At 43.6% G+C, this 71,808-nt stretch overlaps 4 protein-coding genes across 6 annotated transcripts in view; 2 read left to right on the top strand and 2 right to left on the bottom strand.

Moving 5' to 3' along the window:
- LOC115106000 (uncharacterized bromodomain-containing protein 10-like) overlaps positions 1-3,271 on the top strand; it is a 17,879-nt gene extending 14,608 nt beyond the window's left edge. For both annotated transcript variants that reach the window (XM_029628558.2, XM_029628559.2), the window contains exon 8: positions 1-3,271. This exon is cut by the window's left edge and continues 1,262 nt beyond it. In XM_029628558.2, coding sequence (XP_029484418.2) covers positions 1-2,304 — 2,304 coding nt within the window. In that variant the 3' untranslated portion in view covers positions 2,305-3,271.
- Positions 3,272-3,481: 210 nt separating this feature from the next.
- On the bottom strand, positions 3,482-6,755 carry LOC115106002 (melanoma antigen recognized by T-cells 1-like). 2 transcript variants are annotated; one of them, XM_029628562.2, is made up of 5 exons: positions 6,621-6,755; positions 5,959-6,046; positions 5,665-5,761; positions 5,105-5,206; positions 3,482-4,074 (listed from the first exon to the last, which is right to left on the bottom strand). In XM_029628562.2, the coding sequence occupies exons 2-5, from the start codon at positions 6,018-6,020 to the stop codon at positions 4,006-4,008; spliced, it is 330 nt and encodes a 109-aa protein (XP_029484422.1). In that variant the 5' UTR covers positions 6,021-6,046; positions 6,621-6,755; the 3' UTR covers positions 3,482-4,005. The 2 variants fall into 2 exon arrangements, with proteins under 2 accessions (XP_029484422.1, XP_029484421.1); XM_029628561.2 differs by having other exon boundaries at positions 5,959-6,071; positions 6,621-6,753.
- Positions 6,756-12,372: 5,617 nt separating this feature from the next.
- LOC115106001 (endoplasmic reticulum metallopeptidase 1) lies at positions 12,373-58,609 on the top strand. Its single transcript, XM_065006837.1, has 16 exons — positions 12,373-13,006; positions 14,645-14,949; positions 21,457-21,584; positions 24,428-24,533; positions 26,909-27,055; positions 27,298-27,390; positions 33,344-33,556; positions 34,184-34,307; positions 34,610-34,706; positions 44,784-44,958; positions 50,406-50,596; positions 52,607-52,744; positions 53,182-53,384; positions 53,693-53,703; positions 56,167-56,330; positions 58,111-58,609. Exons 1-16 carry the CDS (start codon positions 12,732-12,734, stop codon positions 58,285-58,287), a joined length of 2,547 nt encoding a protein of 848 aa, XP_064862909.1. The 5' UTR covers positions 12,373-12,731; the 3' UTR covers positions 58,288-58,609.
- Positions 58,610-64,860: 6,251 nt separating this feature from the next.
- LOC115104831 (guanine nucleotide exchange factor subunit RIC1-like) overlaps positions 64,861-71,808 on the bottom strand; it is a 99,640-nt gene continuing 92,692 nt past the window's right edge. The window contains exons 25-27 of the mRNA XM_065007574.1: positions 71,679-71,808; positions 67,574-67,762; positions 64,861-66,978 (exon numbers count right to left, since the gene is read on the bottom strand). The exon at positions 71,679-71,808 is cut by the window's right edge and continues 48 nt beyond it. Coding sequence (XP_064863646.1) covers positions 66,687-66,978; positions 67,574-67,762; positions 71,679-71,808 — 611 coding nt within the window. The 3' untranslated portion in view covers positions 64,861-66,686. The remainder of the gene's footprint in view (positions 66,979-67,573; positions 67,763-71,678) is intronic.

Below are 71,808 nucleotides of genomic sequence, written 5' to 3'. Positions count from 1 at the left end.
GCACAATTAGGACCGTCACCATTACGGCCTTCAACTGTCACAAGTTCAACAACTGCACGCCAGTCTTCAATCACTGCTGGCATTCAGGCCACAGGTCAGAGAGCGGGCTCTGCTGTTACCGTTGCTGTAAACCAGAGCTGCAACGTCTCTTCTACAGTTGCTGTGAACTCACAGCTACCTAAAAGCATCATCACGGTACCTGGTAACCCAGCAGGCGCCACCCAGACGTCTCTTGTCCAGGTTCTCACTAAACCTGTTTTGAAAAGGGTATGTCCAGATGAGAGGTCCCCATTCACTAAGTTCATCCTGGTCTCTCCCTCGTCCAACATCACATCTGTGGCTGCAACCAAAGTCCCTTCCACTACAGCTCCCTCCGCTCTTCCAGGGCAAAGGTTGATGTTCATCAGCCAATCACCAGCCCAGGCATCCCACGCAACATGTAGCATTTCAAGACAGGTTTCAGTGTCTGGGGCACAATCCCTGACCAAGTCGATACCCAATGAAGCAATGAAGATCGGACTCAACTTTCGTCAAGCTATCAGCAGTGCAAACTTCGGAGCCTTGAATAAGGTCCAGCGCATCAATCTGCTTCCAGGATCTCCGATAAGGCTACCACAACAGGCAAGTGCACTTGCACAATCTACTTTAAAAAGTACATCTGTGTCTGGCACACAGGCAGCACTTCTTACAACCACATCGTCTCACCTTATCACTAGCACTGCACATTTGCCCTCTTCCACACGCCTGACTGGATCTCAACTACAAGGCATCCCTTCGTCCTCTGTGATCCCCAATCTAAGCAAGGTAACTGGGCAACCACGGTCTTCGATAATCAGAGGTTTAATCACCAGCAAACCACAACTACCAATGCCGGTCACTACACCGCTAGGCCTTGTCAAAACATCCCCTCTCATACCATCGGCCCAGGTTTCTCAGTCTCACCACTCTCACTGTGTAAGCGGGGTCACCACACCTCCTCAAATAAGTACTCCACAGTCTCCAATTGCCACTAGATCCACTCATCAGTCCACTCCAGTGCGGCCGGCTGGTAATACCAATCCTGTCACCAGCACCACCACTACAACTGTGCAACAGAAGATTGTCATTAACACCCCTGCACCGCTTGCAGGCGGCACACAGATTCTGCTCAACAACACCCGTTTTGTTGTTCCCCCTCAAGGCCTTGGGCCTGGCCAGCATGTCCTCATAATATCCAGCCCTGCAGTGCCTGTGGCAGCTCCTAGTCCCAGGGGAGCGAGCCCAACGACCGGTGTCCCACGAGGGCCAACGTTACCTGGGTTAGCCACGCCTGCACAAGGCCCCAGAATGGCCACACAACTAAGGACGCACCAGCCTCAACAAGCAGCACTTAGATCACTAACCCTGGCAGCGCCGTCCGCTGAGAAAGTTGGACCCTCTTTCCCAGTTTCTTTCACTGTCCCTCGCCAGACGATGGAGATTCGAGCTCCACTATCGGTCACCAGCACCACTACCAACTGTTCTCCACCAGTTTTACACCGGCTCCCTGCTCTGGCCACCATACTCACTGGCCAAGCTAATGTGGTGGCAGCTCCATCTTTAACTCAACCGGAAGGGATGGGCAGCTTGTCACTCTCCTCCGTGCCAACAAGTCCCAGCCCAGCTCAAACAGCAGAAGTTCTACAGAGCCCAACAAAGCAGCTCCCTTTGAACACAGGACTTGGCATCAACTATGCACCACTCACAACACAGCAGATAACGTCATTCGTGCAACCTATGGGAGCGGTTTCCACACGGACGCAGGTCCTACCGACGGTAGCTGTTCCGCCGATAGGGAGCACCTTCTCCAGGATGCAGTCTCTACCTGTGGTGACTGTACCGCCCCTTGGGGGTGCCTTCGGTAGCAAAACATCTCCTGTGGCAACTGTGCCCCCATCCAACAGCACTGTAATCATGACACCTGCTCAACCTGTCAGGACGGTGATGTCGGAAGAGACTATCCGCATGCCCATTGTTTTATCCAATCCTTGGCAGCAGCAGATACTGGGCCTAGGCAAGCGCCCTTTGCAAGCTTCACAGGTGCCTGCATCAGCAGTGCAAACAACCAGCCCCACCACCAAGCTACTAGTGAGTCCTGATGGGGCTGTTTTAAACACGGTTAGAGGCCCTACTGCCAACACAGGCCTGCCAGAGATGGCTAACAAGCCTTTGGCTACGTTGATTGTAACTCCGAAATCCACTGGGAGAGTGCTGCCCCTGCCTCCTGTAAATAGTGACAATCTCTGGATGCCTACCCAGGCTGACAGAAGTGGCCCTATCAACTGAAGGACCGAAAGCCAGTAGCATTGTCTGTGAGGAAGAAGACACAGCAAACTTTGTGTTCTGGACCGCATCTAGAACATTCTAGAATATTTTTGGTAGAAGGTGGGAGTCGGTTGAGAAACTGCCTGGTTGAGCTGTATTTTTACTTTGCATATCTAAGTGTGTTTAAAGATGCACTATGCAGAAATGGCTCCGTCATTTGCTGGTTGCTAAAATTCTAATAGTTCCCCTAGTTTGAGTTTGTGGCAAAACAAGCGAGTATAGTGTAGAGAATCATTGTACCATCTAAATTGCTGTGAAATATCTTTTCCATAACTAAAAATATTGTATTTTCAGCTGTTTGACGCAAAAACAAAACTTAGGAACGGGAAGCATAGAAAGAGCGCACATGGAACAGATCTACCGCTTCTTAGACTTGCTTTCAATAAGAATGGCAGATCTATGACGCATTTCTATGTGAATTTGGTCAAGTTACCCCAAAAGTGACATATTACAGCTTTAAGAGACGCTAGATAAACCTCTATAGCTGACTCAAACAGCTCAAGAAATGTAGGTGGCAATGTATTTGTGATGGGTTTTCTATTTCTTAAAGCAAACAGCATTGTAGTGTTTCCTTCTCACAAAGTTTGAAGATCAATTTGGACATTTTTTTAAAAAAAAAACGTCTTTCTTGGCCAATAATAAATATGTTGTAAATTGCTTGGTTTGAAGGGTAGACAAATGGATTTGAATGTGATTGTAATATGTTTCATTGACATGAATTCTATTTGAATTCCTTAGATTGGAACAACACTTGTTTTTATTCTGTCTACCACACTCTTAGGTCTTTCCCTCTGACCTGTTGTATACATTCTTCTGATGTGTTGCCTACTCAAGAGGCATGTCGGTGTCTACATTTTACATTGGTGTCTACATTGGTTCAGTCTTATTTCCATCAACTATTTGGAAAATAAACTGGTATTTCACATGATTGAAATGCAACTTCTAAATGATTTATTGAAATGTTGAAGCCCATATATATATATATATATATATAATTTTTTTCCTACCATATAGATTTTTCTAAGTATTTAGTTGGTACATTTTCATTGCATAACTGTGGACATTTCTGCTTGGAAATAACTGGTGTAACTGTCCTACAGAGAGGGTTTTGTGGTGTTAATTTGAATTAGACCCTTGGTAAACTTTATATTTTTATTGAAATGTGTGTGCAGGATTTTATAGGGGATAACCATTCCATCCTTTTGAAATCCCTTCATAAGTACATGTTGAAATAACAACGATCAAGCCCAAGTTATTGTCTTTAAATTACTATGGATTCTCAATTGCAGACATACTTTTTTTTATTTTTTACGTTGGTTATCTTAAATGAACAAGCAATTTCCTAAGTACGACTTTGTTGTAATCGATTAATATACTGTTATTCAAGTATTGATAGAAGGGTCTTGTTTGCTGAGCAACCTTCAGAAATATAACCTTGAGGAACACATAACACACAAAACAAGTTTTGGAGAAACACATAAAAAAAAAAATACAAGATAGTAAAAAAACGTGTAAAATATGGTAAATTGTGTAATTGTAAATATAGACTGCTAATAATATTTTCATCAAAGGCTTTTTCTTCATTGATATAGAGTTTAAATAAGACAACACATTAAGTTCATAGTTTTCATCTTTTTGGTTATCCACAGAGGACTGTTGTTATTAGGGGGAGTAGGGAGGAGGTAGGGGTCCTGATGATATCGTCTCATATGCAGGAGGGGCATTGGGAACCTGAAACACATCAAGTCAAACACACACCATTTAGAAAACAAGCAGGATAAACCACTCTTTGATGATTGAAATACTATTTCCATTTTCACACTATTGCGCCGGGCCTAACCAAACTGAGCTCGCTTACGTTATGACAGTTACTTTTACAGGTACAGTGCACAGTAGTCAACATTACTGTAAAAATGACCGTTTTAGCCAGTTGGCTAGTTTTCAACTGCAGTCTCTGAATATTTTCTTTTCACATCGTCCTTTTCGGAATGATTTCAGCAACTATGATGGATGCATCGGACAGCTCAGTCCAGCTTGGTTCATCTCAGTCGTGGAAAAAGCCCTCAAGTCAAAATGTTTTCCTCTGAACAAAGAAAGGTTAACCTTTTCCACTAGAATATCACACACACCAAACCTCCTCTTCCTAACACCCCTATGAATTCCGGATCATAATCCCCTGCTGACTGGTCCGGTGACATAATCTCACACTGAACCGCCACCAGTCATATTGCATCAGGCAGCTCACATGACCTTTAGCTTTGTTGCCCTTTCCTTCTCAGAAGAGTAATGGAGAGTTGAACAATAGGTCCTTCCTTCATGGTTGTGTTGTTGTCTGTATAGTCAGAGGAATGCAGTATCCTATGACAAGAGAACGATTATGGCCTGGGGTTGGTCACACCATTGCTTTCCAGTGTATAACTGCCCATGTCTGCATCATGGGATCGGTTCCACCACTACTTTGGCATAAACAAATTCTCTCCTCACTGCTCTTAAGTTTGTATAGAGATTTAAACCTCACAAAAACACCTTCATTCAATAAAACGTATCAAATACTCTGAAAAAAGAGAGCTCTGGGCCCATATTCATAAAGCGCCTTAGATGAGTGCTGATCAAGGATCAGGGCCCCTCTGTCCATGTAATCTTATTCAGTATGATCTACTAGGCAAAAACTGATCCTAGAGCCGCAGTCCTACTCTGAGATGCTTTATTAATGCGGGCCCTGACCACCGTTACTTCCCCCCCAGTACATCCAGTGTTTTACCAAAGGTCGGAGGTCACTGAGGCCCATCTTGTTTTCTGCTGTGGCTCCTCCCTCGTTGAACTGTCCTCCACTGAATCTTGGCAGGGACCCTGATCTTGGGCTCTGTGGGGAGAAAAACACGAGAGGAAAAGAAAACAACAGGGGAACAGGAGGTATAAGCCCTGTCGAAAACCTATGAGCAAATTACATGAAAACATCGTCTTTTTGGTTGAAAAGACATTCAAAATACGTTTTTTTTTTTAAACTTATGTTCACTGGGAAAGCAACCCATGCATACACTTTTCTTCTTCTTGTCAGATCTAAAGGAACCAGTGTCGTGGGAGCTCCCCTAAACCCATTGCCAAGTTGATGTACATCAATGCAGCTATCCCCCTTTGTATCCTCCTTTATCTTAACTGAGGAGAATCATAGACATAGAATCTTCGGAAATAACTATCCAGGTGAAAGCCTAAGCCTATTCTCTTCAGATCACCACAGATTAAGGAAAGTAGAGAGGAAGCCATTAATTAAGACTATTGAAATATGCACCCTTGTCCATGCAAGTGCTGGACTAATCTTACCCGAATCATTTTGTACCCACATCTCCTCCTAAAATACCAGCATCCGAGGATGAGAAGGGCTGCAAGTATGAAGACCAACAGAGCTATGCCTGCTGCCCTGTGGCACACAAAGAGAAGAAAACACTAAATGAATAATACTTTCTTCACCAAATGATCAATTAAGATTGAGATGCAGCATTACAAAAAACAAAAGCTTGAAAAAAAATGAATAAAGTTCAGAATTTCTATCAGGCCTGGCCTTAAATAGAGTTAATAGTCATATTGTCATCGTAATAAAAAAAAATATCCACTAACTCTTCGGTCCTGACATGGGGTCCTCTGCTTGCAAAATAAACATTGAAGTCACCGCGAGGCATCTCTTTGAACCATCCAGTGACTACACCTGAGGAATACCGTTGGGCTATAAACTACAGGATATGGTTATTACATGTTAATAGCAATATCAATGACATAATCTGAACCATTGGTCTAGTATGAGACTGGTAGATTCAGCATTTTGTCCCTGAAATGTGCACATGTATTTCGCACTCCATTTCAAAGCCATTTGTAACACATCAGATGAGATCATTTATGTGATTTTTGTAGGCCTATGCATATACTGTAAAATCTTGAAACAAACTAAAATAGTGTCATGGAGAAACATTGTACTTTCCACTCAGACCACTTCCAACAAGAGGGCAGGAAAATCAAAGGACAGGTTGTTGTAGTGTTATTTTTTTTGTAGCAATGCAATTAATACAACTATATTGATTTGAATTGTGATAAATATTTTAGTCCATCAAGCATAATATATGCGATAGGCTCAGTAAATCCAGAGACAATTGATCATTTAGAAAATGTCATAATAAAAAAAAAAATGATATAGTTGAATAGAATAACTGAAGGACCTGTGCATCAAGGCTGTCAGTGTTTGGTCTGCATTTTTTTTTAAAATACAAAAATAAACATAGTCTTACCTAAAGTGGATAGTTACGTAGATTGTGAAAGGGTCCGATCCTTCTAAATTGCTTCCCAACACTGTTTCCCAAAGTTCTCAGTCTCACTTTTTAAAAACTTAAATCTCTGACTTGAGAAAGGGTTAGAACTATGAGGGGAGGAAAATAATTCTTATGACCGTCACGAGTTCAACCGCTCATGCTTAAAGCCATTGAACTGGAGTAATTAGCGTGAAACCTCTGCAGAACACAATTCTAACTACTAACCCTCCCAGCCCTAGAGCCAGAACACATCTAACTATTATGGACTCGTGAAGCTTTGTCTGCTAATTCTTTCTGTCTGACTGTGACTCAGGAGACCTCATTATTCATATTAATAACGGAACCTTGATAAACACCTATTCAAGTAGGCTAATATAAAGGATGCTAATATTTCATATAATTCGTTTAGAGTACATTCACTTCAGTTCATAATAATAACTTTATGTAATAGGCTAACGTTCATTACACACAACTGATAGCCTATCTTGAACATTAGCCTGTACACTCACCATGTCCTGGTCAGCCCAATGATAATATTGTATTTCTGGAAATGAATGTTATATTTTATTGGTCAATATCATAATCGTTTCATAGTACGAAATATTATTTGGATTATTATCAAAATATGCTTTATAAATAAAAGAGAGCACAAAAAGAGATCCATATTTAACACAAAGTAGGTTTTCTTCTCCATGTGTTGTTGTCTCCTCATTGCTTTGTCATTCTTTTTATTTATTTTAATTTCACCTTTATTTAACCAGGTAAGCTAGTTGAGAACACCTTTATTGAACCAGGTAGGCTAGTTGAGAACAAGTTCTCATTTGCAACTGCGACCTGGCCAAGATAAAGCGTAGTAATTCGACACATACAACAACACAGAGTTACACATGGAATAAATAAAACATACAGTCAATAATACAGTAGAACAAAAGAAAACAAAAAGTCTATATACAGTGAGTGCAAATGAGGTAAATTAAGGAAATAAATAGGCCATGGTGGCGAAGTAATTACAATATAGCAATTAAACACTTGAATGGTAGATGTACAGAAGATGAATGTGCAGGTAGAGATACTGGGGTGCAAAGGAGCAAAATAAATAAATACCAGTATGGGGTTGAGGTAGGTAGATAGGCTGTTTACAGATAGGCTATCTAAGTACAGATGCAGTGATCTGTAAACTGCTCTGACAGCTTGTGCTTAAAGCTAGTGAGGGAGATGTGAGTCTCCAGCTTCAGAGATTTTTGCAATTCATTCCAGTCATGGGCAGCAGAGAACTGGAAGGAAAGACAACCAAAGGAGGAATTGGCTTTGGGGGTGACCAGTGAGATATACCTGCTGGTGCGTGTGCTACGAGTGGGTGCTGCTATGGTGACCAGTGAGCTGAGATAAGGCGGGGCTTTACCTAGCAGAGACTTAACCTGTAGCCAGTGGGTTTGGCGACGAGTATGAAGCGAGGGCCAACCAACGAGAGCGTACAGGTTGCAATGGTGGGTAGTGTATGGGGCTTTGGTGACAAAACGGATGGCACTGTGATAGACTGCATCCAGTTTGTTGAGTAGAGTGTTGGAGGCTATTTTATAGATGACATCACCGAAGTCGAGGATCGGTAGGATGGTCAGTTTTACGAGGGTATGTTTGGCAGCATGAGTGAAGGATGCTTTGTTGCGATATAGGAAGCCGATTCTAGATTTCATTTTGGATTGGAGATGCTTAATGTGAGTCTGGAAGGAGAGTTTACAGTCTAACCAGACACCCAGGTATTTGTAGTTGTCCACGTATTCTAAGTCAGAGCCGTCCAGAGTAGTGATGCTGGACGGGCGAGCAGGTGTGGGCAGCGATCGATTGAAAATCATGCATTTAGTTTTACTTGCGTTTAAGAGCAGTTGGAGGCCACGGAAGGAGAGTTGTATGGCATTGAAGTTCGTCTGGAGGCTAGTTAACACAGTGTCCAAGGAGGGGCCAGAAGTATACAGAATGGTGTCGTCTGTGTAGAGGTGGATCAGAGAATCACCAGCAGCAAGAGCAACATCATTGATGTATACAGAAAAGAGAGTCGGCCCGAGAATTGAACCCTGTGGCACACCCATAGAGATTGTCAGAGGTCCAGACAACAGGCCCTCCGATTTGACACACTGAACTCTATCAGAGAAGTAGTTGGTAAACCAGGCAGGGTAATCATTTGAGAAACCAAGGCTGTCGAGTCTGCCAATAAGAATGTTGTGATTGACAGAGTCAAAAGCCTTGGCCAGGTCGATGAATACGGCTGCACAGTAATGTCTCTTATCGATGGCGGTTATGATGTCGTTTAGAACCTTGAGCGTGGCTGAGGTGCACCCATGACCAGCTCTGAAACCAGATTGCATAGCGGAGAAGGTATGGTGGGATTCGAAATGGTCAGTAATCTGTTTGTTAACTTGGCTTTCGAAGACCTTAGAAAGACAGGGTAGGATAGATATAGGTCTGTAGCAGTTTGGGTCTAGAGTGTCACCCCCTTTGAAGAGGGGGATGACCGCGGCAGCTTTCCAATCTTTGGGAATCTCAGACCATACGAAAGAGGGGCTGAACAGGCTAGTAATAGGGGTTGCAACAATTTCGGCAGATAATTTTAGAACGAGAGAGTCCAGATTGTCTAGCCCGGCTGATTTGTAGGGGTCCAGATTTTGCAGCTCTTTCAGAACATCGGCTATCTGGATTTGGGTAAAGGAGAAATGGTGGGGGCTTTGGCGGGTTGCTGTGGAGGGTGCCGGGCAGTTGACCGGGGTGGGGTAGCCATGTGGAAAGCATGGCCAGCCGTAGAGAAATTCTCAATTATAGTGGATTTATCGGTGGTGACAATGTTTCCTAGCCTCAGAGCAGTGGGCAGCTGGGAGGGGGTGCTCTTATTCTCCATGGACTTTACAGTGTCCCAGAACCTTTTTGAGTTAGTACTACAGGATGCAAATTTCTGTTTGAAAAAGCTTGCCTTAGCTTTTCTAACTGCCTGTGTATATTTGTTCCTAACTTCCCTGAAAAGTTGCATATCACGGGGGCTATTCGATGCTAATGCAAGGGCAGACAGGTCTGGCGTGAACCAAGGACTATATCTATTCCTAGTTCAAAATTTTTTGAGAGGGGCATGCTTATTTAAGATAGTGAGGAAGGCACTTTTAAAGAATAGCCAGGCATCATCTACTGACGGGATGAGGTCAATGTCATTCCAGGATACCCCGGCCAGGTCGATTAGAAAGGCCTGCTCGCAGAAGTGTTTCTGGAAGCGTTTGACAGTGATTAGGGGTGGTCGTTTGGTCGCAGACCCATTACGGATGCAGGCAATGAGGCGGTGATCGCTGAGATCTTGATTGAAAACATCAGAGGTGTATTTGGAGGGCGAATTAGTTAGGATGACATCTATGAGGGTGCCCGTGTTTTCTGATTTGGGGTTGTACCTGGTAGGTTCAATGATAATTTGTGTGAGATTGAGGGCATCAAGCTTAGTTTGTAGGATGTCCGGGGTGTTAAGCATGTCCCAGTTTAGATCACCTAGTAGCACGAGCTCAGAAGATAGATGGGGGGCAATCAGTTCACATATAGTATCGAGGGCACTGCTAGGGGCAGAGGGAGGTCTATAGCAAGCGGCAACAGTGAGAGACTTGTTTCTGGAAAGGTGAATTTTTAGAAGTAGAAGCTCAAATTGTTTGGGTACAGATCTGGATAGTAAGACAGAACTCTGCAGGCTATCTTTGCAGTAGATTGCAACACCACCCCCTATGGCAGTTCTATCTTGGCGGAAAACGTTATAGTTAGCAATGGAAATTTCAGAGTTTTTGATGGTTTTCCTAAGCCAGGATTTAGACACGGCTAAGACATCTGGGTTGGCAGAGTGTGCTAAAGCAGTGAGTATCAATGACAATTCCTGTGAATAAGATAACATGTTTTATTGTATTGTGGTGGAAATGCAGTATGATTCTCTGAATAGTGTAATAATATAATTGCCATTTGTTGCCTGTTTTGATCAGTACCGTAGAGGATCACGCAGTATCAAGAAATGGTCTGTAGGGTGCACAATATCACTACCTTCTGCTTCACAGGCAGTTCACATACTGGAACACTACAGGTAACTGACAAAATAAAGGAAACACTAAATGAGGGATACAAAGTATAGTGAATACAGGTACTTCCACACAGGTGTGGTTCCTGAGTTAATTTAGCAATTAAAATAAGTTTAAGGTCGTGTATAGAAATGCCCAGTTGCCTATTATTTTGGCTACCATGGCTAGAAGAGATCTCAATGACTTTGAAAAAAGGGTCGCAAAGGAGCATAGCAGGTTTAAAGGGTGTGTGTGTGTGTGTGTGTGTCTCAGTCATCAGATCTCCACCCAATTGAAGGCGTATGGGAGATTCTGGAGCAGCGCCTGAGAAAGTGTTTTCCACCACCATCAACAAAACACTCAATTATGGAATTTTTCATGGAAGAATAGTGTCAGATCCCTCCAATAGTTTTCCAGACACTTGTTGAATCTATGCCAAGGAGCATTGAAGCTGTTCTGGTGGCTTGTGGTGGCCCAACAGCCTATTAAGACGAGTTATATTGGTGTTTCCTTTATTTTGGTAGTTTCCTGTATATTAGTGAAATTAAATAGTAATCCATTGCAATGAGCACAACAAGTTTAATAAAAAAAGAAGAAGAAATTAGGTAGGAAAGTTTAAACATTTCAACCTATCCCAAAGGCCGGCAGAAGGCGATATTGAGTCGTTTCATTTTACCGTCCGAAGGGAGTATGCAGCCGGCTTTACACACATATCCCTCATGGAACAATTCGCACATAAAACAATCATTCTCCACTTAGGCAGCAAAGCCGTCGATTTCCTCCTTAATTCAATATTCCTCCTTAACTCGATTTATTAATTTATTGGCAAGATTTTTTTTTTTTTACTCACTATTAAATCAAGTTAAGGAGGAAATCGACACCTTTGCAGACTGAATGGACAATGTTTTATATGCGAACCGGTCCACGGTGGATACGAGTGTATAGAGTACCACAGTAACCTAGGAGTCAAAGAAGGAAATGGTTCCAATCGTTTTTCTATCATTCATTTTTCCCATAGTGAATTTTAGAATCTTAAAATAAGTGCTGTTTTTTTTATGTTGGCTTACCCAGGCGTGATGTTTTGATAATTGTGTAAATCTCTCTAGGACAAGGTGACTTATATATTCACCTATATTTAACCCCCCAACATGAAATGCTAATTAGCTGCTAATGTGGCTATCATAAAGAATTACAAATGCCATTCATGGTGATCTGGACTAGACTGCCGAATCGGTAAGAATCTCTGGATTAACTATCTAATGTTAGCTAAATTTCGTAATGAATAAATTGGCAAAAAATAAATACATTTACAATTCTGTGAACTGTCTTGTGCAAGTTCTAAATTGACACAATACCTGTTAGCAAAGGTGTCAGCTAGAGATGACTTGCAGGGATTTGTAGTCTTGCAGATTTACATTTTCAAATCTGAGAGTAAATACATATATTGATAAAATTCACCTTGTCCAAGAGAGATTTAGGTGGTTATCAAAACATCACGCCAGGGTAAGCCTACACAAAACACAGCCCTTTTTAAAGTGTTTCTTAAAAAAGAAATGGTGGAAAAACGATTGGAACCATTTCCCTGTTTGACCGCTAGGGTTTGTGGGTAGCCTTGTGTATATATATACTCTCTGAATTTAAGAACGACCCAGAGCACACTGGAGGCAATTTACAAACGCACGCAGTGGTTTTTCTCAAAGTAGCCGGGGTGTAACGTGTCCTACTTATATCAGTGCACTCATAACAACCTAATCATTAGGAACTTATATTCGAGCAAATAAGTTATAAAATGTTTTGTTAACCATATTCGACACTCATTGAACTCTATACAAAACACGTTAGGCGAGCGAAAAAGCGCCTACTGCTGGAGATAGATTTTGACCCCAGTTATCTCTCTCGCTTCGCCTTTTCCCCTCTGCTTGTAGTGAGAGAAGTTTGTCCCTCTTCGTGATCTGTCCGGTGTTCCAGAAGCGACGGTTGCTGGTGTATTGGACGTTCATATATATGTGTACCAGTGGCAAAGATGGAGAAGGACACCACTATTAGGAGAATAAAATCCTTATACGGGACGCAAAACAATGTATCGGAAAATAAGAATGACTCTCAGGATCAATGTGGAATCAACGGCTGTAGTGAAGTGAAAAAGAAGCCTGAAGTGAGCTTGTACCTGCTACACGAAGGCGTCGGAGTGGCACTGGTGACTGTATTTATTCTGGTGCTGTGGGGAGTCGTTCATTTATCATTACAGCAACTAGTCATTGGAAAGTCTACTGGCGAGTTCAATGCTATCAGGGCAAGGTAAATCTTGATACTGTTGTCAATTGAATTGTAGATAGCTATATTCTCAACTAATTGCATGTATAGGCTAATATCAGAGATTCTAACGTTACTTCTTCCATTGCGATCGCTTCCAGTTTGCAGTACGGCGTTAACGACACCAATGTGTGAGATAAACAACTAGAGGAAAGGTTATCTCCGAGTTGGTTCCACCTAGCTACGCTACAAGCCACTGGTACTCGTTGTAGGTAACCCATGTCAGGTGTCGCTAGGTGTAGCTAACGGTCGGTTCATAGGAGGGAGTGGCGGGGGAAATATAAAGTCACCCTTCTCCATTGTTTCTTGACAATTTGTGGCGCTGACATAGTCTGTCTGTCAATAGTTGTCAATAGTGAAGAAATATCAGACACAAATAGACCAGTTATCCTCTACATTTGAATAATTGTAGCATAACACCATTTTCTAAATGAACTACTTATTTTATTTCCTATATTCCCGTAATAAACATATACAAGGCTGCTTTTCAGTTAATCAGAGAGCAGTTAGATGCTTATTTGATCAAATCCTGCTTTATGACACTACTAGTTAGAGAGATGTAGACACATAAACCCGATGAATGTGTTAGATGGGACACATACAGTAGGTGATATAATCTGAGGGAAACCCTAAAGCTAACATACAGGAATGGAAACCACCTGGAGTCATTAAGGACACTACAGTCTACCTAGACCTAGCCACACCCATACAGTCCATGTAGACTTCCTCCTCTCTTTAGTGGAGGAAGGGAATTGAAGGGGTGGGGACAATGTACATTAGCCTTATGAAAGTGTCAAATAATGTGACACCTACATAATCTGAGGGCAAACCTGTCAGACATAGGCTACAGGTAAGGGAATCATCTGGAGTCATTTGGATGTTACAGTCTAGTTGACCTATCCACAGCCATATAGTCTATGGGGACTTCTTCCTGTTTTTAGTGGCGTAAGGGAAGTGGTAGTCTGGTCCCAGATCTGTTTGCCAACTCCTGTGGTGACAAAACTGTTTGGCTCCTTGACAATGACCATATGCATTGGCATGACAGCTCAAACAGATTTGGTAGCAGAATGGGGAAGGGGTGGGGGTGAGTGTCTACATAGGCTACCTCAATGTAAACTACCACATAGACCCTGTGGAGTGTCAAATGACCTACAGCCTTATTGGTGTGGATCTTATTGTAGCTGCCAGAATTTTTGCAAACCACAGAAACAGGAAAGGCTTTGTCTCTAAGAAAACGAATAAACAGGCTCTACAGTAGGCTATTTACAGTACTGATATGACTAGGCAAACAGTACAGGATGACAGAAGTCATATCCCACTTTAAAACATTGCCATGATGCCTCGCAATGTTTGAACTTTTCTAATATTATTATACACAATAAAACGTAGTATACGTCAGGTCAAAGGGATGATAATATTAGGCCTAGCCTACATTTGGAAGTTATTAGCTATGCTTGCTGAAAGCAAAGCACAACTCTAGAAACTGTTCATACTTATTAAAACAACTTATTCAAAATGATTTAAATGAAACTTGATAGAAACTGCAGATGTAGTAGGCCTTTACTTAACATGTCTCACCTGATTTGCTGACTCACTCCCTGCATGCCTTTCCCTTTCTGCCAGGAAGCACCTGGAGCGTATCACCAGCGTCGGTCCCCGTCCCACGGGCAGCCCGGAGAATGAGATCTTAACAGTTAACTTCCTGCTAGAGCAGATTGAGCACATCAAGGCCGAAAGCGCCTCAGGACCCCACTCTGTCACTGTGGACGTCCAGCGACCCACAGGCTCCTTCAGCATCGACTTCCTGGGAGGGTTCACCTCCTACTACGACCGGGTCAGCAACATCGCTGTCCGCCTGGAGCCCAAGGCTGGGGCTCAGCACCTCATGCTGGCCAACTGCCACTTTGACTCTGTGGCCAACAGTCCTGGTACAATACAACACAACCAATTAGTCTTTATTATATCTTAGGGTTTATTATTCACCACTCCCGACACACACACACACACACACACACACACACACACACAAAAAAAAAACCATGATAACACAACCATGGTTTTCACACACAACAGGCCGAATACAATCACTATCTCTAGCGATGACCAGGCCTGGGTTTGCTTCCCTTACATTTCATTTAGTGGATACAATCATGTCTGTGTGAGTAGTGTTGTTAGTTACAGTTACATTACTGAAGAGAATAGCTCAAATACATGTTATGTAAGGCACAAATGGTCGAGTGTATGACTGATTCTGACAGAGATGTTTGTTATTTTGGTCAAGACAGTAAGCAACAGTAGTAGTGGTGGTGTACTGTAGTTCAACCACAGTTGGGTGGGGAGGTCCTATTAGTTCATACAGTAACATGAACGCAAAATCATCATATTTAAAAAAAAAAAAACATGTTCTCTATATATGTATAACCCCTAAGGCGTCCCAGCCTAAACAGCTCAGTAGAGTTTGCGTATATATTATGACTTCGGTGAGATTTTATTTCTGGCTGTTTGGCCAGTCAACGTTTCTTCTTGAGGCAAGACGAATTTCAGAGCTGAAGTCTATGCCCCTTAGTCGGTGATTGGTCAACAGTAGGGATTCTTCAATAAAGTATTTTCTGTCATTCAACGAGGTGATAACTCATTTTCATGCACATTTTTTTCATTGCGAAATACTGCACCAAACATCTTAGTTAGATATTAAAATTGCGTGACTAATATCTCTTCTGGCAAAAACGTCAAAGTTAATGACAGATTGCTTGAGTTATCTTAGATTCATTCTGACTTTTGAAGAAGTGTATAGAGGCTATGGTGTCTCAAATTGGACAAATAGTACCATTGCCGCTTTTTTCCCTTGTTTTTCAAGTGACGGTCTTTTACGGGATTATGGCTATGAGCCAGCTGAATGGAAGCATGCTGACACCTTTACTCTCCATTAAATGTAATTACACCATTATATCCCTGAAAACAGAGAGGACAAAACAGGCTACGACTTACAGTCCAACATGGTGCAAACGAAGAATAGTTTCAGACTGAATCTCAGATTAAGCCTACATACAGTTCTCCAACTAATTCATTCCCCATAACCCCTGAAGAGAAATTAATGTTCTCTAAAGTATGGACATGAAGTTCTGTACCTTTTAAACTAGGAAATTGATACCAGAAGAGGTTGTTAAATACATTGGATGGGGAGCAAGAAAATAAACACAACCCAGGCATTGGCATGTTTCCTTCCTCCCTGGCTTCCACATACTCTCAGACAGAGGAAGCTGGATTCAGGAATTCAAAACATGCACATTGTGGAGAAAAAAAAACAGAAGAAAGAATTAGCACATGCATTGTCCCACGTGATGCTTGATAACAGAGAACAACCAAGGCCCAATGGGGAAGTGTGTGTGAACAGGGAGGAAGCAACGGTCACCTGTTGGCTCTGTGTAACACACAGACACAGACACACACACACACACAAGCCCGCGCACTCACATAGACATACGCTGTCGATATAACACACTACACATACTACATGCACACACACACACATTTCTGAGGATAACAAGACTACTGTTTTTTGACAACATTAGTTGTGGCACGGCCTGACCGGCCTGTCCACTACGCAGGGCTGGATTATACGATTCTCTTTCTGTCTCTCCCTCTTACTCTCCCTCTTATTCTGTCTTTTACTCTCCCTCTTATTCTCTCTCTTCTGTCTTTTACTCTCTTATTCTGTCTTTTACTCTCTTATTCTGTCTTTTACTCTCCCTCTTATTCTCTCCTGTCTTTTACTCTCTTATTCTGTCTTTTACTCTCTTATTCTGTCTTACTCTCCCTCTTATTCTGTATTTTACTCTCCCTCTTATTCTGTCTTTTACTCTCCCTCTTACTCTCTCTCTTATTGTCTTTTTACTGTCCCTCTCTCCCTTTCGCTCCCCCCCTTCTTACATACACAATGTGTCAATGTGAGTCATTTGAAGATATACTGTAGCAGCCTATATATCGCATATTTTTGAGTATATATATTCACATACTGAGTATAGCCTAAGCTCCAAGTCGATAGCGTTCCTAGACCTACAATAAATATCATCCTCCTCAGTCCCTGATTAGCTGCTGTAGTTGTTGGGTGTTTCAGTAAAAAACATTGGCCTGGTTAGTACTCCTCGTGTTGTTTCTACCTTCATAAGAAAGAGAACCTGCTCGACAGGAAATCTCTAGGCAGGTCTCGACTTCTTGTTTTGGGTTTTCCTCCTTCAATGTTTTTCTTTCCTATATAAACTCAGCAAAAAAAGAAACGTCCTCTCACTGTCAACTGCGTTTATTTTCAGAAAACTTAACGTGTAAATATTTGTATGAATATAACAAGATTTAACAACTGAGACAAACTGAACAAGTTCCACAGACATGTGACTAACATAAATGGAATAATGTGTCCCTGAACTAAGGGGGGGGGGTCAAAATCCAAAGTAAAGGTCAGTATCTGGTGTGGCCACCAGCTGCATTAAGTACTGCAGTGCATCTCCTCCTCATGGACATGGCAGAACACTGACTTTCCTGTCTTGCAGGAAATCACACACAGAACGAGCAGTATGGCTGGTGGCATTGTCATGCTGGAGGGTCATGTCAGGATGAGCCTGCAGGAAGGGTACCACATGAGGGAGGAGGATGTCTTCCCTGTAGCGCACAGCGTTGAGATTGCCTGCAATGACAACAAGCTCAGTCCGATAATGCTGTGACACATCACCCCAGACCATGAAGGACCCTCCACCTCCAAATCAATCCCGCTCCAGAGTACAGGCCTCGGTGTAACACTCTTTCCCTCGACGATAAAATCCGACCATCACCCCATGTGAGACAAAACCGCGACTCGTCAGTGAAGAGCACTTTTTGCCAGTCCTGTCTGGTCCAGCGATTGTGGGTTTGTGCCCATAGGCAATGTTGTTGCCGGTGATGTCTGGTGAGGACCTGCCTTACAACAGGCCTACAAGCCCTCAGTTCAGCCTCTCTCAGCCTATTGCGGACTGAGCACTGATGGAGGGATTGTACGTTCCTGGTGTAATTGTTCTCCTTTCCCCCTTCTGATGACCAGGTGGCGAATCGCATCTCTGCATGTCTGGCAGACATATCAGTGTGGATGACGGATCACCACCCCAAGCTGAACCTCGGCAAGACGGAGCTGCTCTTCCTCCCGGGGAAGGACTGCCCATTCCATGATCTCGCCATCACGGTTGACAACTCCATTGTGTCCTCCTCCCAGAGCGCTAAGAACCTTGGCGTGATCCTGGACAACACCCTGTCGTTCTCAACTAACATCAAGGCGGTGGCCCGTTCTTGTAGGTTCATGCTCTACAACATCCGCAGAGTACGACCCTGCCTCACACAGGAAGCAGCGCAGGTCCTAATCCAGGCACTTGTCATCTCCCGTCTGGATTACTGCAACTCGCTGTTGGCTGGGCTCCCTGCCTGTGCCATTAAACCCCTACAACTCATCCAGAACGCCGCTGCCCGTCTGGTGTTCAACCTTCCCAAGTTCTCTCACGTCACCCCGCTCCTCCGCTCTCTCCACTGGCTTCCAGTTGAAGCTCGCATCCGCTACAAGACCATGGTGCTTGCCTACGGAGCTGTGAGGGGAACGGCACCTCAGTACCTCCAGGCTCTGATCAGACCCTACACCCAAACAAGGGCACTGCGTTCATCCACCTCTGGCCTGCTCGCCTCCCTACCACTGAGGAAGTACAGTTCCCGCGCAGCCCAGTCAAAACTGTTCGCTGCTCTGGCCCCCCAATGGTGGAACAAACTCCCTCACGACGCCAGGACAGCGGAGTCAATCACCACCTTCCGGAGACACCTGAAACCCCACCTCTTTCAGGAATACCTAGGATAGGATAAAGTAATCCTTCTCACCCCCTTAAAATATTTAGATGCACTATTGTAAAGTGGCTGTTCCACTGGATGTCTTAAGGTGAACGCACCAATTTGTAAGTCACTCTGGATAAGAGCGTCTGCTAAATGACTTAAATGTAATGTAATGTAAATGATTCGGGCAGTTGTTGCCATCCTGTACCTGTCCCGCAGATGTGATGTTTGGATGTACCGATTCTGTGCAGGTGCTGTTACACGTGGTCTGCCACTGCGAGGACGATCAGCTGTCCATCCCGTCTCCCTGTAGCGCTGTCTTAGGCGTCTCACAGTACGGACATTGCAATTTATTGCCCTGGCCGCATCTGCAGTTCTCATGCCTCCTTGCAGCATGCCTGAGGCACGTTCACACAGATGTGCAGGGACCCTGGGCATCTTTCTTTTGGTGTTTTTCAGAGTCAGTAGAAAGGCCTCTTTAGCGCCCTAAGTTTTCATAACTGTGACCTTAATTGCCTACCATCTGTAAGCTGTTAGTGTCTTAACGACCGTTCCACAGGTGCATGTTCATGAATTCTTTATGGTTCATTGAACAAGCATGGGAAACAGTGTTTAAACCCTTTACAATGCAGATCTGTGAAGTTATTTGGATTTGTATGAATTATCTTTGAAAGACAGAGTCCTGAAAAAGGGACGTTTATTTATTTTTTGCTGAGTTTAGAATACCGGACAGTCAACAACAATAGCATACCAGACAGTCAACAACAATAGCATACCAGACAGTCAACAACAATAGCATACCAGACAGTCAACAACAATAGCATACCAGACAGTCAACAACAATAGCATACCAGACAGTCAACAACAATAGCATACCAGACAGTCAACAACAATAGCATACCAGACAGTCAACAACAATAGCATACCAGACAGTCAACAACAATAGCATACCAGACAGTCAACAACAATAGCATACCAGACAGTCAACAACAATAGAATACCGGATATTGCACTGCAGGATGAGACAGTGGCTAACACAACAGCCACAGTTAACCGTGGAGAGATTTCCTACTGATAGTGGTGGAATGGGGCTGGCTTAGTGGGGCAGAAAGTGGAATTCCATCCTTTTGATGCGTCTAGTGAAATATCACCCTCCTTTTGTGTTTTTTAAGTTCTAAGACGGGGATAGATTTAGAGTAGAACAGTAGAAGGAGACAGAGAGAGAGTTAGTGACTAGACCGGCACTGCTGCACCCTGCCGGGTAATATGTGCTCCTGAGTCAACAGCTCCAACCGCTGAACCAGCCTGGCATGAGAGGGGCATTTTACCCTCAGTGCAGTAGTATAGGGACACGGGGCTGAAGGAGGCAGTAGATTGTCTGATGGACAGTTCTAAAAGCCTAAGTAGACTTAAAGTGGTTAGGGAACTGTTGATCACATTGTGTAGCTTGTCTGATGGTTAGGGAACTGTTGATCACATTGTGTAGCTTGTCTGATGGTTAGGGAACTGTTGATCACATTGTGTTGCTTGTCTGATGGTTAGGGTACTGTTGATCACATTGTGTTGCTTGTCTGATGGTTAGGGAACTGTTGATCACATTGTGTAGCTTGTCTGATGGTTAGGGAACTGTTGATCACATTGTGTTGCTTGTCTGATGGTTAGGGAACTGTAGATCACATTGTGTTGCTTGTCTGATGGTTAGGGCACTGTTGATCACATTGTGTTGCTTGTCTGATGGTTAGGGAACTGTTGATCACATTGTGTTGCTTGTCTGATGGTCAGGGAACTGTTGATCACATTGTGTTGCTTGTCTGATGGTTAGGGAACTGTTGATCACATTGTGTTGCTTGTCTGATGGTTAGGGAACTGTTGATCACATTGTGTTGCTTGTCTGATGGTCAGGGAACTGTTGATCACATTGTGTTGCTTGTCTGATGGTTAGGGAACTGTAGATCACATTGTGTTGCTTGTCTGATGGTTAGGGAACTGTAGATCACATTGTGTAGCTTGTCTGATGGTTAGGGTACTGTCGATCACATTGTGTTGCTTGTCTGATGTTTAGGGTACTGTTGATCACATTGTGTAGCTTGTCTGATGGTTAGGGTACTGTTGATCACATTGTGTTGCTTGTCTGATGGTTAGGGTACTGTTGATCACATTGTGTTGCTTGTCTGATGGTTAGGGTACTGTTGCTATCATTGTGTAGCTTGTCTGATGGTTAGGGTACTGTTGATCACATTGTGTTGCTTGTCTGATGGTTAGGGAACTGTTGATCACATTGTGTAGCTTGTCTGATGGTTAGGGTACTGTTGATCACATTGTGTTGCTTGTCTGATGGTTAGGGTACTGTTGCTATCATTGTGTTGCTTGTCTGATGGTTAGGTAGTAAGTGATTACTGTTGCTCCCACTGTGTGATTATGCAATCAGCCTTCCAGGCAGGAATTTCAGCAGGGCATTAATTGTCACACACACACATACTAATCTCGCTCGCCAATATTCAGAGACACACCCATTTAGTTTTGAGATCACACACACAGAGTGTTACTGTGCCAGCCTTCCTCAGTATCTGACCCCATGTAACCTGTGTGTGGGACAGGTGCAAGTGATGATGCAGTGAGCTGTGCGGTGATGCTGGAGGTGCTCCACTCCCTGGCCAACCTCTCCACACCTCTACGACACGGGGTGGTGTTCCTCTTCAATGGCGCTGAGGAGAATGTGCTGCAGGTGAGAGAGACCCTGTGGGACAGTAGTGAACACTGGACAGAGAGGGACACTAGTGAACACTGGATAGAGAGGGACACTAGTGAACACTGGACAGAGAGAGACACTGTGGGACAATAGTGAACACTGGACAGAAAGGGACACTGTGGGACAGTAGTGAACACTGGACAGAGAGAGACACTGTGGGACAATAGTGAACACTGGACAGAGAGAGACACTGTGGGACAGTAGTGAACACTGGACAGAGAGAGACACTGTGGGACAGCAGTGAACACTGGACAGAGAGGGACACTAGTGAACACTGGACAGAGAGTGACACTGGGACAATAGTGAACACTGGACAGAGAAGGGACACTGTGGGACAGTAGTGAACACTGGACAGAGACACTGTGGGACAGTAGTGAACACTGGACAGAGAGAGACACTGTGGGACAGTAGTGAACACTGGACAGAGAGAGACACTGTGGGACAGTAGTGAACACTGGACAGAGAGAGACACTGTGGGACAGTAGTGAACACTGGACAGAGAGAGACACTGGGACAGTAGTGAACACTGGACAGAGAGAGACACTGTGGGACAGTAGTGAACATTGGACAGAGAGGGACACTAGTGAACATTGGACAGAGAGAGACACTGTGGGACAATAGTGAACACGACAGAGAGAGACACTGTGGGACAATAGTGAACACTGGACAGAGAGAGACACTGTGGGACAGTAGTGAACACTGGACAGAGAGAGACACTGTGGGACAGTAGTGAACACTGGACAGAGAGACACTGTGGGACAGTAGTGCACACTGGACAGAGAGGGACATTAGTGAACACGACAGGGACACTGGGGGACACTAGTGAACACTGGACAGAGAGGGACACTAGTGAACACTGGACAGAGAGGGACAGTAGTGAACACTGGACAGAGAGAGACACTGTGGGACAGTAGTGAACACTGGACAGAGAGAGACACTGTGGGACAGTAGTGAACACTGGACAGATAGACACTGTGGGACAGTAGTGCACACTGTACAGAGAGGGACACTAGTGAACATTGGACAGAGAGAGACACTGTGGGACAATAGTGAACACTGGACAGAGCGGGACACTGTGGGACAGTAGTGAACACTGGACAGAGACACTGTGGGACAGTAGTGAACACTGGACAGAGAGAGACACTGTGGGACAATAGTGAACACTGGACAGAGAGAGACACTGTGGGACAGTAGTGAACACTGGACAGAGAGAGACACTGTGGGACAGTAGTGAACACTGGACAGAGACACTGTGGGACAGTAGTGAACACTGGACAGAGAGAGACACTGTGGGACAGTAGTGAACACTGGACAGAGAGAGACACTGTGGGACAGTAGTGAACACTGGACAGAGAGAGACACTGGGACAGTAGTGAACACTGGACAGAGAGAGACACTGTGGGACAGTAGTGAACACTGGACAGAGCGGGACACTAGTGAACATTGGACAGAGAGAGACACTGTGGGACAATAGTGAACACTGGACAGAGCGGGACACTGTCGGACAATAGTGAACACTGGACAGAGACACTGTGGGACAGTAGTGAACACGACAGAGAGAGACACTGGGACAATAGTGAACACTGGACAGAGAGAGACACTGTGGGACAGTAGTGAACACTGGACAGAGAGAGACACTGTGGGACAGTTGTGAACACTGGACAGAGAGACACTGTGGGACAGTAGTGCACACTGGACAGAGAGGGACATTAGTGAACACGACAGGGACACTGGGGGACACTAGTGAACACTGGACAGAGAGGGACACTAGTGAACACTGGACAGAGAGAGACACTGTGGGACAGTAGTGAACACTGGACAGAGAGAGACACTGTGGGACAGTAGTGAACACTGGACAGATAGACACTGTGGGACAGTAGTGCACACTGTACAGAGAGGGACACTAGTGAACATTGGACAGAGAGAGACACTGTGGGACAATAGTGAACACTGGACAGAGCGGGACACTGTGGGACAATAGTGAACACTGGACAGAGACACTGTGGGACAGTAGTGAACACTGGACAGAGAGAGACACTGTGGGACAATAGTGAACACTGGACAGAGAGAGACACTGTGGGACAGTAGTGAACACTGGACAGAGAGAGACACTGTGGGACAGTAGTGAACACTGGACAGAGAGAGACACTGTGGGACAGTAGTGAACACTGGACAGAGAGACACTGTGGGACAGTAGTGCACACTGGACAGAGAGGGACACTAGTGAACACGACAGGGACACTGGGGGACACTAGTGAACACTGGACAGAGAGGGACACTAGTGAACACTGGACAGAGAGGGACACTAGTGAACACTGGACAGAGGGACACTGGGGGACAGTAGTGAACACTGGACAGAGAGAGACACTGGGGGACACTAGTGAACATTGGACAGAGAGGGACACTAGTGAACACTGGACAGAGAGGGACACTAGTGAACACTGGACAGAGAAGGACACTAGTGAACACTGGACAGAGAGGGACACTAGTGAATGCTGGACAGAGGGACACTAGTGAATGCTGGACAGAGAGGGACACTGGGGGACACTAGGGAACATTGGACAGAGAGAGACACTGGGGGACACTAGTGAACACTGGACAGCGAGGGACACTGGGGGACACTAGTGAACACTGGACAGGATGTTAGGAGGTCAACTAAGTTTACACAATCACATTTCGAGTGAACATACATTTTCAGCCAGAATCATAAATGCTATTCCTCTTGTGTAAGGGTTGCTTGTTCTTGTAAAAGGATATTAAATGACATAATATGGAATGTGAAATATTTTTTTATAAACATCTTCTCCCCTGCACCCCAGGCGAGTCATGGCTTCATCACTCAGCATCCCTGGGCCAAGCAGGTCCGAGCCTTCATCAACCTGGAGGCTGCAGGGGTGGGCGGCAAAGAGGTGGTGTTTCAGACCGGTAGGTGGACACACACACACACACACACACACACAGGTGGTAGGTGGAGGCAGTGGGGGTGGGGGGACAAAGAATTGGTGTTTTCTAAGTAGAAGGTGCCCCCTACACCACCGATCTAGGATCAGATTAGCCTACTCCCAAACCTAACCTTGACCAGGAGAAGAAATAAAGTAGTATCTGATCCTAGATCTGTGGGGTAGGGGTTAGGGGCAACTTCTACCTACTCTGTGTTTTAGACCAGTGATTGGACCTGGATCCAGGCCAATGGAACATATTTATTCAGGTGTCTGTGTCAGCAGCTGAACAAACCTTCCTGGCCCTCAGGGAACGGAATAGAGCTGTCGTACAGGAACACCTGCAGAATGCAAATGGCCCCCAGCAATGTCAGCTTGAGGAGAGAGAGAGGTGTGTTAGGAAAATCAATTCACTGGCGGCAGAAAGAAACTGGCTGCTGTTGTAAATGTGAATATCTTATGCTTGGAATTTACCCCAATTAGTAGACTGGTCGGACTAATTGGGGTAAACTATATATATATATATATATATATATATATATATATATATATATTCGCCCATCTCACTAATTGGGGTAAACTATATATATATATATATATATATATATATATATTCGCCCATCTCAGTGAACTAATCCATTGTGGAGGCCTAGACTAAAAGACAATTTATGCTTGATCTGAAAATGTGGTCGGAGGCTCCATATGGAGGGTGGGACGCAATTGCGGAGCCTCCAGAGGGCAAATCCAGCCCTGTACCGCATCGCTATGCTCCTCCCAAATGTTATAACAATGTGGAGGGCTCTGTATAGCTCTGCATTGACCTGATTGGTTGACGGAAGGTGGGGGCGGTACATCCTGTAGAAAACACAAACTCACTTCCTTGACAACAGCTCTGCACTGCTCATTGAAGCACAAGAAGTGTGAATGCCCTGACTTCTGCAGATTTGGATATCATTTTGATTAACCACATGACAATGATTTTGACATATGAAGATGTTATTATAAATTAAATGAAACTGTTCCATGAAAATGTGTATATGAAAATCACAACTGGCATGCAGATCGGTAGAAATCGTAAGATAAATTGGCATTCAACATGAGAAAGGTTGCTGACTCTTCGTGTAGCCTTTTACTGGCAACTTCAGGAGAGTAGTGGCAGAATCTGTGAAAGCCAGCAGGAGGAAGATGGTCGGGTTAAACTTATCTTCCCTAGATCTCTGACTCCCTCTTGAGTCATTTGTGTGTTATTTAATCCTACAGTGAGCTTAAAGCATCAGACAAGCTTGATGCATACAGTGCATTCGGAAAGTATTCAGACCCCTGTTAATAGTGGGGCGCGAAGTGTCATAGTTCATGTATAATTATTTAATGAATTACTGGAATTGATTTGTTCAAGTGAAACTGTGCTCACTGTTCAATGCGATCTCTGTTTAGCAGCTGTATCTCAGCTCAGTTTGGCAGCCACGCAAGTGGGAGGAAGATGTGTGTGCTTCGTCGTTTACCAGATCTTTTTTCTGCAGTTTTCTTGAAGAACACTCCGCGACCCACACGCTGCAGCTCTGTCGTTCAGCAGCAGATGATGTGCTCTCAGCCACTGACTTGTCATTCCCACTCGCCATCACTCACCCCTGTCATCAAATGGCCACAAGTTCTGACTGAGCTCAATCGTCATGAAACGCAAATAGAGCGATGAGTTTCTCTCTCTTGGTTTTGTACAAACTTTGAGAAATAACGAGTATCACCCGCAATGTGTTTTGTGCGGAATTAGCTGAATGGTATCAAATACATCAAACACATGGTTTCCATGTGTTTGATGCCATTCCATTCTCTCCGTTCCAGCCATTATTATGAACCTCCCTCCCCTCAGCAGCCCCCTGTGGTTCTGTTATACATCTGTGTGATGTGATCAGTCAGTTTTTTTCCAGTTCAGAATGAAAATTATTTATTGTATTTCAACAGCTACAGTTCCAACCTTTAATGGGTTTTTAATGGGTAAAATAAACATGAATAGATATTTATATGGGTATTTCATTATTTGTTTTTGTCTATATTGCATTTGTTTTAGGCATAACGGCAATGAAATGTACCAATATTTACGTATAGTTCCATATTTTCCTAAGCTTGGGTCCCAGGAAAACACAGAATTTCTCATTTGGGTCCAAGGCTGAAAACGTTTAAGAACCCCTGCTTTAAAGGATGGACTCTACGTACAAGTTTAAAGTGGTGGTTTCACATCTTTTACGAGTCCCTCCTGTCTTGGCTCTCCTTCATTGACACACACACACACACACACACACACACATACACACACACATGCGTGCATATACACACACACACACACACACACACACACACACACAGGTCCTGAGAACCCCTGGTTGGTCCAGGCCTATGTCCATGCTGCCAAACATCCCTTTGCCTCGGTGGTGGGACAGGAAGTCTTCCAGAGCGGTGTGATCCCATCTGACACGGACTTCCGCATCTACAGGGATTTTGGAAACATTCCAGGTAAGGTAAAACTTCTGCCTTCTTAGATCTCCGCTCTGCTGTCATGCCTACTGGCAGACTAGCCGACTGGCAGACTAGCCGACTGCCTATCCGACTTCACTTTATTTAATGGTTGTCTGAGTTCATCCTTTAGTGTGTTTCTCATTAGCCTCTAGATGAACAGTTCATTCCCATACCCCCCACCTGAGCATTGTTAATCTCACTGACCTGACCCTCTTGTCCCTCTCTGTGTGTCTCTGTAGGAATTGATTTGGCCTTCATTGAGAACGGTTTCCTCTACCACACCAAGTACGACACATCCGACAGAATACTGACCGACTCCATCCAGAGGGCAGGTAAGTTCTACGGGCCCCATAGCGGTGCTTTCTCCGTTATGAACAGAGACTGTTGTCTGTGTGTGGGATGAGGGCCGTTTCTCCGTCTCCAATCTGAGGCTGGTGATGCATGTGTCTGGGAGTCTGAGGAGACTTCTACCATGGTGTTTGGCTAGCTCAGCTCAGGTCCTTGTTGGTGGGGGTTAAGCATGAGGAAGTGGGCTATGCCTTCTTCCCAGGGTGAACCAAGCATGTCACTGCAGCACCACACTCTGCTGGCTCACGTGGCGATGTGCCAGACGCTGAGGTGTACAGAGCTGTGTCCTGGACGGTCACTAACGCCCGCCATCAGATCAGGCAAGCTGTACCTCCCTCCATCAACTTCACTCCGTCTCTCCACATGCCAATGCTCAGCTCAGGCCAGATGGGCAATCTACACCTCTCATAACCTTCTCTTCTCTTCTTCTCTCCTCTCCTTCTCTTTGTGCTCCCTTGCTCGGCTCAGCTCAGGCCGCCAGACAGACAGATCTGCTGTAGGCTACGCTCAGCTCAGGCCGCCAGACAGACAGATCTGCTGTAGGCTACGCTCAGCTCAGGCCGCCAGACAGACAGATCTGCTGTAGGCTACGCTCAGCTCAGAATGCCAGACAGACAGATCTGCTGTAGGCTACGCTCAGCTCAGAATGCCAGACAGACAGATCTGCTGTAGGTTAGTTTACAAATGACTCCAAACAACCGGTCAGACTGACTTTAGTACAGACAGACAACCTCTTTCTATTCCTCAGAGCCCACTTCAGACGAGCACTCTGACCCATTACAGTGTGTTTTACCCTCCTTCCCTCTCTCCCTCCCTCCTTCCCTCTCCATATCTCATTTATCAATGACAGTGCTACTGTACCGTAGGCTGTAGCTCACAACCTAGTCCTCAACACAGCTAGGTAGCCCCTCTCTGCTCCCTACGCTCTCTCCCCATTCCATCCATTAATGAAAACGACTGCTCAAACAAGCACTTAACTCCCTGGTAGTGTAAACACAATCTGCTGTCGGCTATAGCACACCTCACATTGCTCAACCTCTACCAACGGTCACTCTCCTCTAACCTTCACGCCAAGGTAGCTTAAACACCCCCACTGTCTGTAGCACACATACTGCTCAACCAAGCACTCTCCTCTAACCTTCACGCCAAGGTAGCTTAAACACCCCCACTGTCTGTAGCACACATACTGCTCAACCAAGCACTCTACTCTAACCTCTAACTACCAAGTAGAATAAACACCACATACTGCTCAACCAAGCACTCTACTCTAACCTCTAACTACCAAGTAGAATAAACACCACATACTGCTCAACCAAGCACTCTACTCTAACCTCTAACTACCAAGTAGAATAAACACCACATACTGCTCAACCAAGCACTCTACTCTAACCTCTAACTACCAAGTAGAATAAACACCACATACTGCTCAACCAAGCACTCTACTCTAACCTCTAACTACCAAGTAGAATAAACACCACATACTGCTCAACCAAGCACTCTACTCTAACCTCTAACTACCAAGTAGCATAAACACAACATACTGCTCAACCAAGCACTCTACTCTAACCTCTAACTACCAAGTAGAATAAACACAACATACTGCTCAACCAAGCACTCTACTCTAACCTCTAACTACCAAGTAGAATAAACACAACATACTGCTCAACCAAGCACTCTACTCTAACCTCTAACTACCAAGTAGCATAAACACAACATACTGCTCAACCAAGCACTAAAGTACTCTAACCTCTAACTACCAAGTAGAATAAACACAACATACTGCTCAACCAAGCACTCTACTCTAACCTCTAACTACCAAGTAGCATAAACACAACATACTGCTCAACCAAGCACTCTACTCTAACCTCTAACTACCAGGTAGCATAAACTTATCCACTCATAAACAGTAGTGGGGGAAATAAAGTATCTAAAATAGAAGCAGCCCATCAAGACCGTCATGAGATATTACTAGCCTGTTGAGTTATTTTGAACAACATAGCAGTCTAACCCTGTATGGTGGAGAAAGAACAGACGAGGAAGAGTGTATATCTTAAAGCAGGGTTCCCTAACTGGCGCCCCGCAGGATTTATTTGGTTCCCCAAGTTTTCTGAGCAATTTTTTTTATTGTTGGACATAAGACTGTAAAAACACAGGCAAATGAACTCCAAGTTATTTTAATTTTGGAAATGTCTCCCAAAGTATTCCCACACATAAGAGATACTGTATATGTGATTGTGTAAGCATAATTCTCCTAACCTGCTGCGGTAATTCTACTAACCTGCTACGTTAAAATTCTCTTAACTTGCTGCGAGAAAGCAGTTCGGTATTGAAGTGGCGTGAAAAGAGTATTTTCCCCATAGCTTAGAAGGTATTGGTCTGTCCACTACCACCATGATAAATGGACCAGGATCTGTTTTTACAAGTAATTCATCTTTATCCTAACATCTGGTCCAAAACTAGATTCATGTTCTCACTTCTGGTTGTAATCTGGTTCAAAACTACTATAGATGCATGCTGTTAGTTCTGGTTGTAATCTGGTCCAAAACTACTATAGATACATGCTGTTAGTTCTGGTTGTAATCTGGTCCAAAACTACTATAGATACATGCTGTTAGTTCTGCTTGTAATCTGGTCCAAAACTACTATAGATACATGCTGTTAGTTCTGGTTGTAATCTGGTCCAAAACTACTATAGATACATGCTCTTAGTTCTGGTTGTAATCTGGTCCAAAACTACTATAGATACATGCTGTTAGTTCTGGTTGTAATCTGGTCCAAAACTACTATAGATACATGCTGTTAGTTCTGGTTGTAATTTGGTCCAAAACTACTATAGATACAGTTGAAGTCAGAAGTTTACAGACACTTAGGTTGGAGTCATTAAAACTTGTTTTTCAACCACTCAACAAATTTCTTGTTAACAATCTATAGTTTTGACAAGTCGGTTAGGACATCTACTTTGTGCATGACACAAGTCATTTTTCCAACAATTGTTTACAGACAGACTATTTCACTTATAATTCACTGTTCACAATTCCAGTGGGTCAAAGTTTACATGCACTAATTTGACTGTGCTTGGAAAATTCCAGAAAATGTCATGGCTTTAGAAGCTTCTGAGGCTAATTGACATAATTTGAGTCAATTGGAGGTGTACCTGTGGATGTATTTCAAGGCCTACCTTCAAACTCAGTGCCTTGACATCTTGGGAAAATCAAAAGAAATCAGCCAAGACCTCAGAAAAAAATTGTTGACCCCCACAAGTCTGGTTCATCCTTGGGAGCAATTTCCAAACGCCTGAAGTTACCACGTTCATCTGCATAAACACAAGTATAAACACCATGGGACCACGCAGCCGTCATACCGCTCAGGAAGTGAACGCGTTCTGTCTCCTAGAGATGAATGTACTTTAGTGCAAATCAATCCCAGAACAAGAGCAAAGGACCTTGTGAAGATGCTGGAGGAAACAGGTACAAAATTATATATATCCACAGTAAAACAAGTCCCATATCGACATAACCTGAAAGGCAGCTCAGCAAGGAAAAAGCCACTTCTCCAAAACCGCCATAAAAAAGCCAGACTACGGTTTGCAACTGCACATGGGGACGAAGATCGTACTTTTTGGAGAAATGTCCTCTGGTCTGATGAAACAAAAATAGAACTGTTTGGCCATAATGACCATCGTTATGTTTGGAGGAAAAAGGGGGAGGCTTGCAAGCTGACGAACACCATCCCAACTGTGAAGCACGACGATGGCAGCATCATGTTGTGGGGGTGCTTTGCTGCAGGAGGGACTGGTGCACTTCACAAAATAGATGGCATCATGAGGAAAGAAAATTATGTGGATATATTGAAGCAACATCTCAAGACATCAGTCAGGAAGTTAAAGATTGGTCGCAAATGGGTCTTCCAAATGGACAATGACCCCAAGCATACTTCCAAAGTTATGGCAAAATGGCTTAAGGACAGCAAAGTCAAGGTATTGGAGTGTCCATCACAAAGCCCTGACCTCAATCCTATAGAAAATGTGTGGGCAGAACTGAAAAAGTGTTTGCGAGCAAGGAGGTCTACAAACCTGACTCAGTTACACCAGCTCTGTCATTATTGTGGGAAGCTTGTGGAAGGCTACCCAAAACGTTTGACCCAAGTTAAACTATTTAAAGGCAACGCTACCAAATACTAATTGAGTGTATGTAAACTTCTGACCCACTGGGAATGTGATGAAAGAAATAAAAGCTGAAATAAATCATTCTCTCTACTATTATTCTGACATTTCACATTCTTAAAATATAGTGGTGATCCTAACTGACCTAAGACAGGGAATTTTTACTCTGATTAAATGTCAGGAATTGTGAAACTGAGTTTAAATATATTTGGCTAAGGTGTATGTAAACTTCCGACTTCAACTGTACATGCTGTTAGTTCTGGTTGTAATCTGGTTCAAAACTACTAAAGATAAATGCTCTTAGTTCTGCTTCAAAACTAGATGCAAATCACTTATTCCTTTGTCAATTTGTAGTGTAATTCTTAATCTCTGACTGGATGGAGGGAATTAGTGAAACTCTAAACATCAAATAATTTCAGTATGACGAGGCCTAGTTTCCCCCAACCCAGAGGACCAGCCAAGCTAGCCTGCTTAAACCAGACTGAAAGCTGTGGCTCACCACTGTTTCAGTTTAAACACAGCTAAGTCAGTTTGGATTCCAGGCTACCAGGCAGCCAATGTCCAAATGAAAGCAATGCTTTATGTTTGCGTTCTGGGGGCAGAACGGACTCCGTGGAGATATCAAACGGAACACTGGAACAATGGAGCTTTGTGCACGGCAGGCCATTTTACCAGGCTAGGCTGCTGTTTACTTACTTTTGTGTTTTCAAGCAAACAGAGAGGGGGAGATGCACTAGCAGCATACCAGACCTTGGTTCAGTTACTATTGGAAATCTTTCAAATAATTTAAGCATTTTCTCTAGACTAGTTTACCATGGAGTGACAGATGTGTGCGATTTGCTGTTTTGGACATTTCTATTGGTCCATTTAAGCCAGGCAAGCACAGACAAAGCTTTTAAATAATTTTCTATATTATTTGAACCCAGCTCTGCAGCATACTGAGATCATTCATAACCCACCGACAGCAGGGGACATCACAGACAGGCAGCACAACTGACCCATCCCATAGTCTAATCACAACGCACTAACGCTATGCTAGACAAACACAGTACGTTTATGTATCCCTGCATTTTGTGTTCTATTTGTTTAGGGATTGATGTTGTCTTGGCATAGAATGCAGCACATTCATGTTTTTCATCCTCCCACTGGTCCCTTTGTCTGTCTGTTGTTGGTTTAATGATTGATACATTGCATTGTTTGTTTAGAAAATGCTTCTATTGAAGCACTACTCGGTATACCAGCGAATCACTGCAGCGTTTCAGGCTAAAGGGCACAACACCAATATAATCCAGCTGGGACTTGATCAGACAAACCCTCTCATCTAATGGGGCGGCAGGTAGCCTGGTGGTTAGAGCGTTGGACTAGTAACCAAAAGGTTGAAAGATCGAATCCCCGAGCTGGCAAGTTTAAAAAATGTTTTAAAAAATCTGTCGTTCTGCCCCTGAACAAGGCAGCTAACCCACTGTTCCTAGGCCGACATCGAATGACTTGCCTAGAAAAGATAAAGATAAAATAAAATAAATAATGTCCATGGATATAACTGTTAGGCCAAAGAGCTTTTTAGACTGAATGTCAAATGTAACAGCTTTTTAGAAATGTCTTCTCAGTCTCATCATAAACTATGTTTTTAGCAGCTAATGGCAATCTCTAATAAATACAAATTCTACCTTAAATCTCATTTGGAAGAGAGGCCTGTTTTGTACCCAATTTATACCAGTGGGTTCAATAAATCAAATTTGACTTCACTTTACTTAACCTCCTTCCCGTATCCCTAGGTGACAACATCCTGGCGGTACTGAAGCACCTGGTGATGTCTGAGGAGCTGGCGGACTCGTCGGAGTATCGTCATGGCAACATGGTGTTCTTCGACCTGCTTGGCGTGGTGGTGGTGGCGTACCCGGCCCGCGTTGGTACCATCATCAACTACATGACTGCCATGGCAACCTTCCTCTACCTATTTAAGAAGTGCTCCCATCCCAGTAATGTGGGTAAGTGACATCATGAGCATAGATTTCGACTTGACCCAGATCGCGATTTATAATGGACTGGTTTTGGATGGCGCAAACAACACCAATTGTGTGAAGGCGGGGAGTATTGTCAAATTTTGTCATGAACAAATGCATCGAAGAGTACAGTAAATGTCAAAGACACACGAAATCAACAGTGTAATGTTGGGATTCAGTTTTGTCAGGTATCCTCAACTTTGCTCTAATAATTTTCCCATAATCTCCAAATAGTTCCCTTTTTCATTCCTACCATGGTTATGCTTTTCATATTTCTTCTGTAAGAAACATTTCTATTTAGCCCTATCCATATAGGCCAGTCCCCATGAGTGTAAAGGGTTTATGTGTTTGAGCAGAGCAGGATGGGTTTGGTAATGTGGGGGACCTTTATTGGATATTTCCCTCTAAAGTGTGTTAAAGGATTAATGACTATCTGTGTACAGCAGAGTTGGGGTAAATTCCATTTGAATTCAGGAAGTAAACTGACATTCTAATTCTAATGTACATTTTCCTCATTGGCTTTCTACAGGGGAAAATATAATTACAGTTTACTTCCTGAATTGACCCCGTCCCTGACTAGCTGTGTACTGTATGTCCCTCTCTCTTTCCTAGGAGGCCGTTACATCAAGGAGCTGGCCTATGCCACAGCGGTCGTCATCCTCAGCTGGTTGGTCACTCTGCTGACAGTGCTCATCATAGCCTTGGTTGTGTCGCTGACAGGACGATCCATGTTCTGGTATTAACACTTGAAACACACATTTTCTTCAGGAAATGTACTTTTTCTAGTTTATTTAGACAACATTTATTTCACCATTTAGACATAAATAAAAAATGTCCAGAGTATAACAAGAGAAGATGTATGGAAGTAAATGTATCCAATCAATCTTCTTCCTGTGTGTTTATATTGGATCGCCCCTACCACACACTTTAGAGGACAACTTCATTATTTAAACAATATAGAATATTGTCATTACTTATAGAAGTATAAGTCATATCATTTTGCATGAATATAGTTTTTTTTTCTCCGTTGTCTTCTAGGTACAATGACTTCTATACATGCATCTTTATGTACGGTTCAGCTGCCACTGGGACGATGGTCCTGATCCACACACTGGCCAAGAACCTCTACTACGGGGTGAGCTGCGTGTGTTTGTGTTAGTGGTGCATGGGTCAGTTGTTTGTTCTCCCGCACTCACCCGCAACTGCTAATAACCCATCCACAACCACCCGACTATATGTAAAAAATGTGACAATCCGAGGCCCACACCTAACCCTCTAGTTGTAGGCTAGTCCGAGACGGCAGAACCATATTTCTGAATGGGGGTGCAGGATGTTTTTTGTTGTTGTTGACTGATTTAGATATGTTTCTGCTTATAATTTCCAACATTTTGGTAGACTATTTGTTAGTAAACTTGTCTATAATTAGATACATGAAGCTTCTCTTCTGTCATACAGTGCATCTGGGAAAGTATTCAGACCCCTTTCCTTTTCCACATTCTAAGATGCTACAGCCTTATTCCACAGTTGACAGTGCATGTCAGAGCAAAAACCAAGCCATGAGGTTGAAGGAATTGCCCAATCCGAGACAGGATTGTGTCGAGGCACAGATCTGGGGAAGGGTACCAAGAACACAGTGGCCTCCATCCTTCTTAAATGGAGTTTGGAACCAGCAAGATTCTTTCTAGAGCTGGCCGCCCAGCCAAACTGAGCAATCGGGGGAGAAGGGCCTTGGTCAGGGAGGTGACCAAGAACCCGATGATCACTCTGATAGAGCTCCAGAGTTCCTCTGTAGAGATGGGAGAACCTTCCAGAAGGACAACCATCTCTGCAGCACTCCACCAATCAGGCCTTTATGGTAGAGTGGCCAGATTGAAGTCACTCTTCAGTAAAAGGAACATGACAGCCCACTTGGAGTTTGCCAACAGGCATCTAAAGAACTCTCAGACCATGAGAAACAAGATTCTCTGGTCTGATGAAACCAAGATTGAAATCTTTGGCCTGAATGCCAAGCGTCACGTCTGGAGGTAACCTGGCACCATCCCTACGGTGAATCATGCTGTGGGGATGTTTTTCAGTGGTAGGGACTGGAAGACTAGTCAGGATCGAGGGAAAGATGAACGGAGCAAAGTACAGAGAGATCCTTGATGAAAACCTGCTCCAGAGTGCTCATGATTGGGCGCGAAGGTTCACCTTCCAATAGGACAACAATGCAGGAGTGGCTTCGGGACAAGTTTCTGAATGTCCTTGAGTGGCCAAGCCAGAGCTTGGACTTGAACCTGATCAAACATCTTTGGAGAGACCTGAAAATAGCTGTGCAGCGACGCTCCCCATCCAACCTGACAGAGCTTGAGAGGATCTGCAGAGAAGAATGGGAGAAATTCCCCAAATACAGGTGTAGCGTCATACTCAAGAAGACTTGAGGCTGTAATCGCTGCCAAAGGTGCTTCAACAAAGTACTGAGTTAATGTAATATTTCTAAAAACCTGTTTTTGCTTTGCCATTATGGGATATTGTGTGTAGATTGATGAGGGGGAAAAAAACGATTTAATCAATTTTAGAATAAGGCTGTAACGTAACAAAATGTGGAAAAAGTCAAGAGGTCTGAATACTTTCCAATTGGACTGTAATGTCTATGGATTCAGTATGTTGCCCTAGGACAGCTATTATCAAACTGGGGTATGTGCAATGCTGTCGGGGGTACGCCAAATAAAAATGTGATAAACATTTTCAAACAGTCCATTTAGATTTTCCAACGGGGCTATACATTTGGGTGATGTTTTATTCTCGCCTGAGTAGCCTCGTTTCACTGCCAAAAATAAAATGAAACCATCTAGTGTTCAGCTAAATAACAACACAATATCAAAAGCAACAAAATCAACATATACCACTTAATAAGAAGGGTCTAGAAGCGTCTTATATGGTGAGCTACCGAGTGGTTAGGACAGGCAAGCCCTATACTATTGTGGAGGACTTAATTCTTCCTGCTGCTGCGGATATGGCTGGGACAATGCTGGGCCCAAAAGGCCCCAAAAACTATACAGACAATGTCTTCATCAAACAACACTGTTTCACAACTTTCACAATGCATCAGACATGGCAGGAGATGTTTTGAAACAATTACTGCTTTGCATACAAGCCAGTGAATTCTATGCGTTACAGCTGGATGAGTCAACAGACTGGCACAGCTCCTGGTATACGTCTGTTATGTTTATGGGTGTTCAATTAAGAAAGACTTCCTCTTCTGGAAACCAGGACAACAGGAAAATATATTTTTTAAGTACTGAACAGCTTTGTGACATCAAATGGACTTTGGTGGTCAAGATGTGTTGGTATCTGTACTGATGGCACAAAAGCCATGACAGGCTGTGGTAATGGGAGTGGTAATGCGCGTGCAAGCAGTTGCTCCCGACGCCACTTGGGTACACTGCAGCATCTACCGAGAGGCTCTTGCTGCAAAGGGAATGCCTGACAGCTTGAAAGATGTTTTGGATGCTACAGTGACAATGGTTAACTTTGTTTAAGCAAAGCCCCTGAACTCTCGTGTATTTTCTGCATTATTCAATGATATGGGGAGCGACCATGTAACGCTTTTACAACATATAGAAGTGCGCTGGTTATCAAGGGACAAACTATTGACACAATTTTTTTTAGAATTGAGAGACGAGCTTAAAGTTTTCTTTACTGACCATCATTTTCACTTGTCTGACTGTTTGCATGATGACGAGTTTCTCACACAACTGGCCTATCTGGGTGATGTTTTTTCTCGCCTGAATGATCTGAATCTAGGATTACAGGGACTCTCCACAACTATATACAATATACGGGACAAAATTAAGGCTATGATTAAGAAGTTGGAGCTCCTCTCTGTCTGCATTAACAAGGACAACACACAGGTCTTTCCATCATTGTATAATTTTTGGGTGCAAATGAACAAGCTTACGGACAATGTCAAATGTGATACAGCAAAGCACCTGAATGAGTTGGGTGCTGCAATTACTCAGGTACTTTCCCGAAACAGACAACACAAACAACTGGATTCATTATCCCTTTTCATGCTCTGCCTCCATTCCACTTACCGATATCTGAACAAGAGAGCCTCATCAAAATTGCAATAAGCGATTCTGTGAAAATTGAATTGAATCAGAAGCCACTGCCAGATTTCTGGATTGGGCTGCGCTCAGAGTATCCTGTCTTGGCAAATCGCGCTGTTAAGACAGTGTGTGTGTGTGTGTGTGTGTGTGTGTGTGTGTGTGTGTGTGTGTGTGTGTGTGTGTGTGTGTGTGTGTGTGTGTGTGTGTGTGTGTGTGTGTGTGTGTGTGTGGGGCAGGCTTACAATGATGGTAAAAAACAACATTTGACAGTGCGCTGACCCTGGTGCTATTTGACAGAACGCAGCTGGTTGTTGAATGTTTGAAGGGGTACGGGACTATAAAACGTTTGGGAACCACTGCCCTAAAAGACTAAATAAACCCTTGCTCACCATAAATCGATAGAATGAACACTTCAACCTAGTTGACATTGGTAAAGTTCTCTGTCATTTCTGCTTCTTTCTCAGAGCAAAGACGTTTAGGGATCGGGGAGGAAGTGCAATAGCAAAAAAAAAAGAGAAATGATTTTCTTTGCCAAGTTTCTGAAGGACATGAGTTTAACCGGTTGTACGGAAATAGAAAGCTGTGTAAACGAGCCAACATGTTTCTGATTAGATTTCAGTTCAGCTTGGGTGCATATTTAATGTGGTTGAAGTACTATCAGTGTTTATGATGCTGATAAATATAGCACCTCTACAGACGGTATCTAACTGACCATTCACATTCTCTCAAGATGCTGAAATAAATAAATCCTATTTCTCTACTCCTGTTCCCCAGTCAAAATGTAGCCTATGTTTGGTGTATCATTTTAGTGCAAGAAATGTTTAATTCTGCAGGAGTTAATGTTAAGGCAATGTGAGAGGTTATAGACCTACAGTCAGAGTCCAGATTTCAGTTTCCATTTTACCCATCTGAACAGTAGGCTACAGTTCCCTTGACCTGTCATTGGCCTATTTGAAGTCCGATCTTGTGACTGTTGAATTTGTACAGCGCCTCACAATCACCACACAACACTGTTATCATCCTCTTGTACCACTTCACCAAATCTTTCCCAAACATTACTTTCTGGTCCTCCCTTCTCTTTATTTTCAACTCTACATTTCACAGCTTTTCTCTTATTGAAGTAAACTCCGACATCGTCCTTTTTTCCTTCGTGGATCGACATTAACCTTTTCTGCCCGTTCCCAGGCGTGTATTCCAGAGGCTCAATGTACTATTTTTCCATTTGTTTATTTAGCATTTTTGGTTAAGTGCTCGTAAGTAAGCGTTGTAGGTATTTCGCACATGTGACGAATAAAATTAGATTTGATTTGGTTGTATCACCATCTGGTAGCCAACTGCGCTTCATTGGGGGTGAGCTCCCAACCATCTCCCAGAGCGCTAAGAACCTTGGCGTGATCCTGGATAACACCCTGTCGTTCTCAACTAACATCAAGGCGGTGGCCCGTTCCTGTAGGTTCATGCTCTACAACATCCGCAGAGTACGACCCTGCCTCACACAGGAAGCAGCGCAGGTCCTAATCCAGGCACTTGTCATCTCCCGTCTGGATTACTGCAACTCGCTGTTGGCTGGGCTCCCTGCCTGTGCCATTAAACCCCTACAACTCATCCAGAACGCCGCAGCCCGTCTGGTGTTCAACCTTCCCAAGTTCTCTCACGTCACCCCGCTCCTCCGCTCTCTCCACTGGCTTCCAGTTGAAGCTCGCATCCGCTACAAGACCATGGTGCTTGCCTACGGAGCTGTGAGGGGAACGGCACCTCAGTACCTCCAGGCTCTGATCAGGCCCTACACCCAAACAAGGGCACTGCGTTCATCCACCTCTGGCCTGCTCGCCTCCCTACCACTGAGGAAGTACAGTTCCCGCGCAGCCCAGTCAAAACTGTTCGCTGCTCTGGCCCCCCAATGGTGGAACAAACTCCCTTACGACGCCAGGACAGCGGAGTCAATCACCACCTTCCGGAGACACCTGAAACCCCACCTCTTTCAGGAATACCTAGGATAGGATAAAGTAATCCTTCTCCCCCCTTAAAAGATTTAGATGCACTATTGTAAAGTGGCTGTTCCACTGGATGTCTTAAGGTGAACGCACCGATTTGTAAGTCGCTCTGGATAAGAGCGTCTGCTAAATGACTTAAATGTAAATGTAAATGTGTGGCCTATATGGCGGTAGTACAGTTAGACCCAAAAGCTTCAGCACTAATACCAGATAGTCTGAAAGAAAAACCTCAGTGTAGCCTATAGATGCAGTTGACTGGGAAGTTCATGAGCAGATGAGCTCCTGAATCTTTCAGAATTATTCTACAAAAAGATAGATTTAGAGTTTAGATTTTTTTTTACAAGGATATATACATGATACTACCCTCCACAACCTAACCTTAATTCCAAATGCAAACTCACAGCCTCGTTTTGGACAAAATTCTCACTGCTAATGTTTGTTACTGCTATCCAGCAAACTTTCTGAAAACCCAACTACCAGCGATAGAAGCACAACAGAAACTCAACCTGGAACTGATTAATGTTCAGTCTGAAGCTACTTCTAAAGCCTAGAAGGAAAATAACATTACAATCATCTCTAGATATTTTACTTTATAAAGGCTGAATGCTAAATTAAAAGGCTACCAAGCTTGCTAGGAAAGAACTGATCCTGCTGCAACTTCAATTAGCACTAAAGTGTGAAGTGAGAGGTGTGAAAGTCCTTCAGCCCAACTATGGCAGCAGAGTTCCTCCTCCAACCAAATTTTGTCCCCTGCTCAAACATTCCCCCTTTGCAGAGGTCACTACAGTACAGTATCCCTTGGATATAAAAAACGAGAAAGATTACAAAGAGAAGCTCCTCATGGACAATCCAGAGACACTTTTTGCTGACTGCTACAAAAATAGGAAAGAAAGCAACTTAATCTTCTACACAGACCATCCCTGGGCATTGCACACTGCTATAAGAGCACAGCACCGTCCTTCAAGAGAGAGGGTATTGGCAGAGGGTGGGAGATCAGAACCTGAAAACAAGGACCCTGAGACAACCTATTCAATCTGTACAACAATGGAACAGTGGAGGAGGGAAACTTCAAAACACTTTCAGCAGGACTTCCACAGACTTCCACAGAAGAGCACGGCAGGAGAAGCTCTCTCTTGATGACGACTACTCCACTCCAAGCTAGTCTGATCACACCTCTTCAAACTGCCCTGCAGATGAGGAGAGTCACCCCCATAGTCGAGAGGGATACATTCAGAGATGGTGAGCTAGTCCACACACACCAGACAGCACAGAATCACAAAACAGACCAGCACAACCACACACCCCTCCCCCAACAGGACCTGAAGGGCTGAAGGTGGAGATGAATGACTGTCTGGGAGAGCTGGCTGCACTCCGGTCTGAGGTGAGAGAACTTGAGGAAATAGAGGAACACACAGCCCAGCTAACAGCACTGCAGGAAGAGGTGAGAACTGAGATGCGACAATGAACAACTCATAGGAGCTAGCCGTTCTCCCCCCCAGGGAAGTCAACAGAACAGCCCACTTCTGCCCCCGCCCATGTCCCCTGCCCCTGCAGCAAGGACCTCAACATGGCAGCAGCACATGCCCAGACCTTGAGTAGAGCAACAGGTCCAACCTCCACTAATACACCCGCCCAAGCCCCATCCTGTGACCCAAGAGGCATGCACCAGACACCCAGCATGCTCTGCTCACACCTAATGGTCCGGGCCTAAACCACACAAATGGCAACACTAGACACTATGGAACAGAAAGCTTTTACTATCTCATCCTGGAATATACAAGGTCTGAGGTCATCTGCCTTTGGCCTAAAGAGCAGGAACCCAGACTTCACCATACAAATCAGAAATACAGACATTGTCATTCTACACGAAACATGGTATAGAGGAGAGGGACCCACTAGTTGCCCTCTAGGTTACAGAGAGCTGGTAGTCCCATCCACCAAACTACCAGGTGTGAAACAGGGAAGGGACTCAGTGATTATATATGGCAGCGGGGATTACACAGTCCAAGAAGGGGAGTGTGGCTGCAAAATGGTCTTTTCCCAGAATGCGTTTTGTGCCGCCAATTTGTGCACATTCATTGTTTCATTACTTCATTGTGTGAATTGTTTGCATTTTGATTGTTAGTGTAAATATAAATTCCCCATTACATATATCACCAGTAGTACATTTACTGTTAATTCCTATAATTTCTAATCTACAATGTTAATTTCTGTTAATGCATTCAACATATTATTCCAATCTTTTGCCGTTCTCATTGTCAGTGGACACATTGTTTGCAGAACGCACAACCTATGCTGCTATACTTGTGAGAAACAAGTTTTGGTTTATTTCATTCCATTTACGAGTTTTGTCAATTTAGTCATAGTCTTTTATTGGAGTGCTCCTGTCAATGTTGAGTAAGGACGCACACCTGATTACACATAGGCCACCTGGCCTGCGTGCAAATGTTGGCATATAAGTGTGCCCATTGGGGATCTGATTGGCATAACGCACCACCACTAATGAGCTGTGGAGCATCTCAAAGTAATGTTTTCTTCACCTAAAACAGCAGGCAAACAAAGTCTGTTTTAACATCCATTGAGAATGACAATAGTTCCTCAATGTATTTGAAAAATCTTTCCAGCTCTGTCCCTTTCGATAACAACTCAGAGTGAAAGGGAAAAAAGTAATGCTCTGATTCCGTGAAACATAAAATAGGCCTACCTGATTACGCACATAGCCTACAGCTGTGTCTGTCCTGAGCTCACTGGTATGGAGAAACTCTGAGGGCCCAGAGTATTTATACAATGTCGCAAGTTAGCTAGCTCAAGCTTCAGCTGGACCCAAGTTAATAGTTGATACAATGTTTCAAGTTCATTGCAGACAGGCTATGCATAGACAGTGTGATTTATAGAGTATTTATTTTCAGGATTTTTTTTCTACCTGCAGGCAGCAATGTTTTTATTTGTTGGCTTTATAAGCTACTTTTTACATAGCTAGCAATGGCAATAGAAGGTACTTTGTAGGTTTGTATCATTTTCATTTAGATTTGGATAGAACATTTACAATACGAAGACGTTATTATAAATTAAATGAAACTGTTCCATGAAAATGTGCACATGAAAACCATAACTGGCATGCAGATCGGTAGAAATGGTAAGATAAATTGGCATTCAACATGAGAAAGGTTGCTGACTCTTCGTGTAGCCTTTTACCGGCAACTTCAGGAGAGTAGTGGCAGAATCTGTGAAAGCCAGCAGGAGGAAGATGGTCGGGGTTAAGTTGTTTTCTCCTCTAGATCTCTGACTCCCTCTTGAGTCATTTGTGTGTTATTTAATCCTACAGTGAGCTTAAAGCATCAGACAATCTTAATGCATACAGTGCATTCGGAAAGTATTCAGACCCCTTGACCTTTTCCACATTTTGTTACGTTACAGCCCTTTTCTAAAATGGGTAAAGGGCTGTTTCTTTCTCTCATCAATCTACACACAATACCCCATAATGACAAAGCAAAAACAGGTTTTTAGAAATTTTAGCTTATTTTTTACTTATTTACATAAGTATTCAGAACCTTCGCTATGAGACTCCACATTGAGCTCAGGTGCTTTGATGTCATTAAAACACATAGGGTGTACCTAGGTATGGAAAATAACAAGTCAAATTCTACCAATCAATTAGTCGAAAGAACAGATTACTTTCTGTCGACCAATATTAATTATTTTGTCGGGGACAGCCCTACTCGATACTGCAGCGATTTTTATTTTATTTTTTATTTTGACCACAATGTGAAGCCTTGCCTGTTAGAAACCTCAGAAACTCACACAGTCATATGACTGAAAAAGTTCTACCACTCAGACCAGACGCTTTGAAAAGCTTGTAACAGATATTATTCTGAAACTATTCAGTTCAGCCCTGCAGGTTTAAAACAGCAACAGTTGTGCTTTCAACAGACTTGTGTGAATAGTGCTACAGTCCTATGCCCAGCCTAGCCACGTTTATACAGACTCCGCTTCTGTTTCTGTCATTGACCTCTCTGTTCTGGCTGTAACCACGCTGGGTTATTTTGGTATTGTCCTGGGTGCATTTGTTCCACGGGTGTGGACAATATATTTTAATATGCACACTGGCATACCATACCACTTGGAATGAAGCAATGTATTGGGCATGTATTGTCAGTTCTATATTAGCCTGCATATTGGGATGTAGCCAATGGTTTATGCCAGTGCTCTATGGTAGGTAGTGGTGCTGTAGCAGGCTAGCCTTTGCTTCCTACAGAGACACTGAGTGGCAGAGCTCCAGGCCTGGACCCTGAGTGGCAGAGCTCCAGGCCTGGACCCTGAGTGGCAGAGCTCCAGGCCTGGACCCTGAGTGGCAGAGCTCCAGGCCTGGACCCTGAGTGGCAGAGCTCCAGGCCTGGACCCTGAGTGGCAGAGCTCCAGGCCTGGACCCTGAGTGGCAGAGCTCCAGGCCTGGACCCTGAGTGGCGCCAGTCTCCACTGTTGTAGTTGAAGGCAGTAGTTCATACTTCACTACAGTGCCAGGGTAAACGTACAGAGGATATTAAGAGGTAGATTAAACAACATTCTCCTCCATGACCAGAGTCAGAATTATGTGTGATTCAGACACAGTACTGGTGATAATGGAGTGGTTTTAAACTCTGTGAATGAGACCTTTGTTGGTATTCACACATCACTAAGTGGTGCCGGGAGAGAGAGAGAGAGAGAGAGAGAGAGAGAGAAAAGTAGAGGGAGAGAAACAGAGAAGTAGAGGGAAGAGCGAAAGGCAGAGTCCTGGCCATTCGCCTGTGGGATGTCAGGGTGGGTCTATCTGGGCTGAAGTTCACTCTCTCTCCATGGTTCTCACATGGTCTGTGTAAGGCAGCTCAATAAAACATGCATCAAAACCAATCTGACTGAATTTTATGTTGACTATGCAGCCAAGTAACCATGAGAGAAAAACATTTTGATAGACCTTGGTGTTGATATAACAATGAAATGGATAAGCCTATTTTGGGGGAATGGATGACGGTCTGTGTCTGCCCTTATTGACCCCTGTCTGTCTGAGTGTTCCTCTTGCATACTGTATCAATACACCAGTGACAGGGATTGTTCCTTGCTGACCTGGTCTGTCTGGTCGTCCTCCTGCAGGGTGTACGTCGTCTGGAGCTGGGGGAGCTCTACTTTGACGTGAGCCTGCTGCTGTGGTGCGGTGCCCTAGTCTACCTCACAGCTAACGACCTCTGCTCTGCCTACGTCCCCATGCTGATGGTGGCCTTCCCTCTGACCACCAAGCTTCTCCTCGCCAGGGAGTTTAAACTCAGAGGTGAGGAGAGAATAGATGGATAGATTTGGATAGTATTCAGACACCTTGAGTTTTTACACATTTTGTTACGTTACAGCCTTATTCAAAAATGTATTCGATACATTTTTTCCCTCAATCTACACACAATACCCCATAATGAAAAAGCAAAAACATGTTTTTAGACATTTTAGCAAATGTATAAACATTTGATTTTATATACCTTATTTACATAAGTATTCAGACCCTTTGCTATGAGACTCGAAATTGAGCTCCGGTGCATCCTGTTTCAGTTGATCATCATTGAGATGTTTCTCCAACTTGATTAGAGCCCACCTGTGGTAAATCCAATTCATTGGGCATGATTTGGAAAGGCACACACCTGTCTACATATAAGCTCCCACAGTTGACAGTGCATGTCAGAGCAAATACCAAGCCATGATGTTGAAGGAATTGTCCGTAGAGCTCCGAGACAGGATTGTGTCGAGGCACAGATGTGGGAAAGGCTACCAAGAACAGTGGCCTCCATCATTCTTTAAATGTAAGAAGTTTAGAACCACCAAGAGTCTTCCAAGAGCTGATCGCCCGCCAAACTGAGCAATTGGGGGAGAAGGGCCTTGGTTAGGGAGGTGACCAAGAACCCGATGGTCACTCTGACAGAGCTCCAGAGTTCCTCTGTGGAGATGGTTGTCCTTCTGAAAGTTTCTCCCATCTCTGCAGCACTCCACCAATCAGGCCTTTATGGTAGAGTGGTCAGACGGAAGCCACTCTTCAGTAAAATGCACATACTTGGAGTTTGCCAAAAGGCACCTAAAGGACTCTGACCATGAGAAACAAGATTCTCTGGTCTGATGAAACCAAGATTGAACTCTTTGGCCTGAATGCCAAGCTTCACGTCTGGAGGAAACCTGGCACCATCCCTATGGTGAAGCATGGTGGTGGCACCATCATGCTCTTGGGAGGTTTTTCAGTGGCAGGGACTGGGAGACAAGTCAGGAACGAGGCAAAGATGAACAGAGCAAAGTACAAAGAGATCCTTGATGAAAACTTGCTTCAGAGCGCTCAGGAGGTTCACCTTCCAACAGGAGAATGACCCTAAGCACACAGCCAACACAACACAGGAGTGGCTTCGGGACAAGTCTCTGAATGTCCATGTGGCCCCAACCAGAGCCCAAATTTCAATCCGATCGAACATCTCTGGAGAGACCTGAAAATATCTGCATCTGCGATGCTCCCCATCCAACCTCACAGAGCTCGAGAGGATCTGCAGAGAAGAATGGGAGAAACTCTCCAAATACAGGTGTGCCAAGCTTGTAGTGCCATACCCAAGAAGACTCTAGGCTTTAATCCCTGCCAAAGGTTCTTCAACAAAGTACTGAGTAAAGGGTCTGAATAAATATGTGATTTTTAAGTTTTTAAATGTTTTATGAATATGCAAACATTTCTAAAAACCTGTTTTTGCTTTGTCATTATGGGGTATTATGTGTAGATTTGATGAGGGAGGAAAAAACCATTTAATCCATTTTAGAATAAGGCTGTAAAATGTGGAAAAAGTCAAGAGGTCTGAAGTCAAGAGGTCTTTCCGAATGCACTGTAGATCGATAGATAAGTTGCTTCCCATAAGGAGATGAACAACAAATGGATACAGGTTATTGGGTAGACGTGGATACTGTTCAATGCTCCCATTGTTATTATTAAGTGTGATGTTTCAATCAGAAGGTTGTCAGGTCATTTTCACAGCTCAGCAGCAACAACGATACATTGATGTATCACATGATTAGTTTTGAATTGAAAGAGTTTTATATTGATCTCTTGTTTGTTTGGTGCAGGTGAAGTACTCTGTTCTCTACCAGCTGGGTCTGGGTTAGTTAATGTATCTCTCCTGTGTCTCCAGGTGCATCGGTGAAGTACTCTGTTCTCTACCAGCTGGGTCTGGGTTAGTTAATGTATCTCTCCTGTGTCTCTAGGTGCATCGGTGAAGTACTCTGTTCTCTACCAGCTGGGTCTGGGTTAGTTAATGTATCTCTCCTGTGTCTCCAGGTGCATCGGTGAAGTACTCTGTTCTCTACCAGCTGGGTCTGGGTTAGTTAATGTATCTCTCCTGTGTCTCCAGGTGCATCGGTGAAGTACTCTGTTCTCTACAAGCTGGGTCTGGGTTAGTTAATGTATCTCTCCTGTGTCTCCAGGTGCATCGGTGAAGTACTCTGTTCTCTACCAGCTGGGTCTGGGTTAGTTAATGTATCTCTCCTGTGTCTCCAGGTGCATCGGTGAAGTACTCTGTTCTCTACCAGCTGGGTCTGGGTTAGTTAATGTATCTCTCCTGTGTCTCCAGGTGCATCGGTGAAGTACTCTGTTCTCTACCAGCTGGGTCTGGGTTAGTTAATGTATCTCTCCTGTGTCTCCAGGTGCATCGGTGAAGTACTCTGTTCTCTACCAGCTGGGTCTGGGTTAGTTAATGTATCTCTCCTGTGTCTCCAGGTGCATCGGTGAAGTACTCTGTTCTCTACCAGCTGGGTCTGGGTTAGTTAATGTATCTCTCCTGTGTCTCCAGGTGCATCGGTGAAGTACTCTGTTCTCTACCAGCTGGGTCTGGGTTAGTTAATGTATCTCTCCTGTGTCTCCAGGTGCATCGGTGAAGTACTCTGTTCTCTACCAGCTGGGTCTGGGTTAGTTAATGTATCTCTCCTGTGTCTCCAGGTGCATCGGTGAAGTACTCTGTTCTCTACAAGCTGGGTCTGGGTTAGTTAATGTATCTCTCCTGTGTCTCCAGGTGCATCGGTGAAGTACTCTGTTCTCTACCAGCTGGGTCTGGGTTAGTTAATGTATCTCTCCTGTGTCTCTAGGTGCATCGGTGAAGTACTCTGTTCTCTACAAGCTGGGTCTGGGTTAGTTAATGTATCTCTCCTGTGTCTCCAGGTGCATCGGTGAAGTACTCTGTTCTCTACCAGCTGGGTCTGGGTTAGTTAATGTATCTCTCCTGTGTCTCCAGGTGCATCGGTGAAGTACTCTGTTCTCTACCAGCTGGGTCTGGGTTAGTTAATGTATCTCTCCTGTGTCTCCAGGTGCATCGGTGAAGTACTCTGTTCTCTACCAGCTGGGTCTGGGTTAGTTAATGTATCTCTCCTGTGTCTCCAGGTGCATCGGTGAAGTACTCTGTTCTCTACCAGCTGGGTCTGGGTTAGTTAATGTATCTCTCCTGTGTCTCCAGGTGCATCGGTGAAGTACTCTGTTCTCTACCAGCTGGGTCTGGGTTAGTTAATGTATCTCTCCTGTGTCTCCAGGTGCATCGGTGAAGTACTCTGTTCTCTACCAGCTGGGTCTGGGTTAGTTAATGTATCTCTCCTGTGTCTCTAGGTGCATCGGTGAAGTACTCTGTTCTCTACCAGCTGGGTCTGGGTTAGTTAATGTATCTCTCCTGTGTCTCCAGGTGCATCGGTGAAGTACTCTGTTCTCTACCAGCTGGGTCTGGGTTAGTTAATGTATCTCTCCTGTGTCTCCAGGTGCATCGGTGAAGTACTCTGTTCTCTACAAGCTGGGTCTGGGTTAGTTAATGTATCTCTCCTGTGTCTCCAGGTGCATCGGTGAAGTACTCTGTTCTCTACCAGCTGGGTCTGGGTTAGTTAATGTATCTCTCCTGTGTCTCCAGGTGCATCGGTGAAGTACTCTGTTCTCTACCAGCTGGGTCTGGGTTAGTTAATGTATCTCTCCTGTGTCTCCAGGTGCATCGGTGAAGTACTCTGTTCTCTACCAGCTGGGTCTGGGTTAGTTAATGTATCTCTCCTGTGTCTCTAGGTGCATCGGTGAAGTACTCTGTTCTCTACCAGCTGGGTCTGGGTTAGTTAATGTATCTCTCCTGTGTCTCCAGGTGCATCGGTGAAGTACTCTGTTCTCTACCAGCTGGGTCTGGGTTAGTTAATGTATCTCTCCTGTGTCTCCAGGTGCATCGGTGAAGTACTCTGTTCTCTACCAGCTGGGTCTGGGTTAGTTAATGTATCTCTCCTGTGTCTCTAGGTGCATCGGTGAAGTACTCTGTTCTCTACCAGCTGGGTCTGGGTTAGTTAATGTATCTCTCCTGTGTCTCCAGGTGCATCGGTGAAGTACTCTGTTCTCTACCAGCTGGGTCTGGGTTAGTTAATGTATCTCTCCTGTGTCTCCAGGTGCATCGGTGAAGTACTCTGTTCTCTACCAGCTGGGTCTGGGTTAGTTAATGTATCTCTCCTGTGTCTCTAGGTGCATCGGTGAAGTACTCTGTTCTCTACCAGCTGGGTCTGGGTTAGTTAATGTATCTCTCCTGTGTCTCCAGGTGCATCGGTGAAGTACTCTGTTCTCTACAAGCTGGGTCTGGGTTAGTTAATGTATCTCTCCTGTGTCTCCAGGTGCATCGGTGAAGTACTCTGTTCTCTACCAGCTGGGTCTGGGTTAGTTAATGTATCTCTCCTGTGTCTCCAGGTGCATCGGTGAAGTACTCTGTTCTCTACCAGCTGGGTCTGGGTTAGTTAATGTATCTCTCCTGTGTCTCCAGGTGCATCGGTGAAGTACTCTGTTCTCTACCAGCTGGGTCTGGGTTAGTTAATGTATCTCTCCTGTGTCTCTAGGTGCATCGGTGAAGTACTCTGTTCTCTACCAGCTGGGTCTGGGTTAGTTAATGTATCTCTCCTGTGTCTCCAGGTGCATCGGTGAAGTACTCTGTTCTCTACCAGCTGGGTCTGGGTTAGTTAATGTATCTCTCCTGTGTCTCCAGGTGCATCGGTGAAGTACTCTGTTCTCTACCAGCTGGGTCTGGGTTAGTTAATGTATCTCTCCTGTGTCTCTAGGTGCATCGGTGAAGTACTCTGTTCTCTACCAGCTGGGTCTGGGTTAGTTAATGTATCTCTCCTGTGTCTCTAGGTGCATCGGTGAAGTACTCTGTTCTCTACCAGCTGGGTCTGGGTTAGTTAATGTATCTCTCCTGTGTCTCCAGGTGCATCGGTGAAGTACTCTGTTCTCTACAAGCTGGGTCTGGGTTAGTTAATGTATCTCTCCTGTGTCTCCAGGTGCATCGGTGAAGTACTCTGTTCTCTACCAGCTGGGTCTGGGTTAGTTAATGTATCTCTCCTGTGTCTCCAGGTGCATCGGTGAAGTACTCTGTTCTCTACCAGCTGGGTCTGGGTTAGTTAATGTATCTCTCCTGTGTCTCCAGGTGCATCGGTGAAGTACTCTGTTCTCTACCAGCTGGGTCTGGGTTAGTTAATGTATCTCTCCTGTGTCTCCAGGTGCATCGGTGAAGTACTCTGTTCTCTACCAGCTGGGTCTGGGTTAGTTAATGTATCTCTCCTGTGTCTCCAGGTGCATCGGTGAAGTACTCTGTTCTCTACCAGCTGGGTCTGGGTTAGTTAATGTATCTCTCCTGTGTCTCCAGGTGCATCGGTGAAGTACTCTGTTCTCTACCAGCTGGGTCTGGGTTAGTTAATGTATCTCTCCTGTGTCTCCAGGTGCATCGGTGAAGTACTCTGTTCTCTACCAGCTGGGTCTGGCTCTGCCCTATGTCCACTTCATGTTCCTGATCTGGGTAGTGTTTGAGATCTTCACGCCCATCCTGGGGCGCAGCGGCACAGAGATCCCCCCTGACGTGGTCCTGGCCACCCTCGTCACCCTCGCCACACTCTTCCTCTCCTCCTTCTTTGTGAGTAGAGTAGAACCATGGTTAATACTAGCTAGCTTTCCAAAAGAGGGAAGAAGACAGGAACGTGTTCTGACAGCTGGGTCTGGGTTAGTTAAAATAACATTCCTAGAAACCTTTGGTGCAGCATAGCAATATTTATTACAATACAAACCAGGTCAGCAGTTAACTCCCTTCTCCATCATGGAATGGGTGATATTAGGCAGAAAGATGAAATCTCATATCAGCTGATGACTTTAAACATCTCTCCTGTGTGATCTGATGTGTGTTTGATTCTCTCCCTCATCCCTCTCTCCCCCAGCTCCACTTCATCTACTTGGCTAGGTCTACTAAGTGGCTCTGTTGGGAACACCAGTTCTGGGTCTGGTGTTGTTAATGTATCTTCCTGGTCTCTCAGGTGCATCGGTGAAGTACTCTGTTCTCTACCAGCTGGGTCTGGGTTAGTTAATGTATCTCTCCTGTGTCTCAGGTGCATCGGTGAAGTACTCTGTTCTCTACCAAGCTGGGTCTGAGACCATCTCATGCATCTCTCCTGTGTCTCCACCTGACAACATTGAATACTCTGTTCATCTGATGCATTGGGCTTAGTGTGTGTATCTCAATGAATTAAATACAGACCTTATATTACAATGACAACCTGGCAATTTTGACTCTGTTTTCTGCCTGCTCCTGGGAGCAATTTTTCCTTTATCCAGGACTTAAGAACAAACACACTCTTATTTCAAATGAACAGCTGGGTCAATGTTGACTGAGTCTTCCTGTGTCTCCAGGTAAACATGTACTTTTGAAACAACTCCCCCTCGGGTTTTCTACCAGCTGGGTTGCTGAATATCTTTTCTCCTTGTCTCTCAGGTCTTCCTGTCAGCACACCACTCTGTTCTCTTGGTCAGCTGGGTCTGGGGCCACTGGTTAATGTATCATCTCCTGTGTCTCCAGGTGCTCGGTGAATACTCTGTTCTCTACCAGCTGGGTCTGGGTTAGTTCATCTCTCCTGTGTCTCCAGGTGCATCGGTGAAGTACTCTGTTCTCTACCAGCTGGGTCTGGGTTAGTTAATGTATCTCTCCTGTGTCTCTGGTTGCACCTGTCAAGTTCCTCTGTTCTCTACCAGCTGGGTCTGGGTTAGAATGTATCTCTCCTGTGTATTCAGGTGCACCCGGTTTACTCTTTCTCACCAGCTGGGTTTTGTTACGTTACAACCTTATTCTCCTGTGTCTCCAGGTGACAAAATAAACAACTGAAATATCACATTTACACAGCTGGGTTGGGTTAGTTAAGACTCCTGTGTCTCCAGTGCTTTGTTGAAGCACCTTTCTGTTCTCTACAGCTGGGTCTGGGTATGATGTTAATGTATCTCTCCTGTGTCTCCAGGTGTTTCTCCCAGTTCTCTGTTCTCTACCAGCTGGGTCCAGGTTAGTTAATGTATCTCTCCTGTGTCTCCAGGTGCATCAGGTGAAGTACTCTGTTCTCTACCAGCTGGGTCTGGGTCAGTTAATGTATCTCTCCTGTGTCTCCAGGTGCATCAGAAGTACTCTGTTCTCTACCAGCTGGGTCTGTTCATCTTGCCCTATGTCCACTTCATGTTCCTGATCTGGGTAGTGTTTGAGATCTTCACCCCATCCTGAGGGATGCAGCAGGCTCCAGACGTGATCCCTTTGTACGTGGTCCTGGCCATCTTTCCTCGTCACCCTCGCCACACTCTTCCTCTCCTCCTTCTTTGTGAGTAGGTAGAACCATGGTTAATACTAGCTAGCTTTCCAAAAGAGGGAAGAAGACAGGAACGTGTTCCTGACTGTAGTCGTTGTGGAAATAACATTCCCATAGAAACCTTTGGAAGCGCCAGCATAGCAATATTTATTACAATACAAACCAGGTCAGCAGCAACTCCCTTCTCCATCATGGAATGGAGGATATTAGGCAGAAAGATGAAATCTCATATCAGCTGATGACTTTAAACAGCTCTGAGTGATCTGATGTGTGTTTTGATTCTCTCCCTCATCCCTCTCTCCCCCCAGCTCCACTTCATCTACTTGGCTAGGTCTACTAAGTGGCTGTTGGCAGGTCTGGGAACAGTGTTCACTGTGTTTCTGGTGCTGGTGTTGTGTGGAATGTTCTTCCCAGATCTGTGCCAGACCCCTCGAGCTCTACAGACAGCCCCTTTGACCTCATGGTCTTTCTTCACTGAGACCATTTATATAGAAAGGACCCCTCTTCCACCTCATGTCCAACCATGTCAGGCACTTTCTTAATAAGATGATCACACAAATAAGACACCTGAGCTCATTTTGAATAAGCGATCATCTGATGCATTTTTATGTTTATATCAATTTAGGAAAAAAGACCTTATATTACAATGACAACCTGGCAATTTTGACCGTCTTTCTGCCTGCTCCACCGAGCACATTTTTATTTATCCAGGACTTAAGAACAAACACACTCTTATTTCAAATGAACAACTGTGTGTCAATGTTGACTGAGTCTTTCTGTCTGCTCCTGCTAAACATGTACTTTTGAAACAACTCCCCCCTCGGGTTTTCTACCATGAGTTGCTGAATATCTTTTCACCTTTTCTCTCTTGTCTTCCTGTCAGCACACCACTCGTACCTTTCATGGTCTGGATGGCCAGGTGAAGAGCAGAGACTCAGGTCTGTGGATCAACAGCTTTGACTACACTGGCATGCAGCACATCACGCCTATCATACCAGAGATCAACGACACTATCAGGACCAGCTGTCAGGAGGACAGGCCTTTCTGTGGCTACCCCTGGTTCCTACCTGTCAAGTTCCTTGTCAAGTGAGTCATACCCATAGAACTAGGAATTAGAATACGTAGTATACAGTGTATTCAGACCCCTTTACATTTTCCACATTTTGTTACGTTACAACCTTATTCTAAAATACCCCACAATGACAAAATAAACAACTGAAATATCACATTTACACATTTAAGTATTCAGACCCTTTACTCAGTACTTTGTTGAAGCACCTTTGGCAGCGATTACAGCCTTGAGTCTTCTTGGGTATGATGCTACATGCTTGGCACACCTGTATTTGGGGAGTTTCTCCCATTCTTCTCTAACATGATCTTTCAAGCTCTGTCAGGTTGGATCTCTGTACACCAAACATACAATTACAGCTATTTTCAGGTCTCTCCAGAGATGTTGATCAGGTTAAATCGGGCTCTGGCTGGGCAATCAAGGACATTCAAGACTTGTCCAAAGGTGACATTACTGCGTTGTCTTGGCTGGGTTACTGCATATCTAATCTGTCATGTTATAAGGTGAACCGTCGCCCCAGTTTGAGGCTCTTTTTTTTTTCAAGGATCTTTTTGTACTTTGCTCCGTTCATCTTTCCCTCAATCCTGACTAGTCTCCTAGTCCCTGCCACTGAAAAACCTCCCCACAGCATGATGCTGCCACCACCATGCTTCACCGTAGGGATGGTGCCAGGTTTCCTCATCACTAGCTTGGTATTCCATTACTCCAAAGATTTCAATCTTGGTTTCATCAGACCAGAGAATCATGTTTCTCATGGTCAGAGTCCTCTATCACTACCTTTTGGCAAACTCCAAGCATGTGCCTTTTACTGCTGAGTGGCTTCTGTCTGACCACTCTACACTAACCTGCCTGATTAGGGTGTTGCAGAGATTGTTGTCTTTCTGGAGCTCTAGGATCCAAGTGACCATCAGGTTCTTGGTCACCTCCTGACCAAGGCCCTTATCACTACCGATTGCTCAGTCCATTATCCGGGAGATCACTACCTCTTGGAGGTTCTAAACTTCTTCCATTTAAAGAATGAGGGTCCATTCACTCCAATCCGGATCACTTTTTGGTAACCTTCCCACTATCTGTGCCTCGACTCCAATCCTCTATCACTCTGCTGTAGGATCAGTTCCTTTGACCTCATGGCTTGGTTTTGCTGTGACATGCACTGTCAATGGCACCATTTATACTACCTGCTGTAGGGTCCATTTCCAAATCTCTATCACTACCTGTTGTAGAAACATCTTATCTATAAGGATGATCAATAGAAATAAGATACCCTGAGCTCCAAGTCTCTATCACTACCTTTCTAGGATTCCATATTTTACTAAATTTAGGGAAAATCACTATTTAATCCATTTTATCACTAAGGCTGTAACAAAATGTGGAAAACCTCTAGGTGTCTGAATCACACTGTATACTCCATTAATCCAATCTCTACGGTCACTACCTGCTGTAATTAAATCCAACACTTATCACTATATTGTATCCAAAGGGGTTCAAAACTGTTGTGTAGGGTCCAACAAAACCCTCTATCACTACCTGCTGTAGGTTCCATAACTCCAAAAACTATTTACCTTGTTTTCAGGATCCAACTGGTACCTCCCATCACTACCTGTGTCTTTCCAAGTCTATCACTACCTGTTTCAGGTCCTTTCTATCACTAGAACAGATCCAATCCTCTATCACTACCTGCTGAAGATCCAATCCTTATCACTACCTGCTGTGAGATTATATGAACATTATCACTATTTTTAAAAATTGAACCTTTATTTAACTAGGCAAGTCTTATTTTACAATGATCCAATCCTCTATCACTACCTGCTGTAGGATCCATTCCCAATGACTTCTTACACCATCTTGGATCCATTACTCCAATTTAAGTTCACTACCTGCTTAGGATCACTCCTCTATCACTACCTTCCCCATAATGATCCATTGTCCAATCCTGTTTCACTAAATGTTTACTCCATTATTAAAAATCTATCTATAATGTCTTAGGATCCAATCAATCCTCTATCACCCTTTGTTAGGGTCCATTACTCCAAATCTATCACTAGCTGTAAAAAAGGTCCATTAACAAGTCACATAATCAAGTTGCTGTAGGATCCATTCTGTGCAATACCTGCTGTAGGGTCCATTACTCCAACATTATCTTTAAATCCAATCCAACCCCATCTCTGTAGGATCCAAACATATCAATTACCTGCTGTAGGATCCCTCTATCACTACCTGCTGTGAATAAAAAAATAATCACTGGGCAAATGTAGGATCCAATCCTCTATCACTACCTGCTGTAGGACTTCCAAGGTGATTCACTAACATGTACCTGACTCAGGGGGTTGACTGCAATCTAATCACTAATCAGGATTATAATAAAGATATCTATCATATAGGGTTTTTTTTAAAATCCTTTTTACTAAATGTTAGTTGTTTTTTCACTCCAAGTCCTTTCACTACCTGTTGTAGGATCCAATCCTCTATCACTATTAGTAGGATCACAACAAAATACCTGGTAGGATCCAATCCTCTGATCACTACCTGCTGTAGGCACTCCAATCCATCACTACTCCAATCCTCTATCACTACCTGTGTAGGGTCCAATCCTCTATCACTACCTGCTGTAGGGTCCATTACTCCAATCCTCTATCACTACCTGCTGTAGGGTCCATTACTCCAATCCTCTATCACTACCTGCTGTAGGGTCCATTACTCCAATCCTTGTCCCTCTCTCCAAATGTTGTGTGAGAAAAGGCAGTGTCTAGGAACCATAGTTTGTGACATGCATTGTGTGTGACTATGTCCGTCCCCCAGGTCCCAGCCACATGTCCCTCTACCTGAGACCCCACCAAGGGGCCTCTCTGACCAGCTGGTCGTTTGGGGATGGTGTTCCCCAGTACCACTTGGCTGGAGAGTACTTTATATTCTACTCCCACGGCCTGGATGCCCCCGCCTGGAACTTCTGGTTCGAAATACAGGTACAGAATATTAGGGATTTAGGATTCCAAACAGGCAAAGCTGGTTGGGATAATGTCATGACATCAGTTTTACCTGCTGGGTTAGCACCTTAATTAACACATTCCTTTTTTCATTGCAAGCTTGGATTTAATGCACAGTGTACTTCCAAAAGCTTCAGAAGAATTTGTGCACGAGCCTTTGGAGGAATGCTTGTCTTTGTGGACAGTGTGTTTGTGTACAGTGTACTAGGGGTTTGCCGAGTACTCGGACAAAACAAGTATCGTAATCGATATGGAGAATTTTCAGAATACGATTAGTATCTTTTTGTAATTATCCATGATTGGCAAAAGTATTTTTCAGCTGCCAGAACACATCTCTTTCACTCTGAACAACTATTGGCTAGTTCTTTTGTCTGTAAAGAAACAGGCGGGGTATCGGTTGAACCTGCTGCAATGATTGGATTAGAACAAGCCGCTATCATCTCCCCAGACAGATGCGGCCCTGTTTCACTCAGTCACTTGTCTCAGGGCACAAGTCTCCCTTTCTCCAAACATCGTGTATGAATCAGAATCCGTAGCTATTCATTGTTGTTTAATCTAGTTATTTCCTGGTCGACTTTGCTGAGGCCATTATGGTTGTTTTAGTCTGTTGACTTGGCGTTGTTTAGTAGGACTACTTGGTCTGTAATGATTCCATTGCTTTACAACGTCTGTTATGTTGTAATCCAAGCCTATGCTTGCTGTTATTTCTTCTCACCCCAGGCATATTTCCCGAGTGACAACAAATGTTGTGGCATCATTTCCTAGAATTCTATACATATTGCCACGGAGCTGAGAAGAAATGTGCAGTTTTAAAGCTAATTTCCCACATTTTGCCATGGCTTATGCTATCTGAGTGACTCAAACATAACACAATCAATGGGAGCTCCATACTCCGTCTGTATTCGATAGAATGTTGCTACCCCAAAATTACCTTTTTCAAACAACTTTCTTGTTGACTGCATGTTTTAGTCAAATACAAAATTCAATTGAAGAAAAGTACATATCTAAAGATGACTTTTCAACATTGCCTGATTCTCGCTAATAATATTGTAAAGCAACCCTCATGCCCCATTTCATGACGGTGCTATCCACGTGTGTGCTAGCCTCTAGCTAGCTACCGACCGCAACATTAGCTAGCTAGCCAAGACTAACTACACAAACAGATTGTACAGCTACAAGTAGTGCTTACCTCTGATGAAATGTTTTCCACACACATAGCTACGTGTACTTGGACACCGGGTCCCCACAATTCCCTGACTCTCCCACGCCGAATAGCCTGAAGCCACAGGGCTCTGCCCACAGGCTCTATTTCCCTATGTGGGAGCAGAGCAAACTAGAGTTTGGGGATTTTTGACCTGGTTTGAAGTACATTGCAGTTTTTCGATTTCTGTATGATTTAAAAATCAACGCAGAAGTTGGCTCTTTTTCAGGGGAATCAATTGGAAAGACTGATTGGTGGGCGTGGTCTAGGGGATCTTATGACGTGAATATCGACTGGGAGTATGCATGACATTTATTATTTCAGATTCTCCCTGGCTGTCTAGTTTTTATTTTGGTGTTGTTAGTTCTCAAAGATGATCTTATTTAAAAAATATATTGGTCAATTATATTTTCTACTTACTTGGTTTTAGTCTTTGGTTTACACTGAAAATGAAATAAATCATTTGTTGGAGTGGCAGCAACGATTTGGGAATATAGGGGAAACACTGTCCATATATGATTGTGTGTTTTAATATGTATATATATTTGTCCTCTCCAGCCTCCCAGAAAAGAGGATCCGTCAGGCCCAGAGGGAATGATCTCAGTAGCCATCTCATCTCATTACTTCTTTGGAGAGGACCAGAGGACTGTTCAGCTAGAGGACATGCTGAAGAGGTTCCCTAAATGGGCCTTCCCCTCTTCCTGGGTCTCCACCTATCACATGTACCGATACTGACACCTAGGCCTATCAGATGTACACACACTGGGAGGCACCTACCACATTTACCCATACTTGAAATACTGGGCCCGTTGTTGGGCCTGCTTCCACACATACATTTGAGAGACCCGACCATCACTGTGTCAATAGCTAACAGGAGGGACATTAAAGCAACATTATTTATAAACAGTAACAGTAGGACTATGGAACGGTCCTTATAAACAGTAACAGTAGGACTAGGGAACGGTCCTTATAAACAGTAACAGTAGGACTAGGGAACGGTCCTTATAAACAGTAACAGTAGGACTAGGGAACGGTCCTTATAAACAGTAACAGTAGGACTAGTCCTTATAAACAGGAACGGTCCTTATAAACAGTAACAGTAGGACTAGGGAACGGTCCTTATAAACAGTAACAGTAGGACTAGGGAACGGTCCTTATAAACAGTAACAGTAGGACTAGGGAACGGTCCTTATAAACAGTAACAGTAGGACTAGGGAACGGTCCTCATAAACAGTAACAGTAGGACTAGGGAACGGTCCTCATAAACAGTAACAGTAGGACTTAGGACTAGGGAACGGTCCTCATAAACAGTAACAGTAGGACTTGTGAACGGTCAACCAGTGTTCAGTAGAGTTCCTTTGTGGGGATGAGGGTAAATAGGTCGTTTAAAAAAAAAAAAACTATTTTTCTTCTTGCTCTCTGACAAACTGTTTTGCATGTATGGCCTTGCATGTTCCATCTCTGTCAACAAGCACGAGGTCTTCAGCGTCACTCACTATTTCAGTTAAAAGGCTAGTGTTTTTTCCTTACAAAATGAACCGTTTCATGTTTTTACATTTTTAAATAAGAAACAAACAAAAAAAGGTGAACAGGATTTAATTGTTCCAGTAAAGTGTGATTTACTTACGGTGAGCTCGCTAATGTGCAAGGATATTTTGACTTGTTTTAACGAGTGATGGCAATGTCGAAAATAGAAATGCAATTAACTCATCACTGAATTAATAAATCATTTAGCTGGGTATTGCGATTTTAAACGTATTTTCTGTCCATCAAGAAACACACTGATTTAGATAGTTTGGTTCTCTTCAACTCAGTCATAAACTAATGGTGCTTTTGACATTTTCCTCAAACTCTGAACCACAGTGCTCTAACCTCTAAACAAATGCAACAAGGCAGTTGTTTTAATGCTGTGGCGCTTTTTCAAAACAACACCTCACCAACTCCAATTAATTTTGTCCTACTGATGTCCATCAATGGTACTTCCTGTTAACAGTTGAACAGTCAAATGTTTTTTTTTTTAAATATCCTATTTCACATGGTGTGTTTTTGCCCATCATGTGCAAGGTGTATATCAATATTTTAGTGGGATATTATAATACTAGTTGCTGATGTCATAAAACAGACGGACAACACCCTTTCTGGTTATTCCGATGGTTGAAGCCTGCGGTGAGTGGGTCAGACTCTTGCACATAGTTCCTGAATTGACCCCCAACCCGGTTTAGAACATCATGGTGTTTGATTGCAGGACAGCAGCTCCTGCGAACACTGAGGTTGCGCAGGGTCTGTGTTCATAAAGAGTCAGAGTGCTGCTACAGGATCAGTTTAGCCTTTTAGGTCATAACAAATACAATTATATGGATAGAGGGGGACCTGATCTGAGATCAGTACTCCTACTTTATGAATAAAGCCATGCTATTTTCTCTGTACCTGCATGGTAAAGTCTTCATAATTAATATAATTCGCAATATTTTGAAACGGCACTCAGAACGGTTGTTACACGCGGCTAATAGTTTACTGTCGTCTCTCCTGCTTTCCACACTAAGCCCCACCCGTTACTCAAGCAGCACATTTTATTTGATTACAACAGTTCACCCAAGTGTTTATCGCAATTCCGTTTTTTTCCCCATATCGTGCAGCCCTACTTCATGGTTCTCAGCAATGGCTCGATGTGTTACCTCTATGAAGTAGGTATTTGGGGTTTTGTGAAGACTGACCAGTACTTGAGGTTTGATAAGGATTGTTACTAGGCAACTGGAGTGTTGATTTGAGCAGTCTCTTGGGCTAGTACCAGTTTGTGTTGAACAGTCGCCTTGTTTTGAATCCAGCGATGCGTCCTCTCTCTGAGCAGGTGAAAGGATGGAACCAAGCTAATGTGCTTTCTAGGTTCTAGAATGCCACATGGTTGTAGGCTAGAGGCATCGGTTGGCGTCATGCATCTTAAAGACATAAGGGGTTCTTGCCACATGCACTTACCTGTAAAAAAATGAAATGGTCTTAGCAGGATTGTACAGCAACAATTAAATAAAAAAATTATGTAGTTTTAAGGGTTTAAAAAAACGATTTGTCATATCCATCACTGTGGTGCACCTGTGGTGAAAAACACAACCCAGTATACTCTTAAATTTGCATGATGAACACAAGGTGATATTTTTCTTGAGAGGAAAGGAGGAAACTAACGAGCACACGTCTAAAGACCTTTAGCTAGTGGCATCGTTTAATGAATTTTTGTTTATGCCTGAACTTGCACCCTATTGGCTGATTTTGACCAGAGCCGTATAAAAGTAGTGCACTATACAGCCACCTTAATCAGAGGTATATCAACAGCTCAGGCCTGATGGATGGAACAAATATACAGGTGTAATTTAAACGTTTAATAAAATGAATTGATTAATTTCTATCAAGTATGGTGGGATCTGTAATTTAGGTAAAGAAATATCCCCGTAGGTCCTGATTCTGTAATTAAAATGATTGGTGACTAATGTTCAGGTTCACTACCCCAAACCTTCCCGTTGACTCAAGCGTACTGTACACTGCCTTCTTAAAAATATAACTTCATGTTTTGTATGGATTTCTCAACATAACTGTGTTGCTGCTCATGCTCTGTTGAAATTGTAAAGTGATTTATGGTTTATGGTAATGACATTTGTCAGTACTGTCAAACTTTTCTTATGCAGTCATTTATAACATTTATGATTTTACAAACAAAAAATTAATGCAGGGAATCAATCCGATGATCGCACCTTGTCGGCAATGTTCACTCGTTCGTGGTAAAACGCTGGCTACATGTTGCTTCAATAATGCATTTCCATTAAAATGGTGCATTGCTGCCAAAACGCGATCAGATTGAATCCTGGCATAAATCCCCACTCAATTCAAGCAAACATCATAAAACATTACTGTAAATATGATACTGACATTTCTCGAGCCTCGTCTTTTTTCAATACCAAGGTGAAACATTTCATTGAAACCGTTTATGGGTCTCAAATTTTTATTTTGTAGAATGATTGTGAGAAAGGATCTACTTTCCTTAAATTCTTTAATATGCCTGAATAAAGGAAACAGTTACCTGCACTTCAGTTGGAAAAGTGGTAACTGAAATGCATCCACGTTTGAGTGATTGAGTGTTTGCTGGGACATGTTCAATTTCGTTCGATGCAACTCACCTGCAGTATCTATGCCTATTTTAACTGCAGTGTACTCTTGGGTCACTGAATAAAGTGCAGTTTTGTATAACATGTTAATTATTTAAAAGCAATCATACTTTTGTAATTTTTTATTTTATTAATTTGTCAACTGGGAGGGTTACATCTAACCTTTTTAAAAATCAGTAATGTAATCCCAGGTGGGATTAACAATGGTTGATTTGGGGAATTGTGTAACAGGGTATTTTGATTACAAAAATAAACTTGAAATGAACACTTGTGTCCAGTGATGTAATACATGTTGCTTTTAGTTGTCTTTAACAAACATTAAATATCAATGGTAATGCAGGAAATACAAATAAAATGGTTTTAAAAAATAATTTATTGTTTATGTACAGGAAAAATTAGAAAACCAAAATGAGTATAAAAGGCAAATTGTACAAGAAACAGTATCTATACTGTACACTGCATTGAAGATGTCCACCTATCGTGACCCAGGGAATGTTACTGCGTCAGATATGCTATTCTTTACAATATGAAGGAAAACAAAGACCTCCTTCATACAGATTTTGTATGAAAAGAGTACCGCTGTCATCATGCTTTTCCCCAACAGCAGACACACCAAACAATAGACTTCTGGTCCTCAGATGGAAGCATGAAACGTGTATAATCAGAATATCCATAAACTGTCTTAAGTACTAACTGAAAAATGTGTTTGAGCAGCAATGGCTCTCTCTCATCAGAGGGGTTCATTTTACCTCTGCATATACAAGCACTCAAGTCACGTTGACCCAAGGCCTCAGAACATGTCTTTGGTTAGCCAACAACCTTATTACGTTAGGTAAACTTCACAGCTGGGGTTTGTTGTGGGCTTGACAGCAGACAGTAAGCTACTGTATCTACTGTACTGGCAGCAGAGGACAGATGGTATAGAAGCACATCGATGCTGTGTAGTTAACTTGCGTCCCAGTTCTGTTTGTGCAGTCTTGCCAACATGACAATGACAGAAATGGAGTTGGAACAGTACGACGTCTGGGACTCAGGCTAGTGTACAGTCACGGCCAAAGAGGTTCTCGTAAAAACAACGCTGCAGAACAATAGAACCAGTCTGGGACTCAGACTAGTGTACAGTCACGGCCAAAGAGGTTCTCGTAAAAACAACGCTGCAGAACAATAGAACCAGTCTGGGACTCAGACTAGTGTACAGTCAAGGCCAAAGAGGTTCTCGTAAAAACAACGCTGCAGAACAATAGAACCAGTCTGGGACTCAGGCTAGTGTACAGTCACGGCCAAAGAGGTTCTCGTAAAAACAACGCTGCAGAACAATAGAACCAGTCTGGGACTCAGGCTAGTGTACAGTCACGGCCAAAGAGGTTCTCGTAAAAACAACGCTGCAGAACAATAGAACCAGTCTGGGACTCAGGCTAGTGTACAGTCACGGCCAAAGAGGTTCTCGTAAAAACAACACTGCAGAACAATAGAATCAGAATAGAGGCAAATACAAACTACAAGCACAGTGAGCTGAGGCAAAATGTTTAAAAATACAAAGTACAAGCACAGTGAGCGGAGGCAAAATGTTTAAAACTAAAAGCACAGTGAGCTGAGGCAAAATACAAAGTACAAGCACAGTGAGCTGAGGCAAAATGTTTAAAAATACAAAGTACAAGCACAGTGAGCGGAGGCAAAATGTTTAAAACTAAAAGCACAGTGAGCTGCAGCAAAATAATGTTTAAAGTACAAACGTTTTGGTTGGTATGAGTGACAGTAAAACGTGGAACTGAATGTAAATAAAAAAAAATAAAAAAAGCTGAAACAAAGCAACGTTTCAGAATTGCACAGTTTAACAGTGATGTACTGTAAGTAAGTTGAGACCATTCATGTACTGAACCTTGCTAATATAGAATACACACAGTAAAGAAAACCGCTGTGTTCACAGAGCACTAACAATTGTCTGGAGAAACAGCTAATCTGCTAACAGGGGCCCTGTTCCTAGATCAGCGTTCGTACTCAGTTGCTTTGTGGATAGGAGCCAGAGTTTTGCCGGCTGTTAAAGATGACATCTGCAGTAGGGTGGCGCCACTGGCCGCCCCACCACCGTTGTTGCTGAGGAGCGTCGTGCAGCATGGTGAAAACAAGGCAGTACATATTAAGCTCTTCTGTCACGTGTGCAATGATGTCAGAGGGGGAAAAAATAGTAACCGTTGTTGTAAAATCACAAATGGATGTGGCTGTTTCAAAATTCACAAATGGTCAGGTGGCGGGATTTGACCTGGGCCTGAGAGCACTTGCTGGTCAGGAGGCGGGTTTGAACCTGGGCCTGAGAGCTCTATGCTGGTCAGGTAGCGGGATATTGACCTGGGCCTGAGAGCACTGTGCTGGTCAGGAGGCGGGATATTGACCTGGGCCTGAGAGCTCTGTGCTGGTCAGGTGGCGGGATATTGACCTGGGCCTGAGAGCTCTGTGCTGGTCAGGAGGCGGGATATTGACCTGGGCCTGAGAGCTCTGTGCTGGTCAGGTGGCGGGATATTGACCTGGGCCTGAGAGCTCTGTGCTGGTCAGGTGGCGGGATATTGACCTGGGCCTGAGAGAGCTCTATGCTGGTCAGGTGGCGGGATATTGACCTGGGCCTGAGAGAGCTCTATGCTGGTCAGGTGGCGGGATATTGACCTGGGCCTGAGAGCTCTGTGCTGGTCAGGTGGCGGGATATTGACCTGGGCCTGAGAGCTCTATGCTGGTCAGGTGGCGGGATATTGACCTGGGCCTGAGAGAGCTCGATGCTGGTCAGGTGGCGGGATATTGACCTGGGCCTGAGAGAGCTCGATGCTGGTCAGGTGGCGGGATATTGACCTGGGCCTGAGAGCTCTGTGCTGGTCAGGAGGCGGGATATTGACCTGGGCCTGAGAGAGCTCTATGCTGGTCAGGTGACAGGATATTGACCTGGGCCTGACAGCTCTATGCTGGTCAGGTGACAGGATATTGACCTGGGCCTGAGAGCTCTATGCTGGTCAGGTGACAGGTTATTGACCTGGGCGCAGGGCCTGAGAACGAGTTGAGGCAAAAGCAAATAGTTCTTGTTTAGTTGCTTTGATATAGCCGAAATAAAACAATTTGAATGAATAATGAAGGCTAACATTTTCCCATTCGCAATAACACCACAACCAATAAATAATAATACTGATGGACATAAAAGATTCCATGTGAGGATACTGTACTTAGTCTTTACTGTTCCACATCATACACACAGGTGTATGTGTTGGAGATGTTTTCAGTTTTACATGATTGAGATTTTGGTATGTTACTGCCATGTTACCATGGTGATAACAACCAAGCCCTTACAGACTTAAATTCCTATAGAAACAATGTCAGAATACATTAAATAGTATAGGACCTATTCAACTCCACAGCCATTGCTAAGTAGAGACCAACACAATCCTACCTTAAGAAAACGATACTGAAATGTGACATTGAATTAACACCAAAGTGTGCATCAGTTGGTGATTTATCTATTTAAAAATGGGGCAAATAAAAATGATCTCTGGCATGACATCAACACAAAGTGAATTATGAATATAGTTTGTCTCAGTTTGGATCCTCCAGCATGACGGAAGCCAACTGAACAGTAATACATCAATTCTAGGGCCAATCCTAAAGCATGTGTGTAAAGACGCAGGTCAGGATGGCCATAATAATGTGGTTTGTCCTCAGAGATTCTCCCTTCAGGAGTCAGTCATGGTTTGGTTGAGGCCTGGTCAGGCCCTCGTCAATATCATTCACCTCCAATCCAGGTCATCACACACACACACACACACACACACACACGTCTTCTCTCTCCACCAACAGAATTCTCACACTAGTCTTTAATATCTTAGTGAGGGGACTGACATCGTCTCATGAAGTAATGTTGTAGAATAATATCACATAATTGACCAAGGCATCAGTAAATGTCTTTAAATCCACGGTACAGTAGGAGGTAACACACACACTTCATTCAGTGCATCTCAGAACTTGTCCAGCACATAGTTGATTTCAGGGGCGATTCCTTGCAAAAAGTTATATCTGAACTCAGTTGCACAAACTGTGACAACAGTTATAGGTTGAACTTTCTGTAATGTGGAATGAGCCAATTAAGCTTAATATGTGACGGGTCTGACAGACAATAACCCGGATGCTTCTTGCCCAGCACGTCATCATGGCAATCTGAAATGTTTATCTAGACACTATAGCCCAGAAAGCATATTTTGATAAAGTGCTAACTTGCAACACAAACTGCCTGCTTTAGTCCCAGAATAAAGCCTGGTTAGCCCAAACTCAGTCTGGTAAACTCTTGTCTGTGGGCAAATCTCTCTTTTAAAAAAAAAAATGTTTACGTGGAGCAAAATAAATAGGAGGTTAGAAGCACGTCATCGATCATATCTATATTTTTAGGTAAGATTTTTTTTTGTTATGAATCGGCTGTGTCCTGACTAACGATGTCTGCAATGACTCAACTCCATAATCAACTGGACAATACTGACACTCTTAAAACACAAGAGCCCCCACTCACTCACTCACTCACTCACTCACTCACTCACTCACTCACTCACTCACTCACTCACTCACCACTCACTCTCACTGACCCTGCTCCGCCACCGGGATGGACAAGTATCCGGACTGGAGAGAATGTCCTCTAGCGTTTGTTACACACACAGTGTAGTAATACACACAATACCATGACACACAGTCTCACACACAATGGAAAATATCAGAGTCCACGTCAGTCAACAAACTGGTTCCAGACACACAGAGTTTAGTCTGAGACTTCCAGTGTCTTTCTTCCTCATCCCGTGTCCCATCACGCCCGACCAGCAAGGTCAGAGGTCAGAAAAGGGCTGCATTCATCAGGGTTTACCGTAGCAAAAAAGTTTAAGTCAATATAGTCAGTCCCTCCCTGTTTCAGTCCATTTTCTTCCGTTTGGTGCCTAATGAACATGACTCAGGTCAGGACTGGGCATGTCAGGACAGAGTGCAGTCGTACACCCCCTCGTCCACCGCCTGTTCCTCCTGCTCCTCTGGAACTCCACCGTCCTCTGTCCCTAACCCCCCAGGGGGCTCCAAAGGAAGGGCCAGACCCAGGAGAGCAGGCCCCCTACTGTCTTCCGCACTGGGGCCTCCGGGCTGGGGCTCAGCCAGCTTCGAGTTGGAAGCCCCTGGCAGGAAGGCTTCAGGCTGGATCTGCTCTACAGAAGTCTCTATGAGCTTCTGTAGCTGGGGCCGGATCATGTTCAGGAAGGGCTTATAGCCCAGGCTACAGGGAGTGGAGAGAAGGGGGAGTCTGTATCAAGCTCACAACATTCATGAACTTCACTGTGCCCTTGCTACAGCTGCTATAGAATATGTAACATCCTTTACACTACAGTTCCACTAGTGTTCTGGATGAATACAAATCAGTTTTAATAATGCAGATATATTGTGGCTTCCATCAATGTAATTGTCTGCATCATTTCCAATCCCCCCAAAATATATTTTTTGTAAACATATACACTATGTCCTTGTTTTTGAAAGAAAATCTCATTTTTTGTCCATTAAAATAACATAAAATTGATCAGAAATACAGTGTAAACATTGTTAATGTTGTAAATTACTATTGTAGCTGTGAAAGGTAGATTTTTAATGGAATATCTACATAGGCGTACAGAGGCCCATTATCAGCAACCATCACTCCTGTGTTCCAATGGCACGTTGTGTTAGCTAATCCAAGTTCATAATTTTAAAAGGCTGATTGATCATTAGAAAACCCTTTCGCAATTATGACATTGGGCCTATGTACGTGAGCGACAGACAGAGCGAGTGACAGACCGAGCGAGCGACAGAGAGCGACAAAGACTAACAGAGACACTGACCAGTCAGTGGAGGCCCATGCGTCGACCCCTAGCAGCCCGGAGCGCACACTCTGGACGGTCTCATGAGGAACCTCGGGGCTGTCCAGGAAGTTGACCACCTGTTTGATGACTGTGGCCTCTCTCAGGATCAGACCAATCACAACACACCACTCCAGACAGCCAGCCTCCATGAACACATGCAGGAGGTACCTGAGGACAGAGAGAGATCAGCTATAAAAAGGCATGGTCTATAAGGGACTGGTTTCCCAGACACAGAGTAAGCTTAGCCCAACACTAAAAAGCATATGGTCAATGGAGATACTCCATTTAGTTCATCTGAGTCCAGGGAAACATACCTAAGGATACACAAGCTAAGGCTGACAAAATCACACAAGATATACGCAAACCTACATATGAAACCAACACACAGACACAAACAAATATGTCACCGCAGCCATACGTCTAGCTAGGTTGGGAAGTGGGGTGGAGGAGTATTAGTAGCAGAAAAAAGTACTCGATTGTCATACTTGAGTAAAAGTAAAGATACCTTTCATAGAAAAATGACTCAAGTAAAAATCACCCAGTAAAATACTGCTTGAGGAGAAGTGTGAAAGTATTTAGTTTTAAACTTAACTATCAACAGTAATTGTAATTGCTCAAATATATTTAAGCATCAAAAGTAAAAAGTTTAAATCATTTTAAATTCCTTAAATTAAGCAAACCAGACGGCACCAATTTTTAAAACAATTTTAATTTACAGATAGCCAGGGGCACACGTCAACACTCAGACATAATTTACAAACGAAGCATTAGTGTTCAGTGAGCACCAGATTCAGAAGCAATAGGGATGACCAGGGATGTTCTCTTGATAAGTGTGTGAATTTTATCATTCAAAACATAATGGGTAGTTTTGGGTATCAGGGAAAATATATGGAGTAAAAAAGTACAACATTGTCTTTAGGAATGTAGTGAAGTTAAAGTTGTAAAACATAAATATTAAAGTACATGGCCCGTTTGCATAAAACATCTTAAGTAAATGTTCCCCTCATATGTCCCTTAAAATGTTCTTAACTTTGAAATAAGTTGCACAAAACATTTTAAGGCAAATTTCTCCCTTAAATGAAGTGAAAAAGTTAAGGTCCCTTAAAACTTCTCAGCATTTGGAATTTTGGATGAAAAGCATGCCCAAATTCAACTGCCTGCTACTCATCCCCAGAAGATAAGATATGCATATTATTAGTAGATTTGGATAGAAAACACTCTGAAGTTTCTAAAACTGTTTGAATCATGTCTGTGAGTATAACATAACTTATGTAGCAGGCGAAACCCAGAGGACAAACCTTTCAGATTTTTTTTTTGTTTTTTTTTTGAGGCCACTCTTTTCAATGGGTTTTGATTGGGAATCCAGATTTCTAAGGGACTTGCTTGCAGTTCCTACCGCTTCCACTGGATGTCACCCGTCTTTAGAAATTGGTTGAGGTTATTCCTTTGTGTAATGAAGAAGTACGGCCATCTTGAACGAGGGTCACTTCATGTGTACTGTTTGATAGAGGCGCGTGACCTGAAAGCTAGCGTCAGTTTGTTTTCTTCCTGTATTGAACACAGATCATCCAGTCTTCAATTTTATCGATTATTTACTTTAAAAAATACCTAAAGTTGTATTACAAAACTAGTTTGAAATGTTTGGCAAAGTTTACAAGTAACTTTTGAGATATTTTGTAGTCACGTTGCGCAAGTTGGAACCAGTGTTTTTCTGGATCAAACTCGCCAAATAAATGGACATTTGGATATATATGGACGGAATTAATCGAACAAAAGGACCATTTGTGATGTTTATGGGACATATTGGAGTGCCAACAGAAGAAGCTCATCAAAGGTAAGGCATGAATTATATTTTTATTTCTGCGTTTTGTGTCGCGTCTGCAGGGTTGAAGTATGTTTTCTCTCTTTTGTTTATGGAGGTGCTATCCTCAGATAATAGCATTGTTTGCTTTCGCTGAAAAGCCTTTTTGAAATCTGACATGCTGGCTGGATTCACAACACATGAAGCTGTAATTTGGTATCTTACATGTGTGATTTCATGAAAGTTAGATTTTTATAGGAATTTATTTGAATTTGGCGCTCTGCATTTTCTCTGGCTTTTGGCCAAGTGGGATGCTACCGTCCCACATATCCCAGAGAGGTTTTAAGTGCGTCATTCAGTATGGATAGAGGTATCCCCTTTCATTCAGTATGGATAGAGGTATCCCCTTTCATTCAGTATGGATAGAGGTATCCCCTTTCATTCAGTATGGATAGAGGTATCCCCTTTCATTCAGTATGGATAGAGGTATTCCCTTTCATTCAGTATGGATAGAGGTATCACCCTTTCATTCAGTATGGATAGAGGTATCCCCTTTCATTCAGTATGGATAGAGGTATCCCCTTTCATTCAGTATGGATAGAGGTATCCCCCTTTCATTCAGTATGGATAGAGGTATCACCCTTTCATTCAGTATGGATAGAGGTATCCCCCTTTCATTCAGTATGGATAGAGGTATCACCCTTTCATTCAGTATGGATAGAGGTATCCCCTTTCATTCAGTATGGATATCAATATAAATAATATTTGTGGAGGTGAATGTTGCTTTCCTCTGTCCTGGTTTCAAAGGGGAAACATCCACCAGGTAGCTACGTAGCTAATGGAAGGTACACAATCCATGGCTACAAAGCTACTGTAGCTAGTTGGCTAACTCTGTCAGTTAGCTGGATGTGCTAGAAAGTAATAGAAACAAGTTGATAAAACGAAAAAGGTGTTTTATCTTCTGAATCAAATTGTTTCTACAGTCTTGAATGTAGAAGTTCTATTATGTGATCTCCCAGAATAAATACTCTCTCTTTGATCAGAGATGTTCAGGTCGTCTCCGTGGTAACTGGAGACTTTCTGCTGTACATGCCTTTAACTAGTTGCTCCTACCCTCTACTTTTTTGAACATTTTGTTAAAAATCGCGCAACATTTCAGCGCCCTGCTACTCATGCCAGGAATATAGTACGTTCATATGGTTAGAATGTGTGTATAGGAAACCCTCGGACGTTTTTAAAACTGGTTAAATCACGACTGTGGCTATTACATAACGTGCGTTACATCGGAAAGCGCAGGAAAACCTGATCACAGAAAATGGAAATAAATATCCTTGCGCCACTTCCAGCAATTGTTAACAGTGAGCCGAATTAGATAAGACCGAGCATTCAACTCCCACAGCATCCCCATGTAGTCGAGTATCTTGTGAATTTAATCCTCTTTGATTCTTGGTTGAACCGAAAGAGGGGCACGACGTACCTCCGGTCTCCGCCCAGATCATTCCGGAAGAGCTCTCTCCTGAAATTTTTTCCAAGACGACAGCTAATGATATGTACATCGCCTACGGATGAATTTTATCGCTTATTAACGTTTACTAATACCTAAAGTAGCATTACAAACGTATTTCGAAGTGTTTTGTGAAAGTTTATCGTCTACTTTTTGAATTTTAAAAAATGACGTTAAGTTGTGAAATCGCCTTTTTTTTCGTTTATCACACAGTCTACATATAACGATATCTTGGCTTTATATGGCCCGATTTAATCGAAATAAAGACCCAATAGTGTTTATGGGACATCTAGGAGTGCCAACAAAGAAGATGGTGAAAGGTAATGACTGTTTTCTATTTTATTGTGCGGTTTGTGTAAGGCCGAAATGCTAATTATTTTGTTTACGTCCCCTGCTGTGCTTTTCTGTTGTAGTGTATTGGTGCATGCTATCAGATAATAGCTTCTCATGCTGTCGCCGAAAAGCATTTTAAAAATCTGACTTGTTGCCTGGATTCACAACGAGTGTAGCTTTAATTTGATACCCTGCATGTGTATTTTAATGAACTTTTGAGTTTTAACTAATACTATTAGCATTTAGCGTAGCACATTTGCATTTCCAGAGCTCTAGTTGGGACGCAAGCGTCCCAGGTAGAGGTAAGAGGTTAAGCTACCATAAAACTCTTGAATTATTCCCTTAGCAAGGGGAAATTATTCCTTAAGGTAAACCCTCTCTGTCGCTCTGATTGGGCTGTCAAATAGAAGTAGAAATCCTGTCTATGAGTGGCAGGACAGGCTTACCGTAGCTGGACCTGGGACTTGTGTGGTCCCTTGTTAGCCAGCTCCATGGAGATGTGTTCCAGCTCAGAGGGGGTCAGACTGAGAGCAGAGAAGTTCTCATCCACCATGGTCCAGTCTCCATCCACCATAC

The sequence above is a fragment of the Oncorhynchus nerka genome, linkage group LG22, assembly GCF_034236695.1.
Source record: "Oncorhynchus nerka isolate Pitt River linkage group LG22, Oner_Uvic_2.0, whole genome shotgun sequence".
NCBI classification, from domain to species: domain Eukaryota; kingdom Metazoa; phylum Chordata; class Actinopteri; order Salmoniformes; family Salmonidae; genus Oncorhynchus; species Oncorhynchus nerka.
This window is presented reverse-complemented; position numbering and strand designations above follow the sequence as displayed.

Excerpts from the sequence above, each read along its gene's own strand:
- LOC115106002 (XM_029628562.2), bottom strand. The coding sequence starts at position 6,020 with ATGCCTCGCGGTGACTTCAATGTTTATTTTGCAAGCAGAGGACCCCAT. Across the intron at positions 5,207-5,664 it reads GTGGGTACAAAATGATTCGG|AGCCCAAGATCAGGGTCCCT; the intron begins GTAAGATTAGTC and ends TTCTCCCCACAG. Across the intron at positions 4,075-5,104 it reads TCAGTGACCTCCGACCTTTG|GTTCCCAATGCCCCTCCTGC; the intron begins GTAAAACACTGG and ends GATGTGTTTCAG.
- LOC115106001 (XM_065006837.1), top strand. The coding sequence starts at position 12,732 with ATGGAGAAGGACACCACTATTAGGAGAATAAAATCCTTATACGGGACG. Across the intron at positions 14,950-21,456 it reads CTCTGTGGCCAACAGTCCTG|GTGCAAGTGATGATGCAGTG; the intron begins GTACAATACAAC and ends TGTGTGGGACAG. Across the intron at positions 56,331-58,110 it reads ACTTCTGGTTCGAAATACAG|CCTCCCAGAAAAGAGGATCC; the intron begins GTACAGAATATT and ends TGTCCTCTCCAG.